Here is a 66,997-nt window from a genome sequence, read left to right on the forward strand (position 1 = left end):
AACCATAACAGGCCATTATCAAAGACTAATTGTCAAAAATTTCCCCTCCCCTTAAATACAAGGCATTTTTAAAATCATATTATTTAGAAACTTAACTTCAATATTTGGCCTAGTCAAGTGTGGGGAAGCAACTGAGTTAGGCTTGCTCACTGGTTTACCAGCTGCAAGCACTTTGCCTGATTGGTGTATGAGTGAGTGGCAGTGCCACCTATATAAAACATATGTAAGACTATGGGTAGTTGCACTTAGGGGGATTGTGGATGGCAGATTGTCTGCCCATCACTGTGAAGGGTCATTTTTGCTGTTTCTTTGCTTGAGAAGCATTTTTCCCCTGCCTGTCATCAAAACGGTACTCATCCACTGTTTTGAGACTATTAAAATGGGAATGGCTCAATGCTTTCTGGCTCCACAGTTTCTCTACCATCTGCTCAAATAGAGGACCTGCCTGGCCTTGGCCACTGGCATTGCATCTGGTGTAGTAGGCAGGATTCGGATCAGATTGGTATGGAGCTGCTGACACCCTTGAAGAATGGAATAGAGGAGTAGCTGTTCCCGGTGTCTCTCCTTCTGGGGGCCATGGGCTGGGTGTGTTTTATAGCCTTGTGAGGAACTGCAGCAGTTGCTGGAGAAGAAGGCTGACTGCTTTTAAGAGCTTCAGTGTGAGATGCAGACTGAGCACCAACAGCCCCTGGAACTGGAACGTTCACTGGAGAAGAAATTGTGATTTAATAAGCTGTAGTTTGCCCTGGAAGCTAAATGTTGGCACCAGAAGTTGTTAGAGAAACAGCTGTGGGTTCAGGAGCTTGAGTTCCAGCTTCAGGCCAAGAGCCAGCAGCCTCACAAGCTGAAGCAGGCTCTGAGGACAGAGCAGCATTTGTGCCGGTAGAGTGGCTCTAAGTTGGTGGGAGCAGGCATTTCCAACTCCTCCTCTTCTGAAGATGAGGCTCAGGCTGACACTGCCATTCGCAGACTCAGAGCCGAGCCAGTGGTCACCCAGAAGGTAAAAACCCAGCAGCAAAGAATGTCTCAGGTGCAGCCCGTCAATGTGGTTACATAGATGATAGCAGATTTGGGGGAGCTGGAGACACCATGGAATCATAAGGCTGTGCAGGCTGCTGCTTGTTCTGCCCCCTGACTAAAAAGAGAAATGGGCCCGTAAAGGTTACTCAGAGACAGATGTGGGTAGATTTGATTGCAACTGGAGCAGATAGGAGAAATTAGATGGCAAGTTTATTAAAATCTTGGAGCTTTGGTGGCAGCTTGAGTCAGAACAGAGGTTCCAGCTACTGAAAAAGCAGGGGGAGCGGGTGGCCCCAGCATCTGCCAGGAAAATGGCTGGTGTTCAGATTGCACAGTAGCAAGATTACTTGTTGGGAGACATCTGTGGAAGAGGAGGATCCCCAAGACCTGTTATACCAGTTTGAATAGGGGGAAGGCCGAGGGACCCATCCAAAAAAATGGGCAAGGGGCTGGAGAGCCCATGTGAAATTTTCAATCCACTGATTCACTTCTAAAGTGTAGCAGGTGTTAGCATTAGACAGTAATAGGTGTTTGTTTTTTTTTGTTTTGTTTTGTTTGTTGTTGTTTTTTTTTTGCTGCAGCAGCAGTACTAGCAACAGCTAAGAGAACTGTTAAGGTGGCACAGGCTTTAAATGTGTTTGACTCCACCAGGTCTTCTGAGCTTGCTGAGGGGTTTAGATGGGGCTTGTGGCCATGGACAGTGTTCTTATGGAAAGATGCTGAGGTCCGTTAATACAGAGCTATATGGCTAGTTGCCTTTAATAGACTTTTACCTTGGTGATTTGCACAGACAGCTGGGCTGTCTACCATGGACTAATCATTGAGTGGTATAATAGACTCTTGCACTGTGGCCAGAGGATGGCACTGGCCCTGTTTATGGATGGACACATTACTTGTGGATAGTACTATGAGAGACCCTAATGGGGGGGGTGTGGCACCTGTGGAGGCCCTCCTGCACCAGGAAGCTGCTCTCACCCAGTTGCAGAGATGCAGCAAGGTCACTTTCTTCAATGGACACAGCCCGGACTGTACAGGTCCTCCTACCTACCATGGGATGGGGTTTTAGAGGTGGGACTCCAGTTAACTCCCTGGGCAGAGTGCTCAAGAAAACATTGTGAAGGGCACCTTTGTAATTGTCAATTTTGATAATAGCTTATGTATGTAATGTACCTATTGTGAGGCGAGCAACCCTAAGGGGGTGTAATGTGTTTGGCATTCGCGTTGGTTTACCAGCTGCAGGCACTTTGCCTGATTGGTGTGTGACTGCGTGGCTGCACCACACGTGTATTGATTATTTATGTAAGGCTATGGGAGCTTGCACTCAGGGTGATTGTGGATGGCAGATTGCCTGCCCACCACTGTGAGGGGTCATTTTTGTTGTTTCTTTGCCTGAGAAGCAGTTTTCCCCTGCCTGTGTGCTATCTGCTGTTGCAAGACTATTAAAACGGAACGGTCCAATGCTTTCTGGCTCCAAAGTTTCTCTATTGTTTGCCCGAATTCAACAAGGACCTGCCTGGCCTTGGCCACCAGCATTACATCAAACTCTTCTGAAGTTCTCCTGAGATGCCTTAATGTGAACCAAAGCTGCACTGTGCTGTATATTTCAGCTTCACCTGGGAATACTCTTTCAAGGGAGAAGGCAGCTCCAATCCCTAAAGTTGTTGCCAACAGCATATCAATACAATCTTTCTCTAACCCAGTTTGTCAAAAGTGCTATAGCATCTGTGGAAAGTCTTAAAAAAAAAAAAAAAAAAAAACAACTTTCTTTTTATGTTGCAAGTCATTTGCCTTTGAGATTCTAGACAGACCTAAGGGGAAAAGAACTCAAAACATATTTTGTGCCCCCACAAAAAAACTTTCCCCCCAGAATTAGATGCCCAAATTGACATTCACATCTAGTCAGAAAACTAAAATGCTCATTACCCCAAACTAAAAATAAGCACTGTTTACAAAATTTGCCTTAATTTGGTCTCAAATTCATTTGTTTCCCTCAAACTGGTTAAAAGACAAAAACCATAAAACTTGTCGTGTACCATTCCTCTGGGCCGTGGAAGTCTGCCTTCAAAGGCTTCAGACACGATGCATGAGAAAATGAGCCTGAAAGAAAAACCTACAACATCTGGAAATCAACCTACATTTCATAATAAAGCCCTTGCCACTTCAGTGCACAACCCCGCCATTACCATTAGTAAAGGTTAGCATACTCGAGTTATCAAAAACCTGGACATCCAACCTCCCAGACTTTTACCACACCACTGGCTGCCTGCACACAGCCTCACACAATGGACACTCGCTGCCTCTGTGTGGTCACCCAGTCGCATGCTGGCATCAGCACATCGCACTGGCTCCTCCCTCCCAGAATCCTTTCCTAGCTTCACCTCCAAATCATTAGGGCTCCTTCCTTCTTGCTAGCTTTCTTCACCCCACTGGCTCCTGGAATTCTCCTGTCTGTTGCTGTCTTCCTAGCTTAACTGAATCCACTTCTGTGTAGCACCTGGGTCAGCTGCCAATTAATGCTAGCCCTCAGGATTTTAAATCATCTGAGCTCAGTCCAGTGCCAAACTGTTAAGTTGGTGATTACTCTTGATGTTGAATTACTTCAGTTATAAAACTTCTTTACATTTTCCAAAGAAAACTAAGCTAGTGTATTTAGGTCTTTTAATTTTTAACACTTTCAAAAACATCCTAACCTAGTTTTTAGATACTTCAGTCCTTTTATTAGCTTTTTGCTGTGATTTTAAATCAATTTCCCTTCTAGCTTCTTCCAGATAGTCCTCTAAGTTAGTCCTGGTATGCAGCCATTTAAACATCCTCATCCTCTCAAATCTAACCTCTGCATCACCATAAATTAAACTCATGGGCTTTTATAATAAGTTCTTATTAAATTGTAAGTTATTAAAAATTGAATTTCCTCCGTAGTTGTTTTTGTTCTCATACTTTGTCCAATATTTTGGCTCTAAATTTTTCTATCTTCTATTTTTTCTACTAAATTTGTATTTACACTCTTAGTTGCTTTGTTTTTCTAGTTTTTCTCAATATTTTTTTTATTCCCTACACTTTGGGTTTAGTTTTTCTGTCTTCTAAAAACCTTAACTTTCAGTGAGGACTAAGTTAGTAATTAGCAATTTTATATTGATACTTTTATGAACATATTTCATTAGCAAACAAACATATTTTCAAAAGATATAACAGAGATAACAAGAACCTTTTGTAAACCCATGCAAACCAAACATTTTCTGTTAAGAACTTTAAAAGACATTAATTAAACTCGTAGTAATATCAAATGCTTTTCTAGACCACCTGTTTAAAAAAAGAAAACCTTTGGGGTCATTTTATATTTTACTGTAAACACAAACAGTGTTATTGATAGCTGGAGAGAATGCAAGACTCCTTATCTGTCCTTGTCAGCACTCTAGGATGACTAAAGGGAAGGGTGGGGATGGGCTACTGAGCTGCTTGGATTTTAAAAGTGCCATTTGCGCTGCTTTATTTTTTCTTTTTCTTTACAATGAGATCCTGGCATGTCCCCTCCCATTTTTACAGCCTGCACAGGGTCTAGAGACTTAATGCTTCTATTGTTCTCAGGATCACAATAATTCCCAGGTCTCCAGGAGAAGGCTTTAAGATATTTAAATGACCTGGTTTCTTTCTTTTGTTTTCCCTTTTTCCCTACGTTTTACTGTCTGGAAAGGGGAGTGAGATCTTTTCCCCACTTTGAATTATTAATTTATTTTTTCAGTGGAATCTTTAACATGAACAACATGAAAGCTGGTTCATCACATAATAACCAAATTCTAAAGAGTACAGTTTGACATACAAACAAGACAATGACAGAGTATAAAACAAAGAAACAAGTTTAAGATCCAAAATTTTATTCTATTTAAGTTTAAATGACTGCTCCTTACATAGTCTAGTTTTAAAGCAACAATGCCCAGAGCATTTGAATACAGAAATGAAACTATTTTATTTATTTCAATATTAGAGCTGGCATTTTCAATTTTGCATGCAAGAACTTAATTTAGGCCTCAAAAGAGCCACATCTTGGCTATCCTAAGCTGATATCATCTGTTGCTTCTTTTTCCCAATTGTTTAGGAATTATCATTCCAATAAGTGAGCATTTGGCCCAGTGGAAAATTGGAAGGTTTCTTTCCCTTTTGTTTGGTACTATCTTTGTCTCCAGTTGTCATCTTAGAGATGTGATTTTCTATCCTGACTGTGGCATGACTCCTGAGAGAGGCTCAACCTCCGTCTCCCTGGAAGTTTCTTGCACTCTTGTCATTTGCTTCATCCATCTTCAGTTGCTCCCTCGCTGGAACATTGGGTGCCTTTTAGCAATTGGCAGGTCGGTATAAACTCCCAACTCAGATCAAGCATTGCTTGATACCACCATAAGCCTTATGAGTCACCATGGAACCATGGATCAGAACTCCATACTCATTCCATGTCTCAGCATGACACACACACACCACCTCCTGCACCTCTCCCTGACCACTAAGAAGTACTTTGCCACACCTGGGACTTTTCTTACCTTGGTTCATGCACAGAGTTGCCTGGTCACTGCAGTATCACCTTTTAGGGCCCCTTGCCCACACCGCCAAGAGTCTGGGGGTGTTTGCTACATGGACTGAGTCATTGTCCCTTTTTAAAAATTTTTTCTTAAGTGATAAGCAGGGAGGCAGAGAGACAGACTCCCACATGCACTTCGACCAGGATCCACCTGGCAAGCTCCCTACAAGGTGATACTCTGCCCATCTGGGGCCAATGCTCCATTGCTTGGCAGCCAAGCTAGTTTAGCACCTGAGATGGGGCCATAAAGCCATCTTCAGTGCCTGGGGCCAACTTGCTCCAACTGAGCCATGGCTGTGGGAGAGGAAGAGAGAGTTAAAGAGAGAAGGGAGAGGGGAGGGAGGGAGAAGCAGATGGTTGCTTCTCCTGCATGCCCGGTCAGAAACTGGGAACTTCCACATGCTGATCCGACACTTTACCACTGAGCCAACCTGCTCAGGACCTCATCATCCCTTTAGTTGATGGTTGCTGCAATGGAGCAGCAAGCTATGTCACCCTCATCAGAGTGCTAAGACCCCTCCCAAGGGAAACAGGAATCCCAGACGAGCCCTCAAATTGTTAGAGATGCAATTAAGCAAGACTCATGGAGACAAAATACCTCAGCAAGGCAACTTTACTAACTTCTTCAGAGGGTGTGCTGCTGCTAGTGAAAGCTGGCCAGCAAGTGTGTGGGCAGGGGGTCGGGTTCTGTTTTTGTTCTTAATGTGGGCCTTGGCTGGTGTGCTGAGCATACAATCTTACTCTTTCCTGATTGGCTAGTTTAAATGGCCACACAAAAGGGGAAGGGAGAGATGGGAATAATGTTAACTTCATATAACTTGATGAAGAAAGCTGGCGAATTGTCCTGAAACCAGATAAAGGGGGGCTAGGGAAATTTCCATCGAAGAAAAGAACATGAGGTAAAAAGTTTTTCCTTCAGGCTTAGGGTAGAAGAAGCAACATGAAGGCTTGCAGTTCTCTGCTTTGGATCTTAAGAAATGTTACAGAAAAGAAATGAACCCAGGTGAGGCTGCTTTTAGCTTACTAGAAAGTTAGAGTAAAAGGGGGCCTTGGAGACAGGTTCAGGGGTTAAACCCAGGGCCAGCTGCCACTACATACTGCTCTTGTAGGGACCCTTAGTGTTTAGGAGAAAGAAAGTAAAAAGTTCATGCCTCACAACAGGTATGGGCATGCACCAGAGAAAGCCCATGTTGGCATCCTTTGTCTTGAGAGTTTTAAACTCTTTTTGCAGGCAGGAATCCTAGAAGAGCTTTCAGGGGAGGTCAAAAGGATATTAATTAGTTTTCCAGGTGTGTTCTTCATATGTTGACTCATCAAAATGAACATATAGGGCAGTTTAGAATCAGTCTCTGGTCAGCTTTACTACTTTGATTTATCTTGGGTCTGTCTGGCTTTAATCAGGTTTTTTTGTTATTTGTTCCCCTGACTTCATCCATCCTTGGGTTTTGCTGGCACAAATGGCACTAATTGGGTCTCTGTTACCTATCTCCCCAACTAGGATGATTTAAACTGTTTATTCTCTGGTTACAGAGAATAAGTATAAACCATTTGCTCTCAAGTGTCCTTGGTTAGAAAAGATAAGGCCTTGTGGTTCACTAGCTGATTGTAAATTGGTCAAATTGTTTGGTCTTGTTTAATTATCTTGTCTTAGTTTCTGTATTCCACTTGCCAAGGAATCTTCCTAGATTTTTTCCTGCCTCAATACCCTGATTGTAAAACCTGTCCTTTCTATGTCTTTCCTCCTACCAGTCTCATAATGGCTTCTTTATCTCCTTAAGTATAGGAATTCCATTCATCTAGCTATCAGGTGCTTCTCAATGATGATTATTCTATAATTTAGTTGTAATTTTGATGTGGTTGTGGGAGGAGGCAAACACAGAATTTACCTCTTCTGCCATTTTGACTGGAAGTCCTTGAAATTTTAATTAAGATGCAATGTGATTTTATTTTCTTGGGAGTCTTTGGTCATAGTATTTAAAATACAGAAAACCACTTAGATATTTCTTCAAAGAAGAACAAACAAATATTCCATCTCATAATTAATTTTTAAAGTAGTGTTTCTGAAATTATCTATGGTGAAAGACAAGGTTATTTCTTTTGCTTTTTAAAAATTTCAGTTTGGCCTTGGCTGGGTAGGTCAGTTGGTTGGAAGGTTGTCCTGCTAAGCCGGGTTGTGGGTTTGATCCCTGGTCAGGACGCATGTAGGAGTCAACCGATCATGAATGTGTGAGTGGAAAAACAAATAGATGTTTTTCTCTCTCTCTGTTCTTCTCTGAAAAACCAATCAATAGGCCCTGGCTGGTTGGCTCAGCAGTAGAGCGTCGGCCTGGCGTGCAGGAGTCCCGGGTTCGATTCCCGGCCAGGGCACACAGGAGAAGCGCCCATCTGCTTCTCCACACCTCCCCCTCTCCTTCCTCTCTGTCTCTCTCTTTCCCTCCCGCAGCCAAGGCTCCATTGGAGCAAAAGATGGCCCGGGCACTGAGGATGGCTTTGTGGCCTCTGCCTCAGGTGCTAGAATGGCTCTGGATGCAACAGAGCGATGCCCCAGAGTGGCAGAGCATCGCCCCCTGGTGGGCATGCCGGGTGGATCCCGGTCGGGCGCATGTGGGAGTCTGTCTGACTACCTCCCCGTTTCCAGCTTCGGAAAAATGAAAAAAAAAAAACCCAATCAATAAAAAAAATTTTAATGTGTTGTGAACCAAGATTTTTGGAAAATATAGGAAACATAAATTGCTTAAAAAATAAAAGACAAACAAAACACAAGCCACAATTTTACAAATTTTTAGCTTCAACAAAGTTAGATTTTTTATAAATATAGTCTGAACAAACAACATAGATAAAGAGAAAATAATACAAAATCTGTTCATATTGTTTGTTAACATATGCATAGGGGTGACTGATATATCAAATGACTATTACACTCATAAATTTTTGTAGTTTCATTATCATAACCAAACAATATTAAAGAAATAGCCATTCTTTAAACTGTTTCTATATACACACTTCGAGTAAACACCATGTAAACATATTTTTTCATGTTTTCTCTGACAAATGAGCTATTCAAGTGTCGGTGTAGGAACTTCTCTTTCCTGTTCTACCTGTCCCCCATCCACTTGTCACTCCTACCTTTGTCCACAAACCCAAGAGTCTACACTCTGTCTTCTACCCTGGTAATAAATCCTTTATTTATAACTTCACTAGCCTCTGCCACTTCCTGGAGAATCTCACCTTGGCCCTTCTTCACAGGTTTGGGAAATGTTTTCTCCCGAGTAATTCATATTTTTGAGGTTTTGTCTTCTTACTTCTCTCAAAAGAATCTGAGTTAGAAAAACTTGTATTTCTAGTTGGGATTCTTGCTCAGGATTTAAGCTAAAAACACATTGTCTTTTTACCTGGTATCTTCATCCTGGAGCTCAAGTTTATATCTTGCCTACAAGAAACCAATTATCAGGATACTGAATATATTTGGAATCAGAGACCATTATGGTGAAACTCACCCACAAAATACATGCTCCAGGAATGAAGAAATGAAGTGGGAGTGGCTTCTTTCACCATAAAACCTAATTACTTGAGCTTTGCTAGTTGGAGATATTAGTCCTTAAGGAGGCAATACTCCCACCTGGAACACACAATGGGAGTAGTTCTACTGAATTAGAAGGTGAGACTTACCTCTTTAACATTCTGTACTCCTTAAAACACTGAGCAGAAAAAAAGTTAATCTACTACTGGTTAGAATGACTGATCCTAATGACCAAAGAAGAATCAGGTTCTCGCTTATACAACGGAGGAAAAGAGGGCTATATCTGGAAGCTAAACCCAGGAAATTCTCTAGAATTCCTTTTACCACTTCTATGCTCAACAATAAAGGTTAGTTGGGAAATGACAGCAATAAAAAAAGTACAGAATAATTGAGGACTTAGAATCTTTGGAATGATGGGTTGGGTCCCTCAGTTAAAAAACCTAGAGCACATAAAGTTGTCACTGAGGGCAATGGAAGTAATGGAATGGGTCACTGAAGATGAAAGCCATATATGTATATGACCTTATATTCTATTATAGACAAGAGGCCTCTAATAGCTTTGCACATTTTATCTTTGCTTATTTCATGTGTTTATTGGTATATACTAACCACCATTTTCTTCCCTCTCCTCATTTTTATTGTATATGCAAATTGTTGGAGGTTAACTTCACAATTTGTTCTTTAGGCAGCAGAATATTCAGTGAGACTATCACTGATTTGAGGAGTAATAAATATCCAGAAGTTAATTAATAATTAATATAGCCAACTGTTGGTATTGTGTATTTTCTCATTTGGATAGCTGTACTTTGCTAAGTAGAAATATAGAGTTGTTCTGTTGTACAGTAGCACAAATGTGTATAGAATACTACTCAGTTTCTATACACTATTAACTGAGAACTTGGAGTCAGTGGTTCTCAGTTATCAATTTATTGCCTCTAAGCTCCAGATTGATCCTTTAATACCTGCTCTGTGAAAATAAACTGGATTCTTTAAGTATTTCTTCTTTACAGTGAGTATGATTGTGAATCATTGTCAGTAGAGTGTGATGGAAGAAGAAAGGGACTTCTTTTCCAGGTTCCAGTTGCTACATTTTTCTTTTCTTACTCTTGCTTTATGGTCCCTAGGTTGTGTATATATGAAAACATTCAGGGATGGTCAGCAATAGCTGTACTTCAGAACATAGTCTCTATGAAATTTTGTAGACCTAGCCTGAGCCTAATGACAACTTTTCTAAGGCCCTCCTGATAAGACATTATGCTCCAGAACTCATGCATACAATAGCATACCAACTCTCTGTATGTTTGTCCATCAACCTTGGCCTGCATGTACCATAGAGGACTATTTCTAACAGCCTTCCTAATGTGAACACCATGCATTTTGGCCCTCATGACTCTAGTGACACTCTGACTCACTTTGAGTACTTGGCAACCCAGCAAACTTCTCTGTTCCCAGTGGGCTGCAATCACATCTTCTCCAATGAGGTCTTAAACCCTGTCCTTCCTTAGGTACTGTCCTCCCCTCTAAGGGTCCCTTTAAAGTTCTTTGATGTCTTCATAGTAACATTCATCATTACTTATAATTCTTTTTTTTTTTTTTTTTTGTATTTTTCTGAAGCTGGAAACGGGGAGAGACAGTCAGACAGACTCCCGCATGCGCCCGACCGGGATCCACCCGGCACGCCCACCAGGGGGCAATGCTCTGCCCCTCCGGGGCATCACTCTGTTGCGACCAGAGTCACTCTAGCGCCTGGGGCAGAGGCCAAGGAGCCATCCCCAGCGCCCGGGCCATCTTTGCTCCAATGGAGCCTCGCTGCGGGAGGGGAAGAGAGAGACAGAGAGGAAGGAGAGGGGGAGGGGTGGAGAAGCAGATGGGCGCTTCTCCTGTGTGCCCTGGCCGGGAATCAAACCCAGGACTTCTGCACGCCAGGCCAACGCTCTACCACTGAGCCAACCGGCCAGGGCCTATAATTCTTTATATTAACCTTCTGTTTAAATTCTAGTTCACTTTCTATTTTCTGATTGAATGCAAACTAATACAAATTGATTATTGGAGTTGGGTGCTGGTACAAAAAAGCATTCATTCATTTTTGGCAAAAGCTCACTATCATTCATCAATACTCTCACACCTAAGTTCTCCGTGAAACCCAACTCTTAAAAGTCTTATAATCAACTCACTTGAAGTCTCATAAGGAAAGTTTGCCATTTACCTCCTTGACATGTTATAATCTCCACAATAAATATTCCCATCTTTCTCCCCAAGATATGTGTTTCTGCCCATCAGTACTCCTAACAGAACATTAGGAATGATGGAGAAGCTCCACAATTTGAAAATAACTATCTGTTTATAGTAATGTGTTTTTATGGGGATTAGATTCAAAAGTCAGGAACAAAATAAAAAATTGATCGTATTTTTAATTGTTTTATAAAATATCTTAAGTGATTCACAGAGCATATAACATGGATTAATTATCCAACACTGAAGAATAATATGTGTATATGTGTGTCAATAGTACACCATTAATATGCATATGTAATAAAAAGTTTACTTTATAAAATATAGTTTCATGATTCATATCATATGAAAGAGTAACACATTAACTATATAAAAGAATAACACAGACCAGTGCAGATGGCAGCGGAGTAGGCGGACGCACAGACGCCCAGCTCTCAACACCAAACTGGAATACAAATCAATTTAGGAAAAATCAGCATGAAAAACCAACACTGAACTGCAAGAACAGCTCTCAAAAACCAAGGAGCAAAGAGGAAGCCACAATAATCCTGGTAAGGAGTGCCTGAATCTCCTCTGCTTACAGGAACGGAAGGGGGGGGGGGTGAGGCTGAGAGCCCAGAGAGGATTTCACAGAGGAAAAAGAGCAGAAACTACTGCTCACAGCCACTTACCTGACGACCAGGGAGCAAGGTGGGTTGAAAAGACCAGCTTATCTCCCAAGTGGAAAGGACAAGGAGAGGGACAGACTGTGAGGGGCTAAGGTATGCAAGAAACGAAATAAAAAAAGCTGACTCATTCGTGCTGGAGGCGGCCATAGCTGGGAGAGGGACTGAATCTTTCACAAAACAGAGCTGAAGTGCTTCCGGATCAGAGATCTCCGGACAGCTATCCAGCTCCAATCAGCACAACAAGACACAGCTGAAAACAAGAAGTGGGGAGGAGGGGCAGTAACTCAGGTCTCCATGGAGATCTGAGATACACCTCCCCCTACTGAAGCTGAGAAAAAACCCTGCCCCCAGTGAGATTACTTGGTGGAAGAGACCTTCAGCGTCTCAGATTACACCCACAGCATTCCTGGTTACAGTTTCAAGGAAGCCCCCTGCTGAGATCAGTTAACAAGACTATCACCTGTTAAGAAAACAAACAAATCAAGACTTCAAAGCTGCCCAAATCCGAAAGTGGATTACAAATAATAGCTGATACCAACCCAAGAAGACCTAGAAATAACACAACTGAAAACTGGAGGCAGACAACACCAAGCCTAGACTCAATCAACACTACAAATAAAACACCATTATGAGAAGACAAAGGAGTGCAACCCAAATGAAACCACAAGAGACACCTTTGAGAGATGAGTTGAGTGATATGGAAATAATCAAACTTCCAGATGCGGAGTTCAAAATAATGATTGTAAGGATGCTTAGGGATCTTAGAACAACAATGGAGGGGCAGTTTGAAAACCTAAATAAAGAAATAGCAAGTATAAAAAAGGATATTGAAATATTAAAAAAGAATCAGTCAGAGATGACAAATACAATATCAGAAATGAAGACCACAATGGAAGGAATTAAAAACAGGATGGATACAGCTGAGGATCGAATCAGCGAGTTGGAGGACAACTGGAATGAAGGCATGAAAGCAGAGAAGAAAAGAGAAAGAGACTCAAAAAGTCAGAGGAAACACTTAGAGAGCTCTGTGACAACATGAAGAGAAATAACATCCTCATCATAGGGGTTCCTGAAGAAGAAGAAAAAGAACAAGGGATAGAGACTTTGTTCAATCATATCATAACTGAAAACTTCCCTAAATTAATGCAAGAGAAACTCTCACAAGTCCAAGAAGCACAGAGAACTCCATTAAAGAGAAACCCAAAGAAACCTACACCAAGACACATCATAATTAAAATACCAAAGCTAAGCGATAAAGAGAAAATATTAAAAGCTGCAAGAGAAAAAAAAGTTATCACCTACAAAGGAGCCCCCATAAGGATGACATCCGACTTCTCAATAGAAACACTTGAGGCCAGAAGGGAATGGCAAGAAATATTCAAAGTAATGCAGAACAAGAACCTACAACCAAGACTACTTTATCTAGCAAGGCTATCGTTTAAAATCGAAGGAGAAATAAAAAGCTTCCCAGACAAAAAACAACTCAAGGAATTCATTACAACCAAACCAACGCTGCAAGAAATGTTAAGGGGCCTGTTGTAAACAGATCAAAGTTGGAAAAGAATATAGCAAAAAAAGGAATACACCTTTAAAGAAGAAAATGGCAATAAACAACTACATATCAATAATAACCTTAAATGTAAATGGATTAAATGATCCAATCAAAAGACATAGGGTAGCTGCGTGGATAAGAAAACAGGACCCATACATATGTTGTCTACAAGAGACACACCTTAGAACAAAAGACACACATAGATTGAAGGTAAAAGGATGGAAAAAAACATTTCATGCAAACGGAAATGAAAAAAAAGCTGAGGTAGCAATACTTATATCAGACAAATTGGACTTTAAAACAAAGGATATAGTAAGAGATAAAGAAGGCCACTACATAATGATAAAGGGAGTAATCCAACAGGAAGATATAACTATTATAAATATCTATGCACCTAATATAGGAGCACCCAAATATATAAAGCAGACTTTGATGGATTTAAAGGGCGAGATCAACAGCAATACTATAATAGTAGGGGATTTCAATACCCCACTAACATCTCTAGATAGATCCTCAAGAAAGAAAATTAACAAAGAAACAGCAGACTTATTGGAAACACTAGATCAACTCGATTTAATAGATATCTTCAGATCCTTTCACCCTAAAGCAGCAGAATATACATTCTTTTCAAGTGCTCATGGTACATTTTCTAGGATAGACCACATGTTAGGGCACAGAAGTGCTCTCAACAAATTTAAGAAGACTGAAATCATATCAAGCACTTTCTCCGATCACAACGGCATGAAACTAGAAATGAATCACAGCAGAAAAGCTCAAAAATTCTCAAACACATGGAAACTGAATAGCAGGGTGTTAAATAATGAATGGATTAAGAATGAGATCAAAGAAGAAATAAAAAAATTCCTAGAAATGAATGACAATGAGCATACAACAACTCAAAATTTATGGGACACAGCGAAAGCAGTGCTGAGAGGGAAGTTCATAGCATTACAGGCACACTTTCAGAAGCTAGAAAAAGCTCAAATAAACAACTTAACCCTGCATCTAAAAGAATTAGAAAAAGAACAGCAAGTAAAGCCCAAATGTAGTAGAAGGAAGGAAATAATAAAGATCAGAGCAGAAATAAATGACATAGAGGCTAAAGAAACAATACAGAGGATCAATGAAACTAGGAGCTGGTTCTTTGAAAAGGTAAACAAGATTGATGAACCTTTAAGTAGACTCACCAAGAAAAAGAGAGAGAGGACTCAAATAAATAAAATTAGAAATGAGAGAGGAGAAATAACAACTAACACAACAGAAATACAAAATATTGTAAGAAAATACTATGAAGAACTGTATGCCAAAAAACTAGACAACCTAGATGAAATGGACAAATTCCTTGAAACACACAATCTTCCAAAAATCAATATGGAAGAATCAGAAAACCTAAACAGACCGATTACACCAAATGAGATCGAAACAGTTATCAAAAAAATCCCAACAAAGAAAAGTCCGGGGCCCGATGGCTTCACAACGGAATTCTACCAAATATTCAAAGAAGAACTAACTCCTATCCTTCTCAAACTATTTCAAAAAATTCAAGAGGAAGGAAGACTTCCAAGCTCCTTTTATGAGGCGAGCATAATTCTGATTCCAAAACCAGGCAAAGACAACACAAAGAAAGAAAATTATAGGCCAATATCTCTGATGAATATAGATGCTAAAATCCTCAACAAAATATTAGCAAACCGGATCCAACAATATATGGAAAAAATCATACACCATGATCAAGTGGGATTGATTCTGGGGAGGCAAGGCTGGTACAATATTCGTAAATCAATCAATGTGATTCATCACATAAACAAAAAGAAGGAGAAAAACCATATGATAATTTCAATAGATGCAGAAAAAGCATTTGATAAAATCCAGCACCCATTCATGATCAAAACTCTCAGCAAAGTGGGAATACAGGGAACATACCTCAACATGATAAAAGCCATCTATGACAAACCCACAGCCAACATCATACTCAATGGGAAAAAATTAAAAGCAATACCCTTAAGATCAGGAACAAGGCAGGGGTGCCCCCTTTCACCACTCTTATTTAACATAGTCCTGGAAGTCCTAGCCACAGCAACCAGACAAGAAGAAGAAATAAAAGGCATTCAAGTTGGAAAAGAAGAAGTAAAACTATCATTATTTGCAGATGATATGATATTGTATATAGAAAACCCTAAAGTCTCAGTCAAAAAACTACTGGACCTGATAAATGAATTCAGCAAAGTGGCAGGATATAAAATAAATACTCAGAAATCAGAAGCATTTTTATACACCAACAATGAACAGTCAGAAAGAGAAATTAAGGAAACAATCCCCTTCACAATTACAACCAAAAAAATAAAGTACCTAGGAGTAAACTTAACCAAGGAGACTAAAGACTTGTACTCAGAAAATTACAAAGCATTGATAAAAGAAATCAAGGAAGATACAAACAAGTGGAAGCATATACCGTGCTCATGGTTAGGAAGAATAAACATCATTAAAATGTCTATATTACCCAAAGCAATCTATAAATTCAATGCAATACCAATTAAAATACCAATGACATACTTCAAAGATATAGAACACATATTCCAAAAATTTATATGGAACCAAAAGAGGACACGAATAGCCTCAGCAATCTTAAAAAAGAAGAATAAAGTGGGAGGTATCACACTTCCTGATATCAAGTTATACTACAAGGCCATTGTACTCAAAACGGCCTGGTACTGGCATAAGAACAGGCATATAGATCAATGGAACGGAACAGAGAACCCAGAAATAAACCCATAGTTCTATGGACAACTGATATTTGACAAAGGAGGTAAGGAAATACAATGGAGTAAAGACAGCCTCTTTAACAAATGGTGTTGGGAAAATTGAACAGCTACCTGCAAAAAAATGAAACTAGATCACCAGCTTATACCACTCACAAAAATAAACTCAAAATGGATAAAAGACTTAAATGTAGGCCGTGAAACCATAAGCATCTTAGAAGAAAACATAGGCAGTAAGCTCTCGGACATCTCTCGGAGCAATATATTTGCTGATTTATCTCCACAGGCAAGTGAAATAAAAGACAGGATAAACAAATGGGACTATATCAAACTAAAAATCTTTTGCACAGCTAAAGACAACAAGAACAGAATAAAAAGACAAACTACACAATGGGAGAACATATTTGACAATACGTCTGATAAGGGGTTAATAATCAAAATTTATAAAGAACTTGTAAAACTCAACACCAGGAAGACAAACAACCCAATCCAAAAATGGGCAAAAGAGATGAATAGACACTTCTCCAAAGAGGACATACAGATGGCCAATAGGCATATGAAAAAATGCTCAACATCATTAATCATTAGAGAAATGCAAATTAAAACCACAATGAGATATCACCTCACACCAGTCAGAATGGCGCTTATCAACAAAACAACAAAGAATAAGTGCTGGCGAGGATGTGGAGAAAAGGGAACCCTCCTGCACTGCTGGTGGGAATGCAGACTGGTGCAGCCACTGTGGAAAACAGTATGGAGATTCCTCAAAAATCTGAAAATTGAACTGCCTTTTGACCCAGCTATCCCACTTTTAGGAATATACCCCAAGGACACCATAGAACGGCTCGAAAAGGAGAAATGCACCCGCATGTTTGTGGCAGCATTGTTCACAATAGCAAAGATCTGGAAACAGCCCAAGTGTCCATCAGAGGACGAGTGGATTAAAAAGCTTTGATACATATATACTATGGAATACTACTCAGCCATAAGAAATGATGACATCGGATCATTTACAATAACATGGATGGACCTTGACAACATTATACGGAGTGAAATAAGTAAATCAGAAAAAAAAAAAAAAAAAAAAAACTAAGATGAATCCATACATAGAAGGGACATAAAACTGAGACTCAGAGACATGAACAAGAATGTGATGGCAACAGGGGCGGGAGGTTGGGGGAGGGGGGAGGGGGTGAAGAAGGAGAGAGGGGTTAGGGGAGGGGAGGGGCACAAAGAAAACCAGATAGAAGGTGACAGAAGACAATTTAACTTTGGGGGAGGGTATACAGCACAATCAAATGTCAAAATAATCTAGAGATATTTTCTCTCAACATATGTACCCTGATTTATCAATGTCACTGCATTAAATTTAATTTTAAAAAAAAGAATAACACATCTTATATTAAATTTCCATTTAATTATTAAGGAAAAGGAGAAAAAATATAACTTTATAGTGGAGATATCTGCCATACCAATCTAACCAAGTGATCAAATTTAGCATCACCAATAGTGAAATTATCTGATTTCATGATACTCCTGATATGATACAAAAGGACACAACAATGTCTATGCAGTATCCTTACCAAATGTAATTAACCTGGATTTTGCCCTGAGGAATTAACCAGACAAATTCAAAATATAAGACATTTTGTTGAGATCCAAATGGTGATGGTGTAGGCAGACAGATGTTCTGTTCACCTCCTCCAAGGACCAAACTGGAGTTTTAATTAAATTTAAGAACAATTATCCTGAAATACCAACTCAGAATAAATGAAGAGGAGTCTATAACCAAGGATTCACAGAAGAAGCCACATCGAGATGGGTAAGAAGGGCAGAGATGCAAAAAAAGCTTCCCCCTCCCAGGAGCAAGTGTTGGCTGATGGTCCAGAGGGACAGCAGAGAGGTTTTCCCTGAGAGGTATGAATCCTAAGCCCCAGGCCAGATGCCCCAACCTAAAGGACCACAGCCTAGAAGAGATGCCCGCATAGCATTTGACAGTAAAAAGAAGCAAGGCTTCTGTTCTGTGAGAAAGAGACAGGAGATCTAAGCAACACAGGCACCTTCTTAAAGGTACAATGAAGAAAATCTCATTCATAGCCACTTACCCTGGGCTCCAGTGGAGGAAGGGTTGAGAGGACTAGAGTCATGTGAAGAAAATGTGAAATTGGTAGCCCAGGGAAAGACACAGTGAGGGATAGCCACCCAAACATTTGTGCTGAATCTTTCTCCAATACTGCAGTCATCATCTCTCTTGAGTAGAGCAGTCCCCTCTTTTGGGCATCAGCCTGGGGAAAAGCAACTGCCCCATGCTCTCTTGCCCCACCCAGTGGAGATTGGGCCCTGCTGAGAAGTAAGCAGCCTTGACCAAGAATCAGGGAACTGAAAAGACTCAGAGGGTGACAGTGACTCAATTGTCTGGCATTGAGGCTTGAGCTTCCCCCTCCACTTTCTTGAGAATATGACTTATGCTTCTGCCCCATGAGAGACTCAGTAAAAACTGTTTGGACTGTGGCCAGACCAAATCTCTGGGTTTCAGAGGCCACACCCACTGAACTTATACTGGCCACACCCTACTGAAGTTTATGAAAAAACTCAGGAAAGACTGACACCTGGGGCCTTGGGGAGGGAACTGTATCCATCATCTTTCCAAATGCTTCCTTAGCTCCAAGTAGCCAGCAGACAGATGCAGCAGGAGGCAGCTCTCAGGGAATCTTTGGTCTTTTGCTGACTTGTCCCCAGGCCCAGTACCAATAAAAGCCAGCCTAGGTATGCAGCTTGGTCTCTCTGTGTACAACTAAGCCCAGCAGAGGTAGCCACAAACTCTGTATTGCATTAGATGAGGTCACAGTCAGCCAGCCCATGTCCTGGATACCCTGCCCTGCTGAGCTATGTTTCATGGGGAGAAGGAGAGAGGCTCAGAGCTCAGACATTCAAAGTGTGAGTTCCTTGGAACCTATTGTTGGGACCAGACAAGAGGCTTAGCCATCACCTGGGGTAAGGGTCACAAACAGCCTTTATGGAAGACTCTCTCAATCTTCCTCCCTGAGATCAGAGGCTCTACAGCTAAAAGGACTTCTGCAGAGGGGACAGTTGGCCCCACCCAACCTGAGCCTGCTGCTCACCTCTCTGGGAAGAAATAGAATTGGAGTATCCAGCAGTAGCTGAGGGATTAGGCTGTGGAGTAGGGTCCACTTTCTTCATACTGAGTTCCTGACCAAGAGACTTCCCAAGTAGGTGGTCTCACTAACGTTGTCCTCCCAAACTCAGTTACTCTAACCCACCAAGCCTGCAACCTGTGGAATGGTTGGTGAGGTGAGGCTAGTCTGAGCCACTCTACAGTCTATCTACAGAAGACTCTTTGGGAATACCAAACAGCTGCAAGAGGAGGTAGAGCAGCTGAAAAGTGGCGGCAAATCTTAAGAAATTTTGACCCTTTAAGAGAGATGAGTCAGCTCAAGGCAGAAGTAAGTCAATTTTTATACAGAGGCTGGCTCCTCCCACACACAACCAGGCACAGAAAATGAAGACACAAACAGTGAACAGATTGGTAGCTACAGACATGTAACCAATGTGGGTTACCAACAATGTCTGAAATCTCATACCTGAATCCCGCCCAAGAGGACCCAGAACCAACACAACCAGCACCAGTGTTACACTCAAATAGCCACAAAGAGGCATGCTCAAATGAGGAGTCCAGCAGGCACCAAACCCTGGTGAGAATAACTACACCCCAGAGAACAGACACTGCACAGTGTCTAATACATGTGATCAAGGTGAACCTTTAGAGCCGCCCAGAATGAAAGGTTGATTCTACCCACAAAAGGGTCAACAGATTCAAGACTCACATACAACAAGAGGGTAAATATAACTCTCAAGAAACATTACTAGAGCAAAGAGCTCCGGTGGTCTGAAGGTTAGTACCACTGAGTCCACCTTCCTCATGAAGACATCATAATGAATTTGGGAGTCAAACCAGAGATACCTAATACACAGAGAAAATGGGCTGACAAAGAAATATGCCCCAAATGAATCAACAAGATAAATCCCCAGAAAAAAAATGAAATGAAATGGAAGTAACCAAACTACCAGATTCAGAGTTTAAAACAATGGTTATTAGGATACTCAAGGATCTTAGAGTAAGAATAGATTTTTACAATGAGAAATTAAACAAAGAGATAGTAAGCATTAAAAAGGACATTGTTGGGCAAACAAGTGTGTTAGGCTTGCTTGTTTGTACTTGGCCTGATTGATGCATGAGCATGGGGCAGCACCATGTGTGTATAGTCTATGTAAGGCTGCAGGTGATCGTCCTCAGGGTGACAGATTTTAGATTGTGGGTTGCCTGCCACCATTGGGAGGGACCATTGTTTGCCAGAGAAGGGGTTTCTCCCAGCCTGTTTTGCTTGTGAGTCCTGAGAGAGAGAGGGAGACAGAAGTGGTTTTCCCTGCCTGCTTGCTCATCCATCATTGTGAGACTCTAATAAATGGGATGGCCCACCATCCTCTGGCTCCAAAGTTCCTTTATCATCTGCCTGAATCCAATGTGAACCTGTATGACCATGGCCACCAGCCTTACAGACATTTAAACCATAAAAAAGAACCAGTCAGAAATAGCAAATACAATATCTAAAATGAAGACTGCCGTAGAAGGAATCAACAACAGGTTGGATGAAGCAGATGATTAAATCAGCAATGTAGAAGACAAGAAAAATGTAGCACAGAAGCAGAGCAGCAGAAAGAAAAGAAGCTGAAGAAGAAGGCTCAATACTAAGAGACTTCTGTGACAACATGAAGCAAAACAGCATCTACATCATAAATATTCCTGAAGGAGAAAATGAACAAGGGATAGAGAACTTGTTTGAAGACATCAGTCAAAAACTTTTCTGACCTGAAGAAGGAAAAAGTCACACAAGTTCAAGAAGCACAGAGAGTCATAATTAAAATGCCAAATCTAAAACAAAGAATCTTAAAAGTAAGAAGAGGAAAGCAATTAATTATCTACATAGAAGCCCCCATGAGGCTGACATCTGATTTCTCAACAGAAACACTTCAGGCCAGAAAGAATTCATAAAAAATAGTCAAAGTGATTTAAAACAAGAACCTACAACCAAGACTGTTCTCTCCAGCCAGGTTATCATTCAAAATTGAAGGAGAAATAAAGAGCTTCCCAGACCAAAAAGAGGCTAAAGAAGTTCATTACCACCAAATCAGTATTGCAAGAAATGTTAAAGGACCTGTTATAAAAAGAGGAAAGGAAAAAGGAATTGAGAGAAAGTGGATTATAAATTTAAAGAATAAAATAGAAATAAAAAAGAACATATCAATAATAACCTTAAATGTAAATGGATTAAATGCTTCAATCAAAAGACATAGGGTAGCTGCATGGATAAAAAAACATGATCCATATATATGCTGTCTACAAGAGAGCCACCTCAGAACAAAAGATACATATAGACTGAAAATGGAGGGATAGAAAGAAATATACCATGCAAAATGAGATGAAAAAAAAAAAAGCTGGGGTAGCAATACTTATATCTGACAAAATGGTCTTTAAAATAAAGGCTACAGTAAGGAACAAAGAAGGTCACTACATAATGATAAAGAGAGCAATCCAACAAGAGGATATAGCCATTGTAAATATTTATGTACCTAATATAAGAGCACCTAAATACATAAAGCAAATTTTAATGGACATAAAGGGAGATATTGACAGCAATGCAGTAATGGTGGAGGATTTTAACACCACACTGACATCACTAAATAGATCCTCCAGACAGAAAATCAACAAATAAACTGTGGCCTTAAATGACACACTAGATCAACTGGTTTTAATATCTTCAAAACATTTCACCCCAAGGAGGCAGAATATATAAATATTTTCTTTTCAAGTACACAAGGTATATTCTCTAAGATAGGTCACATGTTAGTACACAAAAGAAGTCTCAATAAACTTAGAAAATTGAAATCACATCAAGCATCTTCTCTGACTACAAAGGCATAAAACTAGAAATCAACTACAAGAGAAAAACTGGAAAATATTTAAACACTTAGAGGCTAAATAGCATGTTATTAAAAAATGAATCAGTTAGCAATGAGATCAGGGAAAAAATCAGAAAATTCCTAGAAAAAAATGAAAATGAACATACAACAACCGAAAATCTATGGACACAGTGAAGGCAGTCCTGACAGAGAGGTTCACAGCAATAAACACATATCTCAAGAAGCAAGAAAAATCTCAAACAGTCTAACCCTGCACCTAGACTAGAAAAGAACAACAAAGAAAACCCAGAGGAAGTGGAAGGAAGGAAATAATGAAGATCAGAGCAGAAATAAATGACATAGAGGTTAAAACAATATGAAAGATCAATGAAATCAGGAGCTGGTTCTTTGAAAAGGTAAACAAGTTTGATGAACCTTTAACCAGACTCATCAAGAAAACAAGAGAAAGAACCAAAATTTAATATATGTATTTCTTTATTCTCCCTTAATTTGTTTATAGATTACATTTTGTCACCGGGTTTCTTTTTTTTTCTTTTTTCTTTTTTTTGTATTTTTCTGAAGCTGGAAACGGGGAGAGACAGACTCCCGCATGCGCCCGACCGGGATCCACCCGGCACGCCCACCAGGGGTGAAGCTCTGCCCACCAGGGGGCAATGCTCTGCCCCTCTGGGGCGTCGCTCTGCTGCTACCAGAGCCACTCTAGCGCCTGGGACAGAGGCCAAGGAGCCATCCCCAGCGCCTGGGCCATCTTTGCTCCAATGGAGCCTTGGCTGCGGGAGGGGAAGAGAGAGACAGAGAGGAAGGGGGGGGTGGAGAAGCAAATCGGCGCTTCTCCTATGTGCCCTGGCCGGAAATCGAACCCGGGTCCCCCGCACGCCAGGCCGACGCTCTACCGCTGAGCCAACCGGCCAGGGCTGTCACCGGGTTTCTTAAAGTTTTTCTAACAAATTCTTTGATGAAATTTATTGTACAAATTTTATACTACATTATAGAAATCAGCCTCTTATTTGGAGTTTTTGCATCAATAATCAACACAAATGTTAAAGTTATTAAAGACAGAAACCATAAAGCCTTTGTTCCCTATATAAGCAAACCAAAAACTAATACAAAGTAAATGACTCAATTTCGAAGAAAAAGTTTAAAAACACCCAATCACAAATTGTCAATTTATCTTTCCCAAATAATGCAAGTACTTAAGCTATACCAATCAAATAATTTCCTTGCTTTGCTTCCAGGTCTTCTCTCTATATAAAAAAAAATCCCTCTAGGCCCTGGCCAGTTGGCTCAGCGGTAGAGCATCGGCCTGGTGTGCAGGGGACCCGGTTCGATTCCCGGCCAGGGCACATAGGAGAAGCGCCCATTTGCTTCTCCACCCCCCCTCCTTCCTCTCTCTCTCTTCCCCTCCTGCAGCCAAGGCTCCATTGGAGCAAAGATGGCCCGGGCGCTGGGGATGGCTCCTTGGTCGCTGCCCCAGGCGCTAGAGTGGCTCTGGTCGCGGCAGAGTGACGCCCCGGAGGGGCAGAGCATCGCCCCCTGGTGGGCAGAGCGTTGCCCCTGGTGGGCGTGCCGGGTGGATCCCGGTTGGGCGCATGCGGGAGTCTGTCTCTCCCCGTTTCTAGCTTCAGAAAAATGCAAAAATAAAAATAAAAAAATAAAAATACCTCTACTAGTTCTGTTGATGAAGCATTCCTAACCACTTTGGTTTGATGCTGCCTGATTCAAATCTTTTGTATGCTTAGATAAACTTGAAAATTGTATATGCTTCAGTTTATCTTTTAATGCATAATGGATAATACTTTTCTTCTGGCCTCTCTTTATCAGATTTTATATTAGTTGGACAAAATTAATTAGAAAATATTCCATCTTTTCCTAGGATCTAAATAAATTACATAATCATCTTGAGTTCAAAAATTAGCTAAAACTCAAATGTAATCATCTGGAATCTTTTCAATAGCACATATTTTAATGTGTATTTAAAATTTATTGTTATTGCTCTGTTCAGGTTTTCTACTTCTTACTAGAATTAATAATTGAAATTTTATTAAAAACTCTACAATTACCTCTACTGTGGTTCTAGAGTTGCACATAATAGCCTCAAAATTCCTTTAAATTCTATGTGGTTTAACCTTTCTTATTTCTAATATTTTTGCTTTTACTTATTTATTTTTGTTTTGCTGTTGTTTATCAATATTGTGTTTCATTTATCTCTTGGAACCAAATTGTGAATTTGTAAAATCTGGTCCACATTTTGTTTTCTAGTTCATCAATTTCAGAGTTAATACTTATTCATTATATATGTAACAAAATGTAATAAGTAATGTTTCAAAAGAAGGACATGAGAATAGCTAAAAATGAGAATACTAAAGTAAAAACGAAAAACAAAATCACAATTACTTGCCCTAGAAATTAACTACTTGTTAACAAATGTTAGTGTAACTTTCCAGTTTATTAACTGCCTTTCTATATTTACGTACTTATAAAAAGTTTCAAAACAGTATTACGTGGTAGATACAGTTTTGTATTGGTATTCCATTATTTCCGCTCTGGACCCAGGGTTGTCCTCCGTCCCCCGCTCCCACCCCAGTCCCTTCGCAGACTCCTGCATCCACTGCTCAAGCCAGTCAGCCTTCAGTCTCTTCTCCCGCCACATCCCAATTTGCAAGGCCGGGACTACATTTCCCGGAAGCCTCCAGGGTGGACTCAGCCGCTTCCAGACCCCACCGCTCAAATTGTGCTGGGACGGGACATCTGGCTGCAGTGTTGTGGCCTTCCTGACTGAAGACTACACTTCCCGGCGGCGCCTGGGACAGAGGAGCACATTCTCAGCCGAAAAGTTGAGCACGAGCATCCAGCACGACCAGGATTGGGGGGCGCCAAAGGCTGGACCGCCCAGGTCTGGGAGGGCTCCTAGTGTGTAGCGTGGTGCAGTCCTCTTCTTCTGGTCCCGAGCTCAGAGCGCGGCTCCTGGTGGAGAGCACTTAGGTCAGTCGGCTTCCTGGGTTTTAACCACAGTTCTCAGGGGCCTCTGGGCATCTCCCAGCTTGGGGCGAGGACTTGCCGACGGGTTAACTTCGAGGTCTTGGGAGGCTTTGGTGCAGGGCCGTCCCGCACTTTCCCCGGCCGTGGGCTGCCTACCTCGGGAGCCTCCGCAGCCCCTACTTGGTCTTAACCCTGCGTTCAGGTCCTCCGAGGATGCTCGGGGCCCGGGGCGAGCGGCACTGAGTTTCGCTGGAGGCCCGGAACGCGCCCCGACGGAGGAGCCCGGCGGACTTCCCCCCCTCTGGACTACATTTCCCTGGCCGCTCCGCGGCACGTGCCGTTTGAGCCGGAGCTGGCCGGCCCGCGGCGAGCTGGACGGAGTTGGGACGCACAGGGTCGGGGTGTCCCGGGCGGCCTAGCTCACTGGTTTGTGGAGGGTTCGATCAGACTTGGGTGCCGAGACCCGGGAGAAGGGGACGTTGAGGAAACCCGGAGCCGGGCTGGGTCTGCCTGGAGTCTTGAATGCGGGTGGCTGTCGGGCAAGGCCAGCCTGCGTGCTCACCCTGGAAAAGGAACGGGCGTCGGGGGAGGGGGTTGTCGAGGCCGCGTGTCCGACCTCCCGGTGGGAACCCGCCGCGCGCTTGCACGAGGTGGATGCGGTTCCAGGCCTGCGGTGTCGGGAAGTCGGGGGTCGCAGCTGTCTGGTGTCCTGCATGGGCAGGAAGCCCGTGCGGTATTCCCCCGACGTGGATTGTGAGCAGTGCCCGTGGGGCGGCCGTGAGTGCACCGTCCGAGGGGGACTCTGTCTCTGCGTGAGAGCCCCGTGTAACCGCGGCGCTGCCTCTGCCTTCGGGGTCAGGCTGGGAAGGGCGCCCTCTTTGTATAAATAGATTCTTGGTCAGCGCTAGGCGCGGTCGGGTGGTGGATGGGTGCTGATGTCTACCCAGACCCCTGCTGCTTTTTGAGCCTTCCTTGCTCGCAGCTGAAACTGACAAACCGCCGCCTTTCGCTCTCCAGCACTGTGAATGGCCTTCGCTGAGGGGCAGTTTCTCCTCATCTGCGAATTTGTAGAGCTTGGGCCTGGGCGCCCCTCCTACTCACACTTTGTTCTTTCACACGTGGTCGCTGGAGATCCTGTCCCAAGAGGTGCCCCCAGCCTAGAAGATAGGTGTGTTGGGACTCAGACAGATGGATTCACTCAGGCTGTGCCTTGGATCCACAGATCTGGGCACAGTACAATATACTGGGCCCGGAAGAACCCAAACTCAAGCTCTTGGGGAGGAAGGCAGGCACAGTCTGGGATTCTCGCCCAGGATTCCCATTAGGGCCCGGAAAGTCACCAGCTCTTCTTTGTGATGATGGGAGAGGTTAGTGGAGTTGCAGGCTTCTTTAGGTCTGAGCTCCCTGTTGGTGCCTGGCCTAGGGACGTAGGGCAGGGATCTGTCTTGACTTGGGGTCCTCAGGGAACCAGGTAGGGACTGTTGTTTCCTAGCTTACTAATATTTTTTCACTCTTTTTCTTCTCTAAGAATCCAGAACAGGAGGGGAGAAGAGCCACTGTGCATCAAAAAATCATGGCAGAGGTAAGTTGTATGTAGCACTTTCTTCTTGGAAAAAGGGCTTCTTGGTTTTCAGAACATTATCCTAATTTAGAATTCTATCTGAAAGAGTTACTGTAGTGATTTGGAGAAAGGAGAAGAGAAGAGGAAACCACATTTATGGACTAGTTTCTCTAAATCAGACAGGAGCCTAAACCAGGGCTCTGATGATCTAAAATTTTCATTTCCCTGGGTTTTGTTCATTTCCAGAAATGATCTTGACAGAATGTGCCTCAGTGATTGGGCAGGGAAGTTGACCAAGAGACTAAGGTCATCTCACTAATTAGTGAGACTTTCATCTCACTAATTTCTTTGTTGTCCCCTCCAGGGTCACATGGAATAGCCTATTGGCTTCCAAATTTCTAATAGCCTGGGGTGCCTGCTTGCCCACTTCAGTTCTAGATATTTTCCTCCAAGATAGAAATAAGCTAATTGCACTTTCTAATGATTAAGTTAATATAGGATTCTTGAAAAAATTTCAAAATTTGAGAAGGTTATTAAGAAAGTTTGTTATCCATGGTCCCACCATCTAGAGATAGTCATTATTAATATTTTCAAGTTATTTTGTTTAGGTATGAAAGTTTGTTTTCAGAATGAGATCATGTTACTGATAGAACTGATACATGTTACTAACTTACTGTGTTTGCTTTAAGCCACTTCTACTTTGAAGTTGTTTACGTGTGTAATCTTGTTGAATCCACATAACAACCCATAAGACAGGTCCTACTATATAGTTCATTAATCTATGATGCACTTTTTTTTTCCAGCTCTGAATGGGTTTTACAATTTCTGGCAAGTCATAGTTTCATTGATGGCATTTGTTTTCTTTTCTGGAGTGTAAAGTAATGGTGGCTCTACAATCAATAGCATTCTAGAATTGATAAAATATGCTATTATTCTAAATTGACAGATGAGGAAGTCGGTTCTGTTAAATCAGCTGCCCCCAAAATTACACACTAATCAATGATACAACTGGGATCTCTAAATTGGCTACTAATTTCATCTCTCCACTTTCTTGATTTATTTTAAACAAGTTTACATGTCAAGCGTATTTTCTCTTTGTCATTTATCTTGTTTTTTTTTTACAATCTATTTTATATGTTTTTGGATTCAGTTTGCAAAAAAATGTGTCTTCCCTTTATGTCATGCCAAAATGTCTTCCCTACTATAAAAATAAAGAAGTCACTCAAATTTTCCTAAAGTACTTTTCTTTTTTATCCATACAATTTAATCTTTAAGGTATTAGCTGTTGCCTGACCAGTTGTGGCACAGTGGATAGAATGTTGACCTGAGATGTTTGAAACCTGAGGTCACCAGCTGTGCCTGGGCTCATACACATGACCCCATGATCGCTGACTTGAGCAAGGAGTCACTGTCTCAGCTAGAGCCCTCCCACCTGCCCCATTAAGACATGTATGAGAAGCAATCAATGAACAACGAAAGTGCCACAACTACGAGTTGATGCTTCTCGTCTCTTTCCCTTTCTGTCTGTCTAGCTGTCTGTCTCACTAAAAAAATAAAAGAGAGGAGGTGCAACATTCAGAAGAAGAGGTGGAGGCCCTGGCCGGTTGGCTCAGCAGTAGAGCGTCGGGCCGGTGTATGAAAGTTCCGGGTTTGATTCCTGGCCAGGGCACACAGGAGAAACGCCCATCTGCTTCTCCACCCTACTCCCTCTACTTCCTCTCTATCTCTCTTTCCCTCCTGCAGCCAAGGCTTCATTGGAGCAAAGTTGGCCCTGGGCATTGAGGACCGCTCCATGGCCTCCGCCTCTGGCGCTAAAATGGCTCCCGCCACAATCAGAGCAAGGACCCAGATGGGCAGAGCATCGCCCCCTGGTGGGCATGCTGGGTGGATCCCGGTCAGGCACAAGCGGGAGTCTGTCTGACTGCCTCCCTGTTTCTAACTTAGGAAGAAAAAAAAAAGGTGGAGGGAAAGGAAAAAAGGTCGGGAGCTTGATGCATCAAGAGAGCACACACTAAAGAAGAGTATGGCTCCCTGAACTACTGCTGGGGTCTGACTTGAATAGAGCTGGAGCTGGGATCTTCCTACAGCTGCAGAACAGGTTTCGTTGCTTTCCAGGTTCCTGCCCTGGGCTGGCATCCACAGTCACAGTGAGGAACTTTGGGGGAGCACCTGAAGAGAAACTTTAAACTTATCTAGGAGACGGTTAAAAGTAGTATGAAGAACATTCTCATCCATTTAAGAGACGCTTAGCCTTTCTCACATTCTCTCCTCGAGTATTTTTCATGTCATTTATAATTTTTCTGTTAAGTTTTATATTTCCAGTTTTTTATTCCCTCTAATGCTTTGCAGCACTTCTTAAATATTGGGGTTTGTCATCCTGAGTTAGTTATAGGTGGCTGTTCCTGCTTTCTGTCAGTTTGTAGAGTCAATTCTAACTTTTTTTTTTTTTTTACAGAGACAGAGAGAGAGGGATAGATAGGGACAGACAGACAGGAACGGAGAGATGAGAAGCATCAATCATCAGTTTTTCGTTGCGACGCCTTAGTTGTTCATTGATTGCTTTCTCATATGTGCCTTGACCGTGGGACCACAGCAGACCGAGTAACCCCTTGCTCAAGCCAGCGACATTGGGTCCAAGCTGGTGAGCTTTGCTCAAACCAGATGAGCCCACGCTCAAGCTGGCAACCTTGGGGTCTCGAACCTGAGTCCTCCACATCCCAGTCTGATGCTCTATCCACTGCACCACCACCTAGTCAGGCTCAATTCTAGCCTTTAAATCCTCACTTTTAGTGCCATCAAATTTAACACTTTTCATCTGTGTGTGTGTGTGTGTGTGTGTGTGTATTTTTTTTGTGTGTGTGTGAGAGGGACAGATAGTGACAGATAGGAAGGGAAAGAGATAAGCTTCAGTTCTTTGTTTTGGCACCTTAGTTGTTCATTGATTGCTTTCTCATATGTGCCTTGATGATGGGGGGGCTACAGCAGAGCTAGTGACCCCTTGCTTAAGGCAGTGACCTTGAGCTTCAAGCCAGCAACCTTTGGGCCCAAGTCAGCGACCATGGAGTCATATCTATGATTCCACACTCAAGCCAATGACCCCGTGCTCAAGTTGGTGAGCCCGCGCTTAAGCCAGATGAGCCCGTGCTCAAGCTGGCAACCTTAGAGTTTCGAACCTGGCTCCTCTGCATCCCAGACTGACGTTCTATCCCTGTGATGGTGAACCTTTTTATAAAAACCGCCCACTTTTGCAGTGCTGGTCAACCTGGTCCCTCCTGCCCACTAGTGGGCCTTCCAGCTTTCATGGTGGGATGATAACAGATAGTCTGTCTTGTTCCTGATCTTAAGGAAAACATTTGAATGTTTGGTAAAATTCACCAATGAAGCCATCGGGTCTAGAACTTTTGTTAGTTGGGAGTTTTGTTTTGTTTTGTTTTGTTTTTTGTATTTTTCTGAAGCTGGAAACGGGGAGAGACAGTCAGACAGGCTCCCGCATGCGCCCCACCGGTATCCACCCGGCACGCCCACCAGGGGGCGATGCTCTGCCCCTCCAGGGCGTCGCTCTGCCGCGACCAGAGCCACTCTAGCACCTGGGGCAGAGGCCAAGGAGCCATCCCCAGCACCTGGGGCCATCTTTGCTCCAATGGAGCCTTGGCTGCAGGAGGGGAAGAGAGAGACAGAGAGGAGGGGGGGGGTGGAGAAGCAAATGGGCGCTTCTCCTATGTGCCCTGGCGGGGAATCGAACCCGGTTCCCCCAGCACGCCAGGCCGATGCTCTACCGCTGAGCCAACCGGCCAGGGCCTAGTTGGGAGTTTTTTGATTGCTGCTTCAATTTCACTGGCTGTAATCTGTCTATTCAGATTCTCTGATTCTTCTTGATTCAGTTTTGGAAGATTGTATGTTTCTAGAAATTTATCCATTTCACTTAGATTGTCCAGTTTGTTGGTATATAGTTGTTTGTATTTTCTTACAATGCTTTGTGTTTCTTTGGTGTCTGTTGTTACTTCTCCTCTTTCATCTCTGAATTTATTTATTTGGGTCCTCTCTTTTTTTCTTGATGAGTCTGGTTAAAGGTTTTTTAATCTTATTTATCTTTTCAAAGAACCAACTCTTGGTTTTATTGATCTTTTTGTATTTTGTTTCAGTTCTATTTTATTTATTTTGGTTGTGATCTCTATTATTTCCTTTCATGTATTCACTTTAGGCTTTGTTTATTGTTGTTTTTCAAGTTCCTTTCATTATAACATTAGATTGTTCATTTAAGATATTTCTTGTTTCTTGAGGTGGGCCTGTAAATGCTATGAATTTCCCTGTTCAGGCGGCTTTCTCTGAGTCCCATAGATTTTGGGTTGTTGTGTTCTCGTTATTGTTTCTTTCAGAGTATGTTTGATTTGTTCCTTCATCTCATTGTTAACCCATTTATTGTTTAGAAACATCTTTTTAGCCTCCATGTCTGTTTTGTTTTGGGGTTTTTTCTTGTGATTGATTGCTAGTTTCACACCATAATGGTCAGAGAAGATGCTTGATATGATTTCAGTCTTAAATTTATTGCGACCTGTTTTGTATCTAACGTGATCTATCCCAGAAAATGTTCCATTTGTGTTTGAAAAGAATTTACGTTCCACTGCTTTGGGGTGAAATGCTCTGAAGATATCGATTAAATCCAGCTGATCTAATGTGTCATTTAAGGATGCCATTTCCTTGTTGATTTTTTGTCTGGAAGATCCATCCATTGATGTCAATGGGGTGTTAAAATCCCCTACCATGACTCATTGTTGTTGATCTCTCTCTATGTCCATCAAGATTTGCTTTACCTATTTAGGTGTTCCCACCTTGAGTGCATAAATGTTTACAAGGCTTATATCTTGTTGTTGATAGCTCTCTTTAACATTATGTAGTCTCCTTCTTTGTCTCTTATTAGAGCCTTTGTTTTAAAGTCTATTTATAAGTACAATATTACTACCCCAGCTTTTCTTTCTTTTTTTTTTATTTCCATTTGTATGAAATATATTTGTGTGTGTGTGTGTGTGTGTGTGACAGAGACAGAGAGGGACAGATAGGGACAGACAGACAGGAAGGGAGAGAGATGAAAATCATCAATTCTTTGTTGCAGCACCTTAGTTGTTCATTGATTTTTTTCTCATATGTGCCTTGACCGAGGGCTACAGCAGACCAAGTGACCCCTTGCTCAAGCCAGATGAGCTCACGCTCAAGCTGGTGACCTTAGGGTTTTGAACCTGGGTCCTCTGCATCCCAGTCTGATGCTCTATCCACTGTGCCACCGCCTGGTCAGGCTGAAATATATTTTTCTATTCCTAAATTTTAGTCTGTGCATGTTTCATTCTGAGGAAAGTACTTGTATACAGCATATATAGCAGGGGTCCCCAAACTACGGCCCGTGGGCTGCATGCGGCCCCCTGAGGCCATTTATCCGGCCCCCGCCGCACTTTCGGAAGCGGCACCTCTTTCATTGGTGGTCAGTGAGAGGAGCATAGTTCCCATTGAAATACGGGTCAGTTTGTTGATTTAAATTTACTTGTTCTTTATTTTAAATATTGTATTTGTTCCCGTTTTGTTTTTTTACTTTAAAATAAGATATATGCATTGTGCACAGGGATTTGTTCATAGTTTTTTTTATAGTCCGGCCCTCCAACGGTCTGAGGGACAGTGAACTGGCCCCCTGTGTAAAAAGTTTGGGGACCCCTGATATATAGTATATGGGTCTTACTTTCTTATCCATTCAGGTACCCTACATCTTTTGATTGGAGCATTTAAGCTATTTACATTTAAAGTGATTATTGATAGGTATATATTTATTGTTGTTTTATTCTTTTAACTATGTTCCTCTGTTTTCTTCTTTCTTCTTCCTGCTTTCTTCTGTCTTCTTTTTCTTCTCAGGTCTTTTAACATTTCTTGTACACTGGTTTGGTGATAACAAACTCATTTATCTTTTTCTTGTCTGGGGAGCTTGTTATTGCCTTCACAATTTTTTTATTATTCAGTGAGAGGAAGGGAGGCAGAGAGACTCACTCGTACACCCCAACTGGGAACCACCCAACAAGCCCACTAAGGGGCAGTGCTCTGCCCCTCTAGAGCATTGCTCTGTTGCTCAGCAACCGAGCTCTTCTTAGTACCTGAGGCAGAGGCCATGGCGCCATCCTTAGCACCCAGGGCCAACTTGCTCCAGTCAAGCCATGACTGCAGGAAGGGGGGGGGGGAGAAGCGAGAGGGGGCAGGGTGCAGAAGCAGATGGGTGCTTCTCCTGTATGCCCTTACTGGGAATCAAACCCAAGACAACCATACACCAGGCTGACGCTCTACCACTGAGCCTACAGGCCAGGACCTCCTTTTCAATTTTAAATGATAGCATTGCTGGGTAAAGGAGTCTTGGTTGTAGGCCCTTGTTTTTTATTACTTTGAATATTTCATGCCAATTCCTTCTGACCTGAAATGTTTTCACTGAGAAATCAGCTGATAGACAGCCATTTAATTTAAGTAAGTAACTGCTTTTCTCTTGCTGCTCTTAAGATTTTCTCTTTACCTTTAACCTTTGCCATTTTTATTATGATGTGCCATGATGTGGGCTTCTTTGGGTCCACCTTGTTTAAGATTCTTCTGCACTTCCTGGACTTGTCTTTTTTCTTCACCAGGTTAGGGAAATATTTGGTCATTATTTCTTCAAATAGGTTCTTAATTCCCTTTCTCTCTCTCTTCTCCTTCTAGTACCCCTGTGATATGGATATTGTTACATTGCATGTTGTCCCACAATCCCTTAAACTCTCTTCATTCTTTTAAATTTCTTTCTATTTGCTACTCCGATTGGGTGTTTTTTTCTACCTTGTCTTTTAAATCTCTGATTTGATCCTCTGCTCATCCAACCTACTGTTTTTCCTTCCAGTGTGTTCTTGATGTCGGGTATTGTATCCTTCATTTCTGACTGGTTCCTTTTTATGGTTTCTATGTCCTTTTTTATGCCTGCTATCTCTTTTTGAATTTCTTACTTTCTTCCTTGAGCTTCCATATAATCATTACTTTGAACTCTGTATCTGATAAGTTGCTTAGCTCCATTTCTCCTGTTTTGTCATTTGTGGACTGTTTCTTTTTCTCCTCATTTTTTTTTTTTTTTTCTTTTTTTTCATTTTTCTGAAGCTGGAAACAGGGAGAGACAGTCAGACAGACTCCCGCATGCGCCCGACCGGGATCCACCCGGCACACCCACCAGGGGCGGTGCTCTGCCCCCCAGGGGGCGATGCTCTGCCCATCCTGGGCGTCGCCATATTGCGACCAGAGCCACTCTAGCGCCTGAGGCAGAGGCCACAGAGCCATGCCCAGCGCCCGGGCCATCTTTGCTCCAATGGAGCCTTGGCTGCGGGAGGGGAAGAGAGAGACAGAGAGGAAAGCGTGGCGGAGGGGTGGAGAAGCAAATGGGCGCTTCTCCTATGTGCCCTGGCCGGGAATCGATCCCGGGTCCTCCGCACGCTAGGCCGACGCTCTACCGCTGAGCCAACCGGCCAGGGCTTTTTCTCCTCATTTTTGGCGTGTGTGTGTGTGTGTTTCCATGTATTAGATAGATCTGCTATGATTCCTAGTCTTCGTGGGGTGGCTTTTTATGGTAGGTGTTGTTTTGGGTCCAGTGGTACATACTCCTTGATCGCCTGAGGTCTGTGCTTCAGGAATGTCCCTTGTGTGTGTTATGTTGGTCCTCCTTTTGTTGTTTTGTTTTGTTTTTGTTTGTTTGTTTTTAGCAAGACAGAGAGGGATAGACAGGGACGATAGGCATGAAGGGAGAGAGATGTAAAGCATCAATTTTTTGTTGCAGCACCTTAGTTGTTCATTGATTGCATTCTTGTATGTGCCTTAACCTGGGGGTTGCTGCCAAGCCAGTGACCCCTTGCTCAAGCCAGCAACCTTGGGCTCAAGCCAGCGACCATGGAGTCATGTCTATGATCCCACGCTCACGCCAGTGACCTCGGGGTTTCAAACCTGGGTCCTCTGCATCCCAGGCCAACGCTTCATCCATTCTGTCACCTCCTGGTCAGGCAGACCCTCCCTTTATAATTGAGTCTTGGTTGCTATTAGCCCATTGTGCATGGGATTGACCCTTAGGCTGGCTGACGTGGGGCTTTGCCTCAACCAATGCATGTGAGCTGTTGTACAGGTGCTGATCACGGGAAGCAGAATTCACCTCAGCTGATTTTGGTGCTTAACCAGCTCCCCCTTTGGATATACTGCTTGTAAAGCTATGGATCTTGCTCTGATGTTGTCTGAAGCTGACCACTGAGTGTGTTGATTCTGGGCCTCTTAGGAGGGAACCTGGTGCAGGCCAATGTAAGTTGCTGCCTGTGACTGGCCCTTAGCAACCTGTTTGGAGCTACCAGTGATCTGCAGTTTGTGGCTGCCATTGCTGAGCTTAGGTGCATGTGGAAGGACCAAGCTGTGCACCAAGTCCAGCTTTTACCAGCACCAGGCCCAGAGGCAGGTCAGCAAAAGACCTGAGGCTCCCTGAGATCCACCTCTGGCTGCTTCTGGCTGCTGGCTGCTTGTTAGGCTCAGCCACTGTAAGAGCCTCAGGTAGATTAGAGAGGATGGGGCTAGCGGATCTCCCCTGTGGAGGAGCTGCCGGTCAGGTCTTAGGGGAGAGAGGTGGTGGTGTAGTCCCCACCCCAGAGCCACAGGTCTCACTCTGTCCCGGATTTGTCCTTTGACCGCAGCAAGGTAGAGCCAGCGGGAATTGGATGGTGGTAGGTATGGGCCTGGAGGTCTGGCTTGCCAACACCCGTGGCAGTGGCTCCACTGAACTTCCAGTGAAGGGGATGCACCAGATTCTTGGGAAAGTGGGTGGAAGAGCTCCCGCCTCGAAGCTAAACAGCCAAGTCACTGTCACCCCCTCCAAGTTTGTCCAGACCTCTACTCCCCGGCCAAGACCACTGACTTCTTCGGGGCCTATTCTCTGTCGTTTGGGAGAAGAGAGATTCTCCAGGGTAGTGCCATTGCTTTCCCTTAGGCTGATGCTGCAGGAACAGCAGAGCTCCATCCAAGGAAGGTGGAAACTGATACTGGAGAATGACTGCACACAGGTCTTGGTGTGTATCCCTCACTCTGTCTTCCCAGAGCCCCTGACCTCAGACTCTCCTTGTTTTTCTAGCCTTCCCTTTGCTGGAGTCCAGAGTAAGTGGCTGTGAACACGACGTTCTGCATTGGTCCTTTAAGAGAGTACCCTCATCTCTATAAACTTTTGTCTCTTTCTGAAAGACAGAAGCGTTGCCACTTTTCACAGCTGAATTCCGTGTGGGTGCCTGTTCCCGGCTCTGGTGCTCTTGGCTAGGAACCAGGCTTGGGGTTTAGGCCCCTCCCTTCTCAGAGTTAATCGCCCCACAGAGCCTCAGCTGCTGCCCGCAGGAGCTGAGCCAGCCTTTTTCACATCTCTGCCCTTCCTTGATGTGGCTTTTTTTGTGAATCCTTGGTTATAGACTCCTTTTCATTTTGTCTTGAGTTGGTTTTTCAGGATGATTATTCTTAAATTTAGTTAAACTCCAGTTTGGTCCTGGGAGAAGATGAGTGTAATATGCACCTGCTCTGCTGCCATGTTATTATTATTGTATATTTGAATGTTAGTTTAGGTTACCCACATATTACCTACCACTTTCTTCATTCACCATTATTATATCTCAAACCCTCTACCTGGGATCATTTTCCTTCAGATGGAAGTACATACATACTTTAATTAATTTCTAGGGTTTTTTTAATACCTTTATTTGCCTTCATTTGTCAAAGATAATTTTCTTTTATCCTACTGATATAGTCTGCTGTATTCTGGATAACATTGTTGCTATTGAATAGTCATCTGTTGTTCTTTTTTTTAATTGAATTTATTGGGGTAACACTGAGTAACCCAATTGTACAGACTTTAGCTGCCCTGTTCTACAATATATCTCCCTGTTCATATTGTGTATTCGCCCCTCAAATCGGGTCTTTATCCATCACCATTTTCCCCCTACACCCTCCTCTAACTCCCTACCCGAGCACATTCGCCACACTGTTTTTCGTGTTCATAAGTTTTCTTTTATTCTCCTTTTGTTTTTCTTACAGAGACAGAGAGAGAGTCAGAGAGAGGGATAGATAGGGACAGACAGACAGGAAGGGAGAGAGATGAGAAGCATCAATCGTCAGTTTTTCGTTGCGACACCTTAGTTGTTCATTGATTGCTTCCTCATATGTGCCTTGACCGCGGGCCTTCAGCAGACTGAGTAACCCCTTGCTCGAGCCAGCGACCTTGGGTCCAAGCTGGTGAGCTTTTGCTCAAAGCAGATGAGCCCACGCTCAAGCTGGTGACCTCGAGGTCTCGAGCCTGGGTCTTCCACATCCCAGTCCAATGTATCCACTGCGCCACCACCTGGTCAGGCCTTTTTTTCTCCTTTTTTGCTCAACCACTCCACCTCTCTCACCCAGCCCCCCCCCCCCCCCCAGCTGTCAGCCTGCTGAGTCAGACTCATAGATCTGTTGTTCTTTTGTACACAATGTTTCTTTAGTCTAAAATTGCTTTTAAAGTATTCTATTGTTTTTAATGCTCTGCAGTTTTGAGATAATCAACTAGGACTTCTTTTTACTTATTCTATTTAAAACTTATTGCACTTCTGAATAATGCTTTCTTTTGCCAGTTCTGAAAGTTTCTTTTATTCTCTTTAGCCATTATATATTCAATTACTGCCTTTTCTCAGTTCTACTGCTTTTTTCCTTGTGGAACTCGAGTTTGATATCTCTTAAACCTTCTCAGTTTATATTCTTAGCTTCTCTTATACTTTCCCACATTGTCTTTCTTGACAGCATGCTGCATAATGTGTTTATATCTTTCAGTCCAGTAATTTTACTCTTCAGAGAATATTTATTCCAGCCATTGTGTAATTTAATGTTAAGTATTGTGGTTTCTCTAGAAGTTTTTTTTTTCTTTTAAATCTACCTCTCATTTTATGAAGTTTTGTTTCTTACCATCTTACCACTTTTATAAAAAATATGTTAAATTCTTGTTTTATATTTTTTGGCATTCTCTATGTAACATAGATCTTTGTTGATGTGATATTTTTATCCCCAATATTTCATTAAAATTTTTTTAATATAATGTAAAGTTAAAACAATTATATGACTTATTTTTCTGACTCTTTGAATTATGCCTCTTTACATGTTTCTTTTTTTTTTTTTTTTTTTCTTTTTATGACAGAAACAGAGAGAGGGACAGACAGACAGGAAGGGAGAGAGATATGAAGCATCAATTCTTTGTTGAAGCTCCTTAGTTGTTCATTGATTGCTTTTTCATATGTGCCTTGACCATGGGGCTACAGCAGACCGAATGACCCCTTGTTCAAGCCAGTGACATTAGATCCAAGCTGGTGAGCCTTGCTCAAACCAGATGAGCCTGCGCTCAAGCTGGCGACCTCGCGGTCTCGAACCTGGGTCCTCCGTGTCCCAATCCGACGCTCTATCCACTGCGCCACCACCTGGTCAAGCACATGTTTCATTTTCATTTAACTTTTTATTTAAGCAAAATTCATATAACAGATAACCATTTTATAGTGTAGAATCCAGTGGCATATAATACATTCACAATGTTGCATTGTATTATTTATGACTCTTGGGTCATTTCCCTTGGAATTTTATTCATGGATTCTTGAGGCCTGGTTGAAGGTTCTTCTAGGGCAGGGGTATGTTTGCTTCTGCCAACAGCACTGCCAAACCAGACCGCCTTAATGGTTCATAGATGGTAAGTTGTTTAGATGCACTTTAGTACTGTGAATGTGAGCCACAGATCTGTGAGAGGACTGACTTGTAGTTACAGTTTCTCCAGGGAGAATATTTTCTTCCAACAACTGTCAGGGTTCAAAGTCAGTCCATTTTCCTTGCAGCCCCCAAGAATGGGACGGTTCTTCCCAAGGACAACCTTACAGCATCCCCAGTGTAACTGGCATTTTCATTAGGTCCCAGATATCGACCATCCATTAGTCATAGAAAAATCTTCTCTGCTCACCTGTTGCACCAGGCTTATTCATCTCTCTAGATTCCCCATTTCTTTTCTACACCCTGCTCTAGGCCAGTTCAACGACCCTGGGCCGTATAACAAGAGCAAAGAGAATAACCCAGGCCTGCATAAAGCTTGGACACCTTAGACTGAGCATCTAGAGAACAAGCATCTTTCTGTCTCAGACGAGCCTTCTTGATTTTTGAGTAGTTATGTAATTGTTCAGTGTCATGCTGCTAGCAAATCATGGGACAGGGATTAACATGCAAGTATCCTAGCCCTGAAGTGTTCTGTCACAACACCATAAAATCTCTCATAAATAATGAGATTATCTCTCATAAAATCTCTCATAAATCTCTCATAATTGTCATAGTATCCATAATAGTGAAACTAAGAGACATTGATAAGAGTGTGGTAGTTACGGGGGGGAGGGGGGAATGGGAGATGGAAAGGGGGTGGGGAGGGGCACAAAGAAAACAAGATAGAAGGTGACAGAGGACAATCTGACTTTGGGTGGTGGGTATGCAACATAATTGAACGACAAGATAACCTGGACTTGTTATCTTTGAATATATGTATCCTGATTTATTGATGTCACCCCATTAAAAAAATAAAATTATTAAAAAAAAATAATAATAATTGTCATAGTATCCTCCATTTCCATTAGAATTTTCTCAGAATTACATAAAATTTTCTTAGTTGTGTAAAACTATCAATATTCTAGGGAACTTGTAGAATGTTTCCATTTCCACTGAAATACCCTTAATCTAGTAATTATTTAATTAACTTTAATTGAACTATATGCTGGTAATTAATTATGTGATGGTGAGTAACATAAGTATTATGCTAGTTCTAGGCCACTTTTGAAGAAATTATACCAATAGATAAACTGATGAACAAATATGTAATTCAAGAATGGATAAAAGGATTATGAGGGCAAAGAACCAAAAATTAATAGAATCAGAGAAGGTTGCCAAGCCATGCCACGATTTTGGAGCAGAGCACATTCATGGGAAATGAAACATTTCTGAAAGGGTCTAAGATGAGCAAGTAATTAGCATTAATAGGAGTCGAATGGAGGCTAGTTTAGTGGGTGCATTGTGAATGACAGTGAGAGTGCCTTAAATGAAGATAAATAAGAAGCAGGGTCCAGATAATGCAGTTTTTCAGGTCTGGTAAGGAATTTTGTATTTCAAGTGAGGGCGACATGCATTATATTTAAACAATTACTCCCATACTTTGAGTTGCCTCAGAATCATTGAGGGATATTAATAATATCAATGGCCATTTATTCATCAAATAGTCATTGAGCATTTTCTTTGTGCATCATATTTTTAACAAGTTCCCCAGCTGATTCTGATCCTCACCAGAGGTGAAGAGATACTTCCTTTACAAGCTCCCCTTATTTTCTCTCTTCTCATCCCCCCCTTTTTCAGATTTCAATGCATTGTTAAGAGCTATTTATTCGCTATTTTTAGTTTGTCATTTCTACCTTAGAACTTTCCTTAGAGCTACAATGAGAAAATACCCGAGGGTATAGTCCTAGAGGTCCCAGATCTTTACAGAACAGACCAGTTAGTCTCCCATCTTGACCAGCTGTAGGTTTGGCTTCCTTTCTGCCTACTCTGTAAGGTCATGCATTCAAGGCTCAAGGTCATCTGGGTTCAGGAGAGGTTTTCTGGTAAAATTAGTGTCAATGGCTGAACACATCCCTCTTGTTCCCTGTTTTTTACTTCGTTTTAGCCACTGAAGATTACTAGCCTTGTTTACCAACTCATCACTGCATTCCAAAATGTTTTAATATTTTGTACATTATTTTTCAGCTGATGATTTGGTCATGGCAATCAGCCCCCCACAGAGATTGATGTCCTGTGATTGTCTCTATTTTTCTGGTTTTCTTTCCTGACACGGAGCTTTTTAAGGGCAGGTGCTGGGTAGAAGTCATTGTGTCCCCAGTGTCCACACTGAGCCAGTCATGGGGGCTTTGATTGAGATTTCTGAATAAAGGAATTTTGTTTGCAGAACTGCTTCTTTCTTCCCTTTTCTACCTCTGATTTCCCCTTATAGAGTGCTGTGCTCTGCACTAACAAACGGAGCAGACCAAGCATTTTCTGCTCCCCTAAGTACAGAGCCTAGATCAGGGTTCTTTTAGAGAGTCAGGAAATTCCTAGCTGCACCTGCAAGAGCCAGAAATGAAAGGCAGTCAGCTGTAGAGTTGGAGAAGTCTAGATTTAAATCCCAGCAATGCCACTGCAAATCTGAGTAAATGACTTCAATTTTTTAAGTGAAAGTTTCCATTGATCTAGGATTCATTGGCCTCTCCTCAGGATTAATATATAGGTATAAGGTACCAGAAACTTAATGTGCTTAATGCACAGTAATTGTACTTGAGACCTAGTGAGCGCTGCCTCTCAACAGTGTAAGGCTTGGGAGTAGGTGTGAGAGGGAAAAATGTCAGGCAGAAGAGCCATGGCAATCTTGGTTGGGAACCAGGGTGTGCTAGCAATGAGGATTCTGAGGACTGGGGTTCATGTACAGCCACTGTAACCTGCATCTAGGTAGCTTAGCTCTGCTTTGGCTGCTCAGGGCCTGCTGATCTTGGTGGATTGTCTGGCTTAGCATCGGTGATTCTGGACAGGGTCTTTGTGGAAAGAGATATTTCAGTCTGGATTCTAGCATAGGGGAACAAAGCCAAGGAGGTAACAGATGCTCTGAATCTGTTAGGCTTCGGGTGGCTGGGCAGAAACCATTGTCCAGGGCTGGGCCTGCCCAAGTGTCCTGTGTTACTGGACCTGAGGACTACCTCATGTCCTTAGGGTACCTCTATGGTTGAGGATGTCCGTGTCTTCCAGACTGTAGAACAAGGGTCTGCTCAGGACATGTCAGGCAGGCCCTTCTGGGCTCAGATCAGCTCCCCATGGTGAGAACATTGTTTCTTCTGAATACATTATATATAGTTTGATTCCTTGGAGTTCAAGGAATACAAAGATTTGTTTTTCTCCCTCAAATCAAAAAAGAGTCTGTGTGTGTGCGTGTGTGTGTGTGAGAGGGGGGGGGAGAGGGAGAGAGAGAGAGAGAGAGAGAGAGAGAGAGAGAGAGAGAGAGATAAGGTGCCAAAAGCAGAAAGATTAGAACAGGAGAGGGAAGGAAAATTCTGAGGTCAGTCTGGGGATTCTTTTGCTTCTGCCTCCTTTGCGTACCCTTTTTTTTTTAATTCATTGAGAGGAGGGGAGGCAGAGATAGACTCATGCATGTGCCCCAGCTGGGATCCACCTGGCAAGCCCACGAGGGGGCAATGCTCTGCCCATCTGGGGTGTTGCTCTGTTGCTCAGCAACCGAGCTCTTCTTAGTGCCTCAGGCAGAGGCCATGGAGCCACCCTCCAGTGCCTGGGCCAGGTCGCTCCAACCAAACCATGGCTGCAGGAGGGGAAGAGAGAGAGAGAGAGAGAGAGAGAGAAGCAAGAGGAGTAGCAGTGGAGAAGCAGATATATGCTTCTCCGTGTTTCCTGACCAGGATTCGAACCCAAGACATCTACCTACATGCCTGCTGATGCTCTACCACTGAGCCAACCAGCTGGGGCCCCTTTGTTTTATCAAGTTCTGCATTTCTCTAGGATGAACCCAGGATATAAATGATCTACTTTTCAACCCAAAAAGCCATAATGCATGTGAATTGATACTTCTGTCTTTTATTGAATGCATGTTTTATTTTGGAAGATTTGAACAGCGGATTTCTTTTTCCTGAAAATTCCTGCTTTACTGAGCTCCTCAAGAAACTTGCTCTCCCCAGTTCTTCCCATTCCAGTAAATAATGCTACCGAAGACTGCTGTCCCATAAGTATCCCTGTTCTCCAACAAGTATTATATACTCGTTTTCCAAACCACTTAATCTTCCTTAGTGCATGTCCTTCCACTAATGGAGTGGGAAAACAAACGCTTGCTGAAAATCATACACCTCTTTTGTTAGAGCTTTGATTTGATGTAATGGAGATGAGTAGTTAAGTAGGATTCCAATTGCAAGCCTGGGTTTTTCAGTTAGACGAGAAGGTAATTGATGTTGATTTGTTGCAGTCTCAGTATTTGTCCATACCTCTAGATCTCTGAGATTTTTAGGACTTAGGGATATAATAGATTGATTGTATAGAATTATGTGATATTCTGCCTTACCAAGCGGTGGTGCAGTGGATAGAGCATCGGTCTGAGATGCGGAAGGACCCAGGTTCGAAACCTAAAGGTTGCTGGCTTGAGCACAGGCTCATCCGGCTTGAGCATGGGATCATCAGCATGACCCCATGGTCTCTGGCTTGAGCCCAGAGGTCACTGGCTTGAAGTCCAAGGTCGCTGGCTTGGACCCAAGGTCAGTGGCTTGAGCAAGGGGTCACTCACTCTGCTGTAAACCCTTGGTCAAGGCATATATGAGAAAGCAATCAATGAACAGCTAAGGTGCCACAACAAAGCATTGATCTTCTCATCTCCCTTCCTGTCTGTCTGTCTCTATCTGTCCTTCTTTCTGTCTCTGTCAAATAAATAAATAAACAAATAAATAAAATAGTTCTGTGATAGTCCAAGGAATTCGTGCCAGGTAGACCCAAAGGAGTCTATGTTGAACTTATGTAGTTTATGTTCTTCTTGAGTCACATCACTGTGGGTCTGGATCTTCCTCCATCAGTTCTGGTAGCTCAGGAACAAGGAAGGCATAGTTAGGGATAATTTACGGTAGCATGAACAATATAGCCAAATTTATAAATTGTTGAAGAATAATGATTCACATAGCTGCAAAAGAACCTTGGACAACTTGTCCAAACTAGTGCCCCAAAATAATAACATTGGATACATGGAGTGTCATACAACCAGTAAAAATGTTTATTTTAGAATTTTTGATGACATGGAAAAGTGATTAGGATTTAATTTTCTGGCATATTTATGAGCCTGAGTTGTAGGATATTAAGTCACTAAGTTATATTTAAATTCTACTTTCAGAAGTAGAAGTTTTATAAGATTTTTTGAGTGATTCAGACATTCATAAAAACTTCTTTATTGGAAGAATGGGAAGAAAATGATCACAATTTCTCAACATAGAGTATCCTGTGTACTTCAGCGTGCAGTTTTATTTAATTGGAAAACACCAACTCACTGTCCTTTGTTTATTCCCGAACCTGGGTGGATAAGGGAAGAGGATATCGCCAAGAGGTTACATTTATAGCTTGAGGCATGTTTAAGAATAATGTGTACAACCTGGAATCTGTGCTCTGATCACTCTTGTTCTCACACTGACCTGTCCATGTTAAAGGGTCCAGCATAGCCTATTTTCCCACGAGTGTTCCCTTACTGATTGTTTTCTCCAATTTCTTTTATTCCACTGTAAAAATTTTATCAATTAATTTTACAAATAGTGTATTTGTCTGTGGTTTCAGGACCTGAAGTTCAAAGATGTGGCCGTTTTCTTTTCTCAAAAGGAGTGGGAATGCTTGCAGCCGGCTCAGAGGGGTTTGTACCGAGATGTGATGTTGGAGAATTATAACAACCTGATCTCACTAGGCAAGTTGACCGGCCCCTCAAAATTCAGATTTGGCCCTCTGGAATTTTTCTGTTCTTTGTTATCAATTTTTTTTAGTGTTTTATCAGTTGCCTACCTGAATTAATAATTCTTGCTTACCAAAGAATGATTGCTTCTTGTTAAATTAAAAATTGGCTACTCCATTTTACAATTTTATCTTTCTCATTCCTCTGACCTTCACCCTTAATCTCCTTACTCCTCTTGATAATCATGAACCGATTCTAATTCTGGGGCAGATACAACATAACTTTCCCTGTTTCCCCTTACTTTGCGCAGGACTCTCTGATTCTAAGCCGGATGTGATCTCCTTCTTGGAGCAGGGGAAGGAGCCCTGGATTGTTACCGGGAAGGAGACGAAAGAGTGGCGCCCAGGTGAGTGAGGGTGACTCGGACAAGGCCATGGCAGGTGGGTCACCCCGTTGGACTTTGAGGAAGCAGCACTTCTGAGATGTTGGGAGGAAAGCTCCTTGCAAAGGCCTGATAACTGGAAAAGAAAGTAAGGATGCTTCAGCATGAGGCCTCAAACTTTTACTTCATTTAATACTCTCTGCTATTTCCCTCTCATTTTGCAAAGGAAGCGCCTTCCTCCTTCCCAGGAGACAGATCATTTTCCCAGTACTTTGGGTCCAGTTTTATCCTCACTTTTCAACACAGCTCTATTGAGATATAATTAACTTACTGGAAAATTCACTTATTTAAAGTATACAGTTCATTGATGTTTAGTGTATTCGCAGGTTTGCAACAGTGACAACATCCAAAATGAAACCCTATACCTGTTAGTAGTCACTGCCCACACCCAGACCTAAGTAACCACAAATCTACTTCTAACCCTTTTTATTTCTGTAAAGTTGGTAGTGATATCTCCTCTTTATTTTTTCCCCATTTTTATATCATTTTATTTTTCAGTTACTGTTGACATACATTATTATACTAGTTTCAGGTATTTAGACATACATAACTTATTAAGTGATCATTCTGATAACTCCCTCACCCATCTGACACATACAGTTATTAGAATATTATTGATTACATTCCCTATGCTGTACTTTACATCCCCATGACTGTTCCGTAACAGCCCGTTTTTACTTCCCAGTCCTTCCCCTTTTCCACCCAGCCCCCAACCCTCTCCCATCTGACAGTTATCAAAATGTTCTCTGTATCTGAGTCTTTTTCAGTTCTGCATATTCATTTATTTTGATTTTTAGATTTAATTGTTGATAAATGCATACTTACTGCTGTTTTATTGTTTATATTTTTTTATCTTTTTTCCCCTCTTACAGAAAACCCATTAACATTTCATGTAATACTGGTGTGGAGGTGATGAACTCCTTTAGCTTTTCCTTGTCTGGGAAGCTCTCTATCTGTCCTTCAATTCTAAATGATAGCTTTGCCGGGCTGAGTAATCTTGGTTATAGGGCCTTGATTTTTATCATTTTGAATATTTCTTGCTAGTCCCTTCGTGCCTGCAAAGTTTTGTTGAGAAATCAGCTGATAGCCTTATGGGAGCTTCCTTGTAGGTAACTAACTGCATTTCTGTTGCTGTTTTAAAGATTCTCTTTTTGTGTTTAACTGTTTGCATTTTAATTACGATGTGTCTTGGTATGGACCTCTTTGGGTTTTTCAAATATGTTTCAATTTCTTGCTCTCTTCTCCTTCTGGCACCCCCATGATGAGAATGTTGGTACACTTGAAGTTGTCCCAGAGGCTCCTCACACTGTCCTCATTTGGGGGGATTCTTTCTTGCTGTTCTGATTGTTTGTTTGTTAGTTGTTGTTTGGTTTCTTTCTTTTGCTTCTTTATATTCCAAATTGCTGATTTGATTCTTGGCCTCATCTACTCTACTGTTGATTCTCTGTAAATTATTCTTCATTTTAGTTAGTGTATCCTTCATTTCTGACTGGTTCTTTTTTTTTATGCTGTTGAAGTTCTCACCAAGTTCACTCTGAGCATCCCATTAACCAGTGTTTTAACTCTGTATCTAGTAGATTGCTTGTCTCTCTTTTGTTTAGTTCTTTTTCAGGAGTTTTGTTCTGTTCTTTCCTTTGGGACATGTTTCTTTGTCTTCTCATTTTAGCTGCCTCCCTGTGTTTCTTTCCATGTATTAGGTAGAGCTGCAATGTCTCCCTGGCTTGGTAGAGGGGCCTAATATAGTAGGTGTTCTGTAGAGTCCCGCGGCACAGCCTCACTGCTCACCAGAAGTGGGCGCTTGAGGTGTGCCCCTGTGTGGGCTAAGTACACCTTTCTCTTGTCATTGAGCCTTGGTTGCTGTTGGCATGTCAGTGGGAGAGATAATCCGCAGGCCAATCAGCTGCAGGAACTGGCCGTGACCACTGACCACTGATCTCTGATCACGACCACCATGGATTCAAATACCATTGGCCAATTTTAAGTCTAATAATCAAAGCTACTTACAAGGCTATCTGAAAAATGTATGTTTTTTAATATTACCATCTGCAAGCTGACAATTGGTATCACCTTGGGAGGTAGAGGTAAACATAGGAAAGATGTTAGAAGACTTAGTCCTGGAACACTCCACCATTTGTTTGAAAAGAGTCAGGCGATCCAGCAAAAGAAAACAAGTAGGAATCGCAGTGAGCTCGGCAGACAATCGAGTGTATGGTGGCCAGAGTCCTGATCAAAATAATGCTTTAAGAAGGAGGAAAGGAACAATTTTGCAAATACAACTGATAAGTAAGACAGTAACTGAGAATTATTTAACTATTGTAATTGGTTGCATGGAAATTATTTGAGACCTTAAAATAGTAGTTATGGAAGAGGGTAAGGACAAAAATCTGATAGGACAGATTTTGAGAGGGAAAGGTAATGGGAAAGGAAACAGGAAAATGAACTAAGAAAACATACGAAGATTGCCTAGCATTGTTCAAGCCCTCAGTGTTTTGGAGTTTGTTTTTTTTAGCCTTTTATTGTGAAATAATTTAAGACTCAAAAGGAGTTACAAAAACAGTACCGTACAGAGCTCCTGTGTACTCTTCACCCGACTTTCCCTAAGAAGGTCTTACCTAAACTTATGATATCATCAAAACCAGGAAGTTGATGCTGGCAGGATAGTAGTAACTAAACTAGAGACCTTGTTCACATTTCACCAATTTTTACACACTTGTTTTTATTTTATTTTATTTTATTATTTTAGTGTTGTTACTCTGAAACTGTATGACACTTGTTGGTTCATATAACCACTCTCACAGTTGGGATACAGGACTCTCAGTGCTTTAAATATTTTTTATAAAGTAGTTTTTAAAATGCTATTATGTTTAGTGAAATAAAGTCAGATATATAACTTTTAGAGTCAGTGCTGGTTTAGTTATATAAAAAGGGTATTAAAAAAACATTGAAAGGAAATATAAATTGTGACAATGAATAACCTAGGAAGCAGCTTGGGTTAAGAGGTTTGCTTGGACTGCTGGAATTAGTCTTGATTGACCTTTTAGAGAAAAGGTAAGGGATTATCTTAATCACAGGCCCGTTCTGGGAATGGTGTGTCTGGTGGAGAGGGACTGACTGAGCGTGATTATGGTTTAGGACTTGGGGTTTTTTCCTGGGCCCTTCTTGAATCATGGCGCTTGAATTTATGCACAATATTCAGGCCAGGAAGAATCCGTTTTACCAGTAGCATGCAGAGGATTTGAGGGCTGACTTAAATCCCTAATTACTGATAACCCTACAGATTTTCTTTTGTTTTTATTAAGTGGGGGGGGGGGGGCAGAGACAGGCTCCCACATGTGCCCCACCCAGGATCTACCCGGCAAGCTGCCCTATAGGCTGATGCTCTGCCCATGTAGGGTGTTGCTTCTTTGCTCAGCAACCAAGCTCTTCTTACTGCCTGAGGCAGAGGCCATGAAACCATCCTCAGCACTGGGGCCAACTCACTCCAATTGAGCCATGGCTGCAGAAGAGGGAGAGTGAGAGAGAAGTGAGAGGGGAAGGGGTAGAGAAGCAGATGGGCACTTCTCCTGTGTGCCCTGACCGGAATCAAACCCAGGACATCCACACACTGGGCGGATGCTCTACCACTGAGACAACCAGCCAGGGCCACAGATTTTCTTTTAGAAACCTGACCTTGTGCTATGGACAGAAAAATGAGTGTCTTTCTAGGGGAGATGGCTACAGGTTAGGCACTGCTATACGAGAATAATAAGGGTGATTCTGTGAGACTGGAAAGACTGTTCAGGTTGTGACTGATGAAGCTGGAAGGATGAGTAGTAAGCTCTAGGAATAGTTGTGGGAATATTGTACTAGCTAGAGGAGCATGTACATTGAAGGCACAGAGGAGAGAAGGTTCTGGGTAGGTGTCCCGGAATATCTGAATGAAGGTTGATGTCATGCAAGGTTTCCAAGTCTAGGAATTTTTCTTGAGGATACTTCACGGCCTTTGAAAGGTTTTAAACAAGGTAGGAACATGATTAGGTTGGCTGTCCTATAGAGATTGAATCAGGGGGTTCATGAGTGAAAATGGTGAAACTTATTAGGAAGCTGTTTTGGAGGACCAGATGATTTGACCGTGTGCTAGAGGGAGACCCTGGAGTGGAGAGAGAAGAGAGATTGAATTTCGGTTTAGGAAAATGGTTCTTGAGTATTGAAGAGTGATTTTATGGGATAGCAACAGGAGCATCCTTGATGGATGTTACTTTTTTGATTTGAGAATTCCCTTAAGTATGTATTTTGTTTCCAGTCCATGCTTTTTAGACAGTTTCCTTTTTCTACCAGATTGTTTTTCCAAATATTTAAAATAGCATTATCATCTGACATTGATGTCTGGAACTTCCCATACAACATAAAATGCCAACATCACTTTAATAGTCATTATTTAGACCTTGCTTAATGCCCTTCTCCCAAGGACAACATTATAGCATCCAGTGTATGTGGCATTTTCATTAGTTCCTAGATACAGACCATACATTAGTCACAGAAGATTCTTCTGTGCTCCCCAGTTGTGCCAGGCTTAATTATTTGTCTAGATTCCCCTGCTGTTTGTCTTTTCTGCACCCTGCTCTGGACCACACAAGAGCAAGGAGAATAACCCAAGCCTGCATAAAGCCTCAACACTTCACATAGCATTTGGAGAACAAGCATCTTTTATCTCAGATCAGCCTTCTCTATATTTGATTAGCTGTATAACTGTCCAGTGTCATTCAGCTAGCAAATCATGGGACAGGGATTCATACGCAGGTATCCTGGCCCTAAAATTGTATTCTTTAATACAACACTATACAATTTCTCATCAGTGGTCACCATAGTATCCTCCATTTCTATTAGAATTGTCTCAGAATTACATAAAATTTTCATTGTTGTGTGTAAAGCTGTCGGTATTATAGGGGCCTGGTAAAGGCACATGTACTGATGCTGGCATGCTTGTACATTCCTGCCATGTGCATGAGAAGTGATGGCAGGAGGATGTATTGAAGTTGGGAAGTAATATTTTCATCCCCTATTAAATAGTAATGAGAAAAGCATGAAGTGATTACTCTGATTCCCAAATCACTCCCTAATTTCATGATCTTTAGCATATTTTCTTTTGTTGCCACTGGAATACTTTTAATTACTTTACTTAACATTAATTGAACTATGTTTTGGTGATTGCTTATATCATTGTGAAATAACTATTATGCTAGTTCTAGGCCACTTTTAGAGAAATTATAGCAATAGATAAACTGATGAACAAATATGTAATTACAGAACTGAGATAAAGATTATGAAGGCAAAGAATAGGGTCCTTAACAGAGTGAGAGAAGTTGGTCATGCCAAGATCCCGGAGCAGAGATGCATTCATGGGAGAATGAGACATTTCCCAAAAGGGTCGTCTAAGATGAGCAAGTAATTAGCATTATATAGGACTCTAATGGAGTTCAGCAGAAGGGGCACATGGTGAGTGAAGGGAATACCTTAAAATGAAGGTGAACAGGAAGCAGGATCCAGATAATGTAATTTTGCAGGTCTATTAAGGAATTTTGTATTTTATCGTAAGTGCAAGAAGCATGCATTATACTTTAAAAGTGAGTGCCACCTTTTGAGTTCTCTAAGAATCAGTGAGGGAGATTAATAAAATTATTAGTTTTCAAAAATATATTAATACGACCATTCATTCTTCAAACATAGTTACTGAGTATGTACTCTGCAGGTACAGTGAAGGGCAGACAGACAATACAAAGTAAAGAAGTTAAAGTATAATATAATCTGTTAAGTTGTGAAGTGAGTATGCTGATGTTTGCAAGATGGATTGATGGAGGGATAGATATTTGAAGAGACGAGTAGGGCTAAATGTTTATTTTAGAATCTATGTAGTGGGAATATGGGGGTTCATGGTCTAATTCTTTTAATGTTTCTGTTGAAAGTTTTCATAATAATATTGAGGAAGTAGATACATGACGTGAGGAAAATGTCCTATAAATATGGTAATTGAATAAGTTAAGTGATGAGGGTCCTATTTTATAGAGTGGTCTCATAAGTTGGCATTTGATTAAAGGTCAGAATAAAGTAATTAAATGAGTCATACTGATATCCTAGGGAAGATATTTGCAGGCGGAGATTCTGAAAGAGGGTTACGTTTGGAAGAACATCTGGTTGGCCAGGGAGCAAGAGCAGAGTGAGCTAAAGGGAGGAGATGGACTGAGGTCAGAGGAGGTAGTGCAGGAGAAGCTCCGGGAAGGCCTGTAGACCGCATTCGGGCTTGAATTCTTTCTCTTCCTGAGAGGAAAATGGAAAATTCAATGGAGGTTTTTGAGCAGAAGAATGACATGGTCTGACTTATTTTTAACAAGAATACTCTGGCTATTGTGTTGGGTGTGGGATGTAAGGAAGGCAACAGTGGAAGTGTGGAGATCTTTTAAGATAGTGCATTAATCTTGGTATGGAATGGCTTTGGGCAGGGGGTAGAGATACTGGTAGAGAGAAGTATTTATAATCTGGATATATTTTGAGGCTGGAGATGAGAGGACTTGCTGTTGGTTGTAATGTCCTACTCCTGTAGAGTCTCATGGAGTTGGTGAGAGTTTGGTGGTTTCCGGATGTCATGTGTTTACAAGTTCCTCAGCTGATTCTGATTTTCACCAGAGGTGAAGAACCACTTTCTTTATAAGATTCCCTCATTTTCTCAATTCTCATTTTCCTCACCCCATTTTTTTTCAAATTGCATTGCAGTGTTAAGGGCTATTTATCTGCTATTTTAAGTGTGTCATTTCTACTTTAGACCTTCTTTTTTCCCCTGCACCATGAAAGAAAATACCTCCCATTTTCTTTCTTGTTATCTTACAGATTGGGAGTCCAGAAGAGAAACCAAGAATTTATCTCCAAAGGAGTGCAGTTATGAAATTAAGTCATTGCAACCAGAGATAACGAAAAGACCTGTTAGCTCTAACCTTGTGTGTACTAGGGTCAGAGATAATAGTGAAAGTAAATGCTACTTGCAGAAACAACAGGACGAACATTTCAGACCAGCTGTAATAACCTCTGGAGAAAGGTCTGCTGCCACTCAGCGCACAGGTCGTAGTGTACCTCAGATGATTCATACTGGAGTGAAATCATGTGAATGCAGGAAATGTAAGGAAGCTTTCAGGTGCCAGTCACACCACATTCAACAGGAAAGCAATCATAAGGAAAAAGACTCTAAATGTGGAGAATGTGGAAAAGCCTTTAATAGCAGGTCAGACTTGATTAAGCATCAGAAAGTTCATGAAAGAAATAAGAGTAATGAGAATAAGAAAAGTGTCTTTACTTATGACTCTGAAATTACTAAACCTCAGAGCATTCATACTGGTGAGAAACCTCATAAATGTAAGGAATGTGGGAAAGCCTATCATTCTAGCTCACAACTCATTAAACATCAAAGTATTCATATTGGTGAGAAACCCTATAAATGTACAGAGTGTGAGAAGGCCTTTCCATCTACCTCACAGCTTAGTTTACATCAGAGAATTCACACAGATGAAAAGTACTATGAATGTAAGGAATGTGGAAAAGCCTTCACCCGTCCCTCACACCTTTTTCGACATCAGAGAATCCATACTGGTGAAAAACCCCATAAATGTAAAGAATGTGGTAAAGCTTTTCGTTATGACACACAACTTAGTCTGCATCAGCTAACTCATACTGGTGAAAGACGCTATGAGTGTAAGGAATGTGGAAAGGCTTATAGTTGTGCCTCACAACTTAGTCTACATCAGAGAATTCACACTGGTGAGAAACCTCATAAATGTAAGGAGTGTGGGAAAGCTTTTATCTCCGATTCACATCTTATTCGACATCAGAGTGTTCATACTGGTGAGAAACCATATAAATGTAAGGAATGTGAGAAGTCCTTTCGTCGTGGCTCAGAACTTACTCGACATCAGAGAGCTCACACTGGTGAGAAGCCCTATAAATGTAAGGAATGTGGAATGGCCTTTACTTGTAGCACAGAACTTATTCGACATCAAAAAATTCACACTGGTGAGAGACCCCACAAATGTAAAGAATGTGAGAAGGCTTTCATTCGAAGGTCAGAACTTACTAATCACGAGAGGAGTCATAATGGTGAGAAACCCTATGAGTGTAAGGAGTGTGGGAAGGCCTTTGGTCGCGGCTCAGAACTCAGTAGACACCGAAAAATCCATACTGGCGAGAAGCCCTATGAATGTAAGCAGTGTGGGAAGGCCTTCATTCGTGGCTCACACCTTAGTCAACATCAGAGAATTCATATAAGCCAGAGGAGTGAGTGAAGGTGTGGGGAGTTCCAGAATTTAATTGACATCTGAAATTCATACTAGTAAAACAAGCAAAACCCCTGTGAGTATAAGGGATTAGGGAAAGAATTTGAGGATAACAATATCAGAGTTCATAATGTGGATGTAAAGTATTTAAGGGCCAGAATTTATTAAGCATTTATTACTAATGAGAAACCTTATAAATGTTAGGGATTGAGAAGGTTTATTTGTGTTTCAGGATTCATTTGATATCAGAATTCAGTTGGTGGAAAAGTGAGAAACCCCATGAATGTAAGGAAAGTGGGAAGGTTTAGGATGGCAGCAAATATGTTAGAGACATTAGTCATTCAAACCTTTCTCAATATCAGCGTCAATGGCCCTTAGGGGAAATCAGAGGATATATAACATCATAAATAGCATTTATATTGGATACCAATTTGCTTTAGCTAACAAGTTATTCATCTGATAATTCATACTTGTGGAAAGCTATATTAATATTAAAGTTGTAGCAAATTATTTCATCTTGCTCAAATCTTGTTCACATTTGCAAGCTCATTTTCTAAAATTAATGTGAACTGAATCAGAGTGGGAAAGGATTTGATCATATTTAGTCTATATTTGCCTTCACCACTATAACTCATTTCTTATAAGGCAAATTACTTAACCAAGTCTAAATTTTCTCATTTATAAATTAGTAATGTTAGCACCATATTTCTTAGTAGCATTATAAAGATTAAATAATTATACAGTGGTACCTTGAGATATGAATTTAATTCGTTCTGTAGCCAAGCTCGTAAGTCAGTCAACTCGTATATCAAACTGCCAATACTGGACCCATGCGCCAACTAGCGGCAGCTTCCCAAATCACAACTCATCGAATTTCGCTCGTATCTTGAACAAAAATACAGACCGAGTCACAGCTTGTACCTTAAAAAAAAAAATTTGTATGTTGGTCTGTTCGTACCTCAAGGTACCACTGTACTGTGTCCCTTAGAACAGTTTCGGGATTGTATTGAAAGTGTGTAAGATAAAAGTTGCTTTTACTATAACTTTTTATTTTCATAATTGTGTATTATTAGAAATTATAAGAGAGGAAGGCCTTTTGGGCTCAGTGACTGTATGAACATCTTACATCATGTCTTTCTTTATTGAATGTTAACTAATTCCTTCTGGAAAATAAAAATAAAAAATTTTTATTCATAGCTTGCCTTTTTGTCCCATCAGGGGATTCACAGTGTGAAGAATACCAATAGAATAAAACTGGGTAGCTGGGAAGTCGAGGGAAGATCTGGATGATGTATTAAAACCTTTCAAAAAAAATTACATGGCCACACCCTCTGACTTCTGTTCTGGAGAATTAGAAAAGAACAAAGCCTTAGCCAAAATCCATTGTTTCTATAAGGAAATTTAAAAAGTACCTGTAGAAATAGTTTTTATATTAAAAAGGAAATCCAAGCAAATTATCATTAGTAATGAATGACAAATAGAAGACTGCATGTTGAAATTTGTAGGATGCAGCAAAGCTATACTTTGAGGGAAATGACCTTCCTTCACTATGTGTGGAAGACAGGGACAGTTAGGCCAGGGTCTCACTTCACTGTACCTGGTGCACTGCCTGTTCCTAGTGTGCTCCCAGTACATGTTGATAACTAAAGGAACGAGAGTGAAGAATAAGCATTTGACTCGAGTATGTTGAAAAACTACCAAAACATACTGCTCACAAAAATTAGGGGATATTTCAAAATGAATATGAAGTGATAAAAACATTTTTTTTATTATTATTAAACAAGAACAACAGAAAAGCAAATGACAAGTCAAGGAAAGTTGTTCAATTATGTAAGTAAGATGCAAAACCAACTTTTATTTCATTGGTGAAAATGCACTGTACAAAAGGCTGGAAGTACTGGAGTATCTGCACATTCCCTGATCCCTGTGCAGAGCCACCTGACCAGGTGGTGCAGGGGATAGAGCATCTGCCTAGGATGCAGAGGACCCTGGTTCAAAACCCCAAGGTTGCCGGTTTGAGTGCAGGCTCATCTGGCTTGAACATGGGATCATAAAAATGACTCCATGGTCACTGGCTTAAGCAAGAGGTCACTGACTCAGCTGGAGCCCCCAGTCAAGGCACATATAAGAAAGCAATCAGTGAACAACTAAGGTGCCTCAACTATGAGTTGATGCTTTTCATCTCTCCCTTCCTCTGTCTTTCCTGCTTAAAACAAAACAAAAAAAAATGCAGAGCCAAAGAAAAAAAAGTCTTGAAAACATTTTGTTGAAATGAAAAACATTGTATCCTAAAAAGTGAAAACTCATGAATTGAGAGAAGATATGTAACTACAAACATGGAGGAATTTAAAGAAACAGACAATACTATTGTGGTAGACACCATTGGTTGCCTACCCATTGGTATTAACTTCTTCCTTTGCCAGGATTACCTGCTACTCACTGAAGTCTAAGTGCCAGAATCCTGCTCTCCTAGCTAGCTTTGCACCTGGGAGTTTGTATTACGGTCCTGGCCTTAGAAGAGCTGAGCAAAATGGCTGCAAGTGGACTTCAGTTAAATTTTCTTTCCTAACAAAATAGGAGTAGGAAATGGTCCTCTTACATACAGGATGCATGTTTATATGTCTGTGTGATACTTGGAATTGTGGCCATTTTGCAACTAGATGTGTGAGAGGCTGAGATTGGCATGGGATAGATTAGAATTACCTGTGTCATTGGCAATGTTGAGCTGATGAAACAATTCAGAGTGCCCTGACCCTGGACTTTTGTGAAATAAGAAACTCCCTGCGGCCCTGGCCGGTTGGCTCAGTGGTAGAGCGTTGGCCTGGCGTGCGGAAGTCCCGGGTTCGATTCCCGACCGGGGCCCCTCCTGCAGCCGAGGCTCCATTGGAGCAAAGGATGGCCCCGGCGCTGGGGATGGCTCCTTGGCCTCTGCCCCAGGCGCTGGAGTGGCTCTGGTCGCGACGGAGCGACGCCCCCTGGTAGGCGTGCCGGCTGGATCCCGGTCGGGCGCATGCGGGAGTCTATCTGACTGCCTCCCCGTTTCCAGCTTCAGAAAAATACAAAAAAAAATTTTTTTAAATTAAAAAAAAAAAAAAAGAGGCCCTGGCGGGTTGACTCAGCGGTAGAGCGTCGGCCTGGCGTGTGGGGGACCCGGGTTCGACTCCCGGCCAGGGCACATAGGAGAAGCGCCCATTTGCTTCTCCACCCCCACCCCCTCCTTCCTCTCTGTCTCTCTCTTCCCCTCCCGCAGCCAAGGCTCCATTGGAGCAAAGATGTCCCGGGCGCTGGGGATGGCTCCTTGGCCTCTGCCCCAGGCGCTAGAGTGGCTCTGGTCAGCAGAGCGACACCCCGGAGGGGCAGAGCATCGCCCCCTGGTGGGCAGAGCATCGCCCCTGGTGGGCGTGCCGGGTGGATCCCGGTCGGGCGCATGCGGGAGTCTGTCTGACTGTCTCTCCCCGTTTCCAGCTTTGAAAAAATACAAAAAAAAAAAAAAAAAGAAAGAAAGAAAAAAGAAACTCCATGCGTATCTGTTAGAAGTTTCTTTTTAAAGTTTTTGTTTGTTGAGCCTGACCTGTGGTGGCGCAGTGGATCAAGCGTCAACCTGGAATGCTGAGGATGCTTCCTGCTCCTCCCCACTTGTGTCTCCCTTCTCTCTCTCTCTCTCTCAAATGAATGAATGAATGAATGAATGAATAAATAAATAAATAAATAAAGAATAAAGGTTTTGTTTGTTGGTTTTTATGGGGAGGGTGGATGGAGCGAGGAATATAGTTGGTTCACTTTAGTTGCTCATTGCTTGTTGTATGTGCCTTGACCGGGCAAGCCTAGGCTTTCGAATTAGCGACCTCAGCATTCCTGGTCAATGCTCTATCCAGTGTGCCACTACAGGCACAGCTGTTACAAGTTCGTATTCAACTTTTTCTTCTTTTTCTCCAAGTGAGAGGAGGGGAGATAAGAGAGACAGACATCCCAACTGGGATCCATCTGGCAACCCCCATTTGGGGCTGATGCTCTGCCCATCTGGGGCCAATGCTCTTGAACCAATCAACCAACTGAGCCATGGCTGCAGGAAGGGAAGAGAGAAGGGAGAGGGAAGGGAGGAGAAGTAGATGGTCACTTCTCCTGTGTGCCGTGACTGGGAATCAAACCCAGTACATCCACATGCCAGGCTGATGCTCTATCACTGAGCCAGCTCGCCAGGGCCTATATCAACTTTTTGTAGTATGTCTGAGTCTGAGTAAAAAAGATTTTTATAAATACGTACATATATTTATTCAACTTTAGAAAGATGAGAAAATGTTTATATTTATCTTTTTATGGTATAACTGAAATTGTAGAAAAGCATTTTCTTAAACATATATGCATACCTCAGATATATTATAGATTTGGTTTCAGACCACTGCAATATAGTAAGGCCTTAAATTGAGTCATGTTCCTTTTGCTTTTGGAGAGTCTTACCTTCAATGTGTAAAACATCTGTGACACACAACAAGACAGCACAATAAGCCTCTATGTATGTATACATAGTCAACTATGATTTAGTAAGATGTAGGAAATGTGTATTTATACAGCATGTTTATATTCAGGGTTTTGCAGTGTGTTTATATTCAGCTTTTTACAGTTGTCTGAAATCCTAGAATAGTATTATTTTCCTGAATAAGAATCAAGAAAAAAAACTGATTAAAAAGCTATACCATGTTATTCCTCTAGTACCAGAGTATATTACAGATAAAATCTTCTAAGTCTTCAAGATACAAAGAGTCACAGTTATGAGGCTACATACGCCTTTGACCAAATTTGGATAAGGATAGCATCCAAATCAGCTATAAAAATAATCCATTGTACTCATGTTATATGAATATTCCAATGAAAATACAAGTTCAAATCCAGTAGTGTATTAGGGGGGAAAATGGGATTTTAAAAATCCAGAATAACATGAACAGACACTTCTCCCAGGAAGAAATACAAATGGCCAGCAGATATATGAAAAGATGCTCATCTTCGTTAGTTATTAGAGAAATGCAAATCAAAACTGCAATGAGATACCACCTCACACCTGTTAGATTAGCTATTATTAATAAGACAGGTAATAACAAATGTTGGAGAGGCTGTGGAGAAAAAGGAACCCTCATACACTGTTGGTGGGAATGTAAAATAGTACAACCATTATGGAAGAAAGTATGGTGGTTCCTCAAAAAACTGAAAATAGAATTACCTTATGACCCAGCAATCCCTCTACTGGGTATATACCCCCAAAACTCAGAAACATTGATACGTAAAGACATATGCAGCCCCATGTTCATTGCCGCATTGTTCACAGTGGCCAGGACATGGAAACAACCAAAAAGCCCGTCAATAGATGACTGGATAAAGAAGATGTGGCACATATACACTATGGAATACTACTCAGCCATAAGAAATGATGACATTAGATCATTTACAGTAAAATGGTGGGATCTTGATAACATTATACGAAGTGAAATAAGTAAATCAGAAAAAAACAGGAATTGCATTATTCCATATGTAGGTGGGACATAAAAGTGAAACTAAGAGACATTGATAAGAGTGTGGTGGTTACGGGGGGAGGGAGGAGAGGGAGAGGGAAAGGGGGAGGGGGAGGGGCACAGAGAAAACTAGATAGAAGGTGACAGAGGACAATCTGACTTTGGGTGATGGGTATGCAACATAAGTGAACGACAAGATAACCTGGAGTTGTTATCTTTGAATATATGTATCCTGATTTATTGATGTCGCCCCATTAAAAATAAAATTATTAAAAAAAAATCCAGAATAAAATGACCTGACCTGTTCAAGTGTTAAAAATATATATACAATGTGTAAACATAGTGTTTACATATTGAAAACTAGATGCTAAAATAACTTATCACCCAAAGTAGTAAACAAGAAACTATTACAGCATATGTATAATATATTCAGCTGCTGTGAAATCACTGCAGTTATCCAGTTAAACATACCTCAGGATAATTAGACATTCTCAACATTTGGAATAATCCAGTGGATTCCACTTTAGCATCACAACTTAAAAAGGAATACATATTATGAAAGAAGATGGTGAAGAAATAGGCGGATGGATATTTCACACGCCTCCTTCCAGGACAAAACTGGAGTTATAACTAAATTTAAGAGCAATCATACTGATAAACAGGACTAAATGAAGAGGAGTGTATAACCAAGGATTCACAGAAGCAACATCGAGACTGGTAGAAAGGGCAGAGAAGCAAGAGGACTGCCTTTGCTCCCCGGAGTGAGCGACAGCTGTAGGGAAGTGTTCCTTGAGAGGCTTGGGTCCGACCCCCCAACCTGGGTATAGAGGAGGTGCCCATATAGCATTTGGTGGTGAAAAGAGGCAAGGTTTCCATCTGCGAGAAAAAGATTGCAGAGATGCAAGCACCCTCTTAAGGGGCCAATGCAGAAAATCTTTCACAGCCACTTACCCAGGGCTCCAGCGGAGGGAGGGCTGAGAGGACTGGAGTTGCGTGAGGAGGTTGTGAGGATAGTGGCCTGAGGAGAGACACAGTGGGGGTCAGCCACCAGAACCCCTGTGCTAAGTCCTTTTCTAATACTACAGTCATCTTATTTGGGTAGAGCACTCCCCTCCGCAGCATCAACCTGGAGGAAAGCAACTGCCCCACCCTATGGAGAGTGAGTCCTGCTTGAGAAGTAAGTAGCCTTGGCTAGGAAGTAGAAGGCTAAAAAGATTCAGGGGGTGACAGTGACTCGGTTGTCTGGCATTGAGGCCAGAGCTTTTCCCTCCACTTTTCTGAGAATATGATTAGTTCTTCTGCCCCATGGGAGATACAGTAGAAACTGTCTGGACTGTAGGAAGACCACTTCTCTGGGTTTCAGTGGCCACACCCACAGAACTAGTGGCTGCATTAGCTCCAAGCAGCCAGCAAGCAGAGGCAACAGAAAGTGAAACTCAGGGATCCTTGGATCCTTTGCTGACTTGCCCCCTGAGAGTGGTGCTGGTAACAGCCAGCCTAGCTGTGCAGCCTGATCCTCCCATGTGTACCTAAGCCCAGCAGAGGGAGCCACAAATTCTGGATTGTTTATAGCAGTGGTTCTCAACCTTTCTAATGTTGTGACCCCGCAATACAGTTCCTCATGTTGCGGTGACCCCAAACCAAAAAATAATTTTGGTGGCTACTTCATAACTGTAATTTTGCTACAGTTATGATTTGGAATGTAAATACCTGATATGCATTATGTATTCTCATTGCCTCTCCGCCTCCTAGGCTTCTGTCCTCTGGCGCTTGCTGCACCCGCCCACTGATGACGTCAGCAAGCACCGGACATACGTAATGCGCTGCTATGGACTGTGAAGCGTTCCCCCCCCCGCTTCCCCCGCCCCTTAGGCCCCGGACAGATGATGCAACCACGTCTGCGCATGACCGCAGGCATTCAGTTTGGAACGCATGTCTATAACGGCGTGCGTTCAAGCTGAATAGCGCTGCTGCAGACAGTAGCGCGGCTTCTCAGCAGCTAAAGCCATCAGAAATATGTATTTTCCAATGGCTTTAGGCGACCCCTGTGTTTTGGTCATTCAACCCCCGCTGGAGTCACGACCCACAGGTTGAGAACCGCTGGTCTATAGTTTCAAAAAGGTTACTGAGGGCCAGTCTTGGGTAGTAGTTAGTGTCTTATACTGGTCTGCACTAGGTCCCCTCCTAAGAAACCTAGAACCAACACATTGGCTGGCTACAGACATTAGAGCAGGATCCATGGAACATCACTAGCAGCATATCTAATGGGAGAGCTAGCTCATCAGGCACCAAACCCAGCTGAGGTGAATTCTGCTGCTTGTGGTCAGCACCTGCACAGCATCTGGCGTGTTGCAATGAGGTAGAGCCTCACAGCTGGCTCAAGTTTTAGATACCCTGCCCTGCTGGGATAAGTTCCACAGTGGGAGAGAGGCTTAGAGCTCAGAAATTCAAAGTGTGAGTTCCTTGGGAACTATTTTTGGGACCAGGCAAGGGGCTTAGCCTCCCTTTGGGGTAAGGGTCACAATCAGCCCCAGTGGAAGTCTCTCAATCTTCCTCCCTGAGATCCATGGCTCCTCAGCTAAAAGAACTATAGAGGGGGCCAGTAAGCCACACCTAACCTGAATGTGCTGCTCACCTCTCTGGAGAGAAATAGAATCAGAGTATCCAGCAATGGCTGAGAAATTAGGCTCTGGAGTAGGGAGCACTTTCCCCATACTGAGCACCTTCCCAGGTGGCCTTCCCAGTGGGGGTCCAATTAAGATCATCCCAACCTCAGCTGCCCTAACCCATCAAGCTTTTAACCCGTGGAGAGGTTGGTGGGGTGAGGCTGGTCTGAGCTCATTCTACAGAAAACTCTGTGGGAAGACCAGGCAGCTGAGAATTGAAGGCCAATGTTAAGGAATTTGGACCCTTTTAAGGAACTGCTGTCAGCTTTGAGCAGGAGGAAGTCAATCCTTATAGACAGATTGGCCCCTTCAGGCACAGATAACATAGACACAAACAGTGAACAGAGTGGTGGCTAAAAAGAAGTAGCCCACAGTGGGTTACAAACAATGTCTGACATCAAGCAATATCCGAACTCCTCCAAGAAGACCAGAATCAACACAGCCAGTAGTGGTTTTCAGACCACACCAATGCTAGACAACTAGCCACACAAGAGGCATAATCAAATAAATATTCCAGCAGGCACCAGGCCCTGCTAAGAATAACTATGCCCCAGAGGATAGATACAGCACAGTGTCTAATACACTTGATCAAGATTGACCCTTAGAGCCAGCTAGCCTGACAGGTTAACTCCACCCACAAAAAGGACCACAGCATCCAAGACTCACCTACAACAGGAGGTAAATATACCTTTCAAGAAACATTTCTAGAGCAAAGAGCTCAGGTGACCTGGACATTAGTACCACTGAACCCACCTTCCTCATGAAGACATCACAACAAATTTGGGAGTCAGACCAGAGATAACTAATACACAAGTTAATTGGGCAGACAAAGAAATATGCCCCAAATGAATCAACAAGAGAAACCCCCAGAAAAAGAATTTTATGAAATGGAACCAACAAACTACCAGATGCAGAGTTTAAAACTGGTTATTAGGATGCTCAAGGATCTTAGAGTAAGAATGGATGATCACAATGAGAACTTAAACAAAGAGATAGTAAGCATTAAAAAGGACACTGAAACTATTAAAAAGAACCAGTCATAAATGACAAATATGGCCCTGGCCAGATGGCTCAGTGAATAGAACATCAGCCCAGTGTGTGGAAATCCTGGGTGTGATCCCCAGTCAGGGAACACATGAAAAGCAACCACCTTCTCTCTTTCTCTCCCTCTCCCCCTTCTCTCTCTATTCCCCTTTTGGAGCCCATGGCTCAATTTGTTTGAGCATTGGCACCAGATGCTGAGGATAGCATGGTTTATTTGAACATCGACCCTAGATGGAGTTTGCCAGGTGGATTCTGATCGAGCACATGTGGGAGTATCACTATTTTCCCTCCTCTCGTTTAAAAACAAAATGACAAATACAATATCTGAAATGAAGACTGCACTAGAAGGAATCAACAGCAAGTTGGATCAGGTTGGATGAAGCAGAGGATTGAATCAGTGAGTTAGAGGTTTAGATAAACATAAGCACAGAAGCAGAGCCACAAAAAGAAAAGAGGCTCAAGAAGGCTGAGGAAAATCTAAAAGACCTCTGCAGAATCAAGCAAAACAACATCTGCATCATAGGAGTTCCTGAAGAAGAGAATGAACAAGTGATAGAGAACTTGTTTGAAGACATCATAGCTGAAAACGTCCCTAACCTGTTGAAGGAAAAAGTCACAAAAGCTCAAGAAGCACAAAAAGTCCCATTAAAGATGAACCCAAAAGGGGCAAGACACATCATAATTAAAATGCCAAAGAGACAAAGAAAGAATCCTAAAAGCAGCAAGAGAAAAGCAATCAATTACCTACAAAGAGGTCTCCATAAGGCTGACATCTAACTTCTCAACAGAAACACTTCAGGCCAGAAGAGATTGGCAAGAAACATTTAAAGTGACCTAAAACAAGAACCTATAACTAAAACTACTCTATCTAGAAAAACTATCATTTAAAATTGAATGCTAAATAGATTCCCAGATCAATAAAAGGCAAGAGTAGTTCATTACCACCAAACTAGCATTGCAGGAAATGTTAAAGGACCTGCTATAAGAGGGAGAAAGAAAAAATAAATAAAATGGATTATAAGTTTAAAGAATAAAATAGAAATAAATAAGTACATATTAATAGTAACCTTAAATGTAAATGCATTAAATGCTCCAATCAAATGACATAAGGTAGCTGATTGGATAAGAACATGATCCATATAACTGTATATACTGTCTATAGATACCCACTTTAGAACAGAAGATACATACATACTGAAAGTAAGGGATGGAAAGAAATATACCATGCAAAGAAAGATGGGGGGAAAAAAAGAAGAAAGCTGGGGTAGCAATACTTATATCTGACAAAATAGTCTTTAAAATAAAGGCTACAGTAGATGTGTGGTGACACAGTGGATAAAGCATTAACCTGGAATGCTGAGGTCGCCGGTTCGAAACCCTGGGCTTGCCCAGTCAAGACACATATGGGAGTTGATGCTTCTTGCTCCTCCTCCCCACTACCCTCTTCTCACTTTCTAAAAATAAATAAAAATTTAAAAATTTTTTAAACTACAGTAAGGAACAAAAAAGGTCACTACATAATGATAAAGAAAGCAATCCAACAAGAGGATATAACCATTGTATATAACCATTGTAAATATTTATGTACCCAATATAGGAGCACCTAAATATATATAGAAGATTTTAATGGACATAAAGCAAGAGGTTGACAGCAGTACAGTAACAGTAGGAGATTGTAATACCACACTGACATAAATAGATACAGATTCTCGAGACAAAAAATCAACAAAGAAATAGCATCCTTAAATGACAAACTAGATCAACAGGATTTAATTGATATCTTCAGAACACTTCACCCCAAAGTAGCATCTTTTCAAGTACACATTGTACATTCTCTAAAATAGGTTACATGTTAGGACATAAAACAAGTCTCAATAAATTTAAGTAGATTGAAATCATACCAAGTATCGGCCTGGTGTGTGGATGTCCCAGGTTTGATTCCCAGTCAGAGCATACAGGAGAAGTGACCATCTGCTTCTACACCCCTCGCACTCCCTTTGTTTTTCTATCTCTCTTCTCCTTCTGCAGCCATGGCTCAATTGGTTCAAGCAAGTTTGTCTTGGGCACTGAAGATGGCTCTGTGGCCTCTACCTCAGGTGCTAAAAAAAAAATGGCTCAGTTGCTGAGCAATGGAGGAACAGCCCCAGATGGGCAGAGCATCACCCCCTAGTTGGCTTGCTGGGTGGTTCCCAGTTGGGGCACGTGTAAGAGTCTATCTCTCTGCCTCCCCTTCTCTCACTAAAATTAAAAAATAATAATAACAAATGGGTTAATGAGATCAAAGAAGAAATAAAAAATGTCCTTGAAACAAATAAAAGTGAACATACAACAACCTGAAATATATGGGACACAGTGAAAGCAGTCCTGAGAGGAAAATTTATTGCTTTAAAGGCACACCTCAAGAAGAAAAAATATCTCAAACAATCTAACCCTGCACCTAAAACAACTAGAAAAAGAACCACAAACAAAGCCCAGAGGAAGTAGAAGAAAGGAAATAATTAAGGTCAGAATGGTTAAATAAATGACATAAAGACTAAAAATAAAAATACTAAAGATCAATGAAACCAAGAGCTTGTTCTTTGAAAAGGTATACAAGATGGACAAACCTTTAACCAGACTTATCAAGAAAAAAAGAGAGAGGACCAAAGTAAATAAAATTAGAAATGAAAAAGGAGAATAACTGACATCACAGAAATACAAAGGATTGTGAGAAAATACTATGAAGAAGTATATGCCAAAAAATTGAACAACCTGGGTGAAATAGATAAATTCCTAGAAATATACAATCTTCCACAACTGAATCTGGAAGAATCAGAAAACCTGAGCAGTCCAATTATAATAAATAAAATTTAACCTGTTATCAAAAAACTACCAGCAAGCAAAAGTCCTGAACCAAATGGCTTCACAGGCAACTTTTATTCAGCATTCAAGAAATAACATCTATTCCTCTCAAACTATTTCAAAAAATTAAAGAGGAGGAAAAACTTTCAAACTCATGTTAAAAAGTATGCATTATTCTAATTATAAAACCAGGTAAAAGCACTACAAAGAAAAAAAATAATTGTAGGTCAATATCCCTGATAAACATAGGTGCTAAAATTCTCAACAAAATATTATCAAACCAGATCCAGCAATACATTAAAAAGATCATACACCCTGATCGACTGAGATTTATTCCAGGGAGGCAAGGCTAGTACAATATTAGCAAATCAATAAAAGTCATTCATCACATAAACAAAAAAGATAAAGATTACATGATCACATCAATAGATGCAGAAAAAGATTTGATAAAATCCAGCACCTACTTATGGTAAAAACTCTCAGCAAAGTGGGAATAGAGAGAACATACTTCAGCATAATAAAGGCCATCTATGACAAACCCACAGTTAACATCATACTCAATGCCCTTGAGATCAGCAACAAGGCAGGGGTGCCCCCTATAACCACTCTTATTCAACATAGTTCTGGAAGTCCTAACCACAGCAATCAGAGAAGAAGAAATAAAAGGCATCCAAATTGGAAAGGAAGAAGTAACATTGTCAATATTTGCTGATGACATAATACTGTACATAGAAAATCCTAAAGTCTCAGCCCAAAAAAATACTAGATCTGATACATTAATTCAGCAAAGTAGCAGGATATAAAATTAGTATTCAAAAAACTGAGATTTTTATATACCAATAATAAACTGTCAGAAACAGAAATTAAAAAACCAGTCTCCTTTATTATTGCAAAAAAATAAATAAAGTACCTAAACATAAATTAAGCCAAAGAGGTAAAAGGCTTGTACTCCGAAAATTACAAGACATTAAAAAAAGAAATAAAGTAAAACACAAACAAGTGAAAGCATATACCTTGTTTATGGATAGGAAGAATTAACATCATTAAAATGTTCCTTCTACTCAAAGCAATCTATAGATTTAATGCAATTCCTATCAAAATAGCAATGGCATACTTCACAGTTCTAGAACAAATATTCCACAAATTTATCTGGAACCAAAAAAACAAAAAACAAACAAAAAAACAAACTCCAATAGCTTTAGCAATCTTGAAAGTGAAGAACAAAGTGGGAGGTATTACACTTTCTGATATCAAGCTTTACTACAAGACTATTGTAATCAAAACAGTCTGGTATTGACATAAGAATGGGCATACAGATCAATGGAACAGAACAAAGAGCCCCAAAATACACTCAATTAATATTTGAAAAATGAGGCAAGTGTATATGATAAAGACCATCTCTTTAATAAATGGTATTGGGAAAATTGAACAGGTATGTGAAAAAGAGTGAAACTAGTCCTAGTCAGTTGGTTCAGTGATAGAGCTTCAGCCTGGCATGTGGAAGTCCCAGGTTTGATTCCTGGCCAGGGCACACAGGAAAAGCACCTATATATGCTTCTCCACCCTTCCCCCTCTCCTTTCTATTTTTCTCTTCCCCTCCCATAGCCAAGGCTCCATTGGAGCAAAGTTGGCCCAGGCACAGAGGACGGCTCCATGGCCTATGCCTCAGGTGCTAGAATGGCTCTGGTTGCAAGGGACCAATGCCCCAGATGGGCAGAGCATCGCCCCCTGGTAGGCTTGATGGATCCTGCATGCAGGAGTCTGTCTCTTTGCCGCCCTGCTTCTCATTTCAGAAAAATACAAAAAAAGAAAAAAGAA

The 66,997-nt window shown here is 41.7% G+C and overlaps 1 protein-coding gene and 1 long non-coding RNA gene across 8 annotated transcripts; one reads left to right on the forward strand and one right to left on the reverse strand.

Moving 5' to 3' along the window:
- Positions 1 to 24,946: 24,946 nt before the first annotated feature.
- Positions 24,947 to 54,314, forward strand: LOC136380481 (zinc finger protein 568-like). Of its 7 annotated transcripts, none has more exons than XM_066348274.1 (6): positions 24,947 to 25,300; positions 26,826 to 26,878; positions 35,816 to 35,938; positions 44,280 to 44,403; positions 44,699 to 44,794; positions 51,692 to 54,314. In XM_066348274.1, the coding sequence occupies exons 3-6, from the start codon at positions 35,864 to 35,866 to the stop codon at positions 53,131 to 53,133; spliced, it is 1,737 nt and encodes a 578-aa protein (XP_066204371.1). In that variant the 5' UTR covers positions 24,947 to 25,300; positions 26,826 to 26,878; positions 35,816 to 35,863; the 3' UTR covers positions 53,134 to 54,314. The 7 variants fall into 7 exon arrangements, with proteins under 7 accessions (XP_066204371.1, XP_066204373.1, XP_066204370.1 ...); XM_066348273.1 differs by lacking the exon at positions 24,947 to 25,300 and adding an exon at positions 25,324 to 26,074; XM_066348275.1 differs by lacking the exon at positions 24,947 to 25,300 and adding an exon at positions 25,324 to 25,723.
- On the reverse strand, positions 44,775 to 60,405 carry LOC136380514 (uncharacterized). The gene is made up of 3 exons (XR_010746965.1): positions 60,339 to 60,405; positions 59,580 to 59,646; positions 44,775 to 44,906 (listed from the first exon to the last, which is right to left on the reverse strand). It is a non-coding gene; the product is annotated as an uncharacterized lncRNA (long non-coding RNA).
- Positions 60,406 to 66,997: the final 6,592 nt, after the last annotated feature.

The sequence above is a fragment of the Saccopteryx leptura genome, chromosome 9, assembly GCF_036850995.1.
Source record: "Saccopteryx leptura isolate mSacLep1 chromosome 9, mSacLep1_pri_phased_curated, whole genome shotgun sequence".
NCBI classification, from domain to species: Eukaryota; Metazoa; Chordata; class Mammalia; order Chiroptera; family Emballonuridae; genus Saccopteryx; species Saccopteryx leptura.

Coding starts and splice junctions, on each gene's coding strand:
- LOC136380481 (XM_066348270.1), top strand. CDS start 25,820: ATGCGGGTGGCTGTCGGGCAAGGCCAGCCTGCGTGCTCACCCTGGAAA. Junction 26,880..44,279: donor ATCAAAAAATCATGGCAGAG/GTAAGTTGTATG, acceptor CTGTGGTTTCAG/GACCTGAAGTTCAAAGATGT. Junction 44,795..51,691: donor GACGAAAGAGTGGCGCCCAG/GTGAGTGAGGGT, acceptor GTTATCTTACAG/ATTGGGAGTCCAGAAGAGAA.